This window comes from Tamandua tetradactyla, chromosome 12, assembly GCF_023851605.1.
Source record: "Tamandua tetradactyla isolate mTamTet1 chromosome 12, mTamTet1.pri, whole genome shotgun sequence".
NCBI classification, from domain to species: Eukaryota; Metazoa; Chordata; class Mammalia; order Pilosa; family Myrmecophagidae; genus Tamandua; species Tamandua tetradactyla.
The window spans coordinates 83,685,305-83,756,597 of NC_135338.1; the positions used below are offsets into that span (position 1 = coordinate 83,685,305).

At 47.7% G+C, this 71,293-nt stretch overlaps 1 protein-coding gene and 1 long non-coding RNA gene across 3 annotated transcripts; one reads left to right on the plus strand and one right to left on the minus strand.

Annotated features, from left to right (window-relative positions):
• Positions 1–574: 574 nt before the first annotated feature.
• On the minus strand, positions 575–42,761 carry ALDH1A3 (aldehyde dehydrogenase 1 family member A3). The gene is made up of 13 exons (XM_077124023.1): positions 42,597–42,761; positions 37,540–37,644; positions 35,355–35,495; positions 29,782–29,911; positions 29,406–29,467; positions 25,615–25,743; positions 23,659–23,772; positions 20,382–20,484; positions 17,687–17,871; positions 11,013–11,177; positions 9,298–9,455; positions 8,099–8,173; positions 575–2,624 (listed from the first exon to the last, which is right to left on the minus strand). The coding sequence occupies exons 1-13, from the start codon at positions 42,693–42,695 to the stop codon at positions 2,552–2,554; spliced, it is 1,539 nt and encodes a 512-aa protein (XP_076980138.1). The 5' UTR covers positions 42,696–42,761; the 3' UTR covers positions 575–2,551.
• Positions 42,762–51,132: 8,371 nt separating this feature from the next.
• On the plus strand, positions 51,133–52,892 carry LOC143651640 (uncharacterized). Of its 2 annotated transcripts, none has more exons than XR_013160085.1 (3): positions 51,133–51,220; positions 51,494–52,034; positions 52,499–52,892. It is a non-coding gene; the product is annotated as an uncharacterized LOC143651640 (long non-coding RNA). The 2 variants fall into 2 exon arrangements; XR_013160086.1 differs by having other exon boundaries at positions 51,141–51,169.
• The last annotated feature ends 18,401 nt before the right edge of the window (positions 52,893–71,293 follow it).

Sequence of the window (71,293 nt, forward strand, 5' to 3'; positions counted from 1 at the left end):
TCTCCTTTCTTTCACCCTGCTAATGCATGGTCCTCTCACATTGTGCTCAGTATTCCACCCAGCTTTTCAGCACCTCAAGTTGGAAGGCTCCCTCTCTTAAATATTTTACGAGGGATCCGATCCAAATTTTCTCTTAATGGAGCTGTGCTTCGCCAACACATGGCAAGAGTGTTTTGGATTTTTGAAATCAAATGCACAGTTTGACCTTGGTGAACCTAATGAAGTATAAGGAATGTTCTAGATCCAATCTCTGTGTCAACTCGAGACTTGGTGACTGAGGCTTCTTGTTTAGAAGTCTTAGAAATTTGAGGTAAGTTAAACCCAAATATCTAGTGCCTTGTGGAGAGAGAACCAAAAAATGGACACAGTAAAGGGAATACAATGTTTTCCCTAAATTTGCACACAACCCTTCATGCAACTATCCACACACATGGCAAACGTTATCAGCTTAGATGACCAGCTTAAGTCTAGCCATTGAAGACACAGAGCCACTAAGGCAGAGCTCCCTGCCTGGTCAACCCCAGTGTTTTTCACAGACACAGGCGAAGCATTGAGGCCTGATCAATTGAGCAAATGTAATTTTATTCTTCAGCCACTGGTACTGCTATATTACAGGTCATTTTGCATAGAAGGTCTAGGAAAGAGAAAAACTCAACCAGAGAATTAAAATGGGTTTGGTTCTCAAATGAAAAAGCATAAAGTTTCTCAAATATCCGATTTTATTTGATCATAGCTCCATTGTAACTTAATCTGCAGTTAGGATCAGAATTCCCAGGCCAATAGGGTTTTAAACTGTATCACAGGGTAAACCTTTAAAGAAGTAAAATCTAACACTATATAGATTTCCATTTCTAAATACAGTATATTACAGAAGGCATATCACCTCTGTGTACTTACAAACTATAAAAAGATACAATAACTCTACCAATTATAAATAATGTAGCATTTCATATTAAAGGCATTATTGTACAATGAAAGAATAAGAACCCTCTAATGTATTATGATCAAGGTTAGTGTAATAGTTGAGAACAAAATACTGAAAATTCAGTGTATGAAATAAAATCCTGATTTAACAAATTCTTGGTAGTGTAAGTGCTAACTGATGGAGAGGGTGTGAATTATATATTGTGGATTTCTGACAAGGATGAAAACCCTCTTTCGCACATGGCTTCCTTTGTACACAAACTGGTTTCGATGGTGAACTTAATTTTATAATTGCCTCCCCTCCCTCAACTTAATTCTCAAATGTAAGTAATAATTTTCCAATTAGGAAAGTACAAATTAGTAACATTAAAAGCATCTGAGGAACATAAAATTTGGTTTCTCTCTTTTTTTAAAGCTATATGGAAACACTTTCAGTTTTCCAAGCTGAAACAGAGGAAATTGCACATGATTTGGATACACAAACAGGAACAGCTCTACAACTTGTTAGTGAAGTGTTCAGACTTGGATCTAGTAGGAAACCCCACTCCTCCATGGAGTCCATGCCTTACTTGTTGACTAATCAGAAATTAATATCCAAAACAGGGCTTTTTAAAAACAGGGCTATATTATGACACGTTTCTTTCCAGTTGTGTGTGCTTTAATAACCTAAAATGGATAACCAAACTGGAAGAAGGAAAAAGTATATAGGCTTATCATAAACCACTAACGAATGTGGCAGCATTGCATAACCTGTAAAAGTGAATTATTGCTGTATTGTTTTATTTTTTAAATTGTGAGACAATTACTGGAGGATGTGCTATACTGTCTTAGTGCCAGAGCATTGGATTCTTAGCAGCAAAGGTGATTCTAACAATTGTTTTGCCTAAGAAAGTGCCTTGATAGTCCATGACATATGTTTAGAATAAGCTCTTTGGGCTGTTGATTCAGTTATATTGCAAAGGCGGTATTGGTTTTCAGCTGTGTTCAATGCTCAGTGCGCCTGTCTTTGAAGACCCACGTGCACCCAAAGCCTTCTGCAACCTTCCCCAAAGCTTGTATGAGCTTCCCCAAAGCTCCCCACAGTGGGTCCTCACAATCCCTTTTTTTATTAGTTTTAACTCAGCGCTAGTCCATTTCCCACTGAACAGTGCCTTTCAGTCTTATCCCAGGAGGAGGAAGTGCTTGTTCTATTTGCAGGTGAGCCGAGCACACCACAAAGGCAGGGCCAGGCGTGCAGACCCTGCCGAGAGTTTTTTCCAAATTCTTACCGTGGTCAGATTCGGCAAAGCATTTTTAAGCAACCATTGGACACTTCAAATGCCACTCCCCCTGAAAACAACGTGGTGAGCACTGTCCCTGTCCCCCGGGACCTGGTCTAAAGGGGGAAGACAGAAATGGCTGAGAGCTCTGCCCGGACAGTGCTACAATCTTGCACACAACCTACGGGCATCCCCAGCTAGATCAATAGAATAGAGTCAGAGGAAAACAAACTCGTTCAAATCCAGTCGACTGAAAGTTTCCAGGGGGAGGCATCCCGGGAAAGTCCGAAATGTAGTTGTTTTTCTTCGGCAAGTGTCGCCCGCCGCACTCAGCTGTCAAATGTTTGAGGAAGGACTCTGCCTGAACTTCAGTGGTCCTTGTCGTCGAGTTTGATGGTGACGGTTTTCACCTCTGTGTACTCACTGAGGGCATACTCGCCTCTGTGATCACAGAAAAGAGAAATATTCAGAATGGGCGCTTTCCTTACCCTTTCCATAGAAACTGTGTTCAGCTACTTTATGGACCATTCCTCTCTGTTGGGTACTTTGGAATTTACACAAAAGATCAAAATGTGATGACTTGATGGACGTATAGTCTGGACGTTAGTAAGCTTAAGTAATCGGACATGCAACTGAAGTTTTAAATGTCAGATTTTTTGAGTATAATGCTTTAAAAATATTCAGAAGGACTAAGTGATTCCCATTGAAGAATGAAGGGGATTTTTTTTTTTTAAGAGAGGCAAATTCCCTGGATGGGGGAGTGGAGGACAAGATGGGAGGGCCTGCGTGGGGGCATGAGGGGAGCTGGGGAGAAAAATCACACTAGGTGGATCATTCTGACGTGCTGATTTGGAGCCATTTGAAGAGACAGAAGAGATGGAGGCCCGTGGACAGGGGAGTGGCTGGAACACAGAGGACCCAGCCTTGGCCTCAGAACCCCCAGCTGGGGACCAGCTGTCAGAAGAGTGAGGCCAGCTCGGGACCGGGTGGGTGGGAGGGAATGTGAGCACAGACTGGACGTAAGGGAGCCCACAGCCTTTGACTTGGGGCCCTTGGTGTACTTCTGTTCTTTAAGCCGCCAAGTTCAGGTGACCCTTCCTGTGCATCATGGGCCATCTTGGGGCAGCCCCCCTCCCAGAACCGAGAGATGCCTTTGGTTAGATTTAAAAAATGCCTCTCTGGCACTTGCCCTGCTGTTGTGTGAATAAAAATGTATACTTGTTTAGGAAAAGAGGTGGAAGGAGAGGTAGCCACTAGAGGCTTTTGAGCCAGAAAGGTCTGAGATTGATCTATCTCACCCCCGGAACCAGTGGTTCTCAAATTATGGTCCTCCAACTGGCAGCCTCAGCTTCAGCTCAGAATCTGCTGGAAATGCAAATTCTTGGGCCCCACCCCAGACGTACTGTAGTAGACATAATGTCCCTGCCACCACCGCCCTCCTGATCCCGACAAAGGTATCCACATCCTGATCCCCAGAACCTGTGAATATGTTAGTTTACATGGAGAGGGGTCTTTAAGGTTGAAGATGAAATTAAGGATGTTAATCATCTAACTTTAAAAATAGAGAGATTATCCTGGATTACCTGGGTGGACCCATTCTAATCACAAGGGGATCCCTAAAAGTGGAAGAGGGAAGAAGAAGTGTCAGAAAGAGATGTGACAATGGAAGCAGGTTGTAGAGATGCATCTTTGCTGACTTTGAAGGCAGAGGAAGGGGCCTCTAGGAGCTGGAAAAGGTAAGGAAATAGAATCCCACCAAAAGCCCCCAAAAAGGAACACAGTCCTGCCAACACCTTGATTTTAGGCCAGTGAAACCCACGTCAGACATCTATCTAGAGAAATGTAAGACAAATCTGTGTTGCTCAAGTCACTAATTTTGTAGTGATTTGTTAGAGCAGCAATAGAAAACTAATACACAGACATTTTCAGTAACTCTAGGAGTGGGGCCCAGCCATCTGTTCTGACACTTCACCAATTTTGAGAAACACGAGCTTAGAACTATATAACTTAGGCAAGTTCTGAGCCTCAGTTTCATCATCTATAGAGTGGGAATACCCTGGCCTCCTTGCATTTATAATGATTAGCAACAGTTCATGTAGAACACCTATTGTGTGCTAATTAGAAATCAAATAGTAGAAAGTATTACTGTTATTTTATTATCAGCATGTCATTGGGATCTTTACAAAGTTTCAAGAATCCATGAAAATGGGTGACATATTTTGTAATCTTTTCTAAACATAACACAAAACATAATGCCATAAACAGACTGCTAAATTCAACTTCTGTACAGCCGTAAACTCCATTAAAGAAAAAACAAAAAGCTAAATTAAAAAATAAAACTAAAAAATCCAAACATTTTTCAACCCTGTATAAGAGACAGAGCACTGTTTTCCTTAATATACAAAGAATTCTTACAAAGCAGTAAGAAAAACACAATCAACACAGGATATGAAAAAGACAGAAAAAGAAATACAGATTCCAATACACGTGAAAAAGGTGCTCAGCACACTCACAGTTAAGAAAGGCAAGCCAAAAGCAGTGATGAGCCCATTTTTCAAGTGGCAGACTATCCAACTTGAGGAACTGATTCTGAAAATAATCACCCACAAGTGCATAAACATCTATGCACAAAGAAGCGCACTGCAGCATGGTTTTTAACAGCAACCCCCTTGGAAGAAACACAAAAAGTCCATTACAGGAAACCATCAATAAAAAGAATGGAAAGACGTAGGATATCCCACACCCAAACTTGGAGGCAAAAATCAAGTTGCAGAAAAGTATGAGTAGTTTGATCTCAATTCACTTGAAAACAGAAAATAGCACCCATACTTACGTGCATTCTAATAGAAAATGCACCAGACACTCTCAAAGTGACTGCTGCATTATCAAAACTCAAAGTAGTTAATTATTTATCAACTTAGCAAAGCAAGGCAAACAAGGTGGTGAAATCTTGTTGAATTAGCATATAACCAATAAATCCAGCAATAAATTATTCCTGTAGAGTGAATTACAACCATGGTTCCCTCCCTTCTCTTCCCACAGTCACTGTCTCGTCCGGGCTCCCACAGCCCTTCTTTGACCCACGGTGGCATCCTCTAACTGGTTTCTCACCCAGTCTCATCTACTTTGGTGCTCAAAGCAGGCATCCGTGGGCCCTGCCTTTCTCCAAATAAGCCAGAGTACCAGCACATTGGAAATTGAGGAACTGCTTTCTGTGCTATTCGCTGTGTGCTCAGAGCCAAGCACAGCATTTGCCACATCAAAGATGCTCGATAAATATTTGCCAAATGAATGAATGAGGAATGAACAAATGAATGACCAAACAGTGGCTTCCTCTAAATGGGGAAGGGGAAGGTGGGGATCAGGGGAAGGAAACCTGGGCTTCCCATGTGCCTCCTACTCAAGAGATGTGCTTGCTGTGGGAAATTCTCTTGAGTGGAATTTTTGTTACAGTGAGTACTGTTTTTACTATTATAAAGAAAAATAAGAGAGCTCAGGAAAAAAAGGCACTCAGGGGAAAGGGAACTCAAAGGCCTCCTCCCAAGGCCTGGGCAGTAGTGGATCCCAGAGGACCTATGGGGTGGGTGGCCCATAGCGACCCCACCCCCAGAGGCTGGAGACGGGGAAAACCATGGAATCCACCCTGCGGTGCTCCAGCCTACAAAGGGGGAACTGCATTGCAGCATGAAGACATTCAAGAGATGAGGAAAAAGGGAAATTTGTTCTAAAGTCAGTTTTGAGCCCCCTTGTGAATTATTTAAAAATGCTTTCTCAAGAACCTTGGGAAAATATTGGCCAAGGGTTACAAAAAGAGACAGTCAAAAAAGTCCCAAGGGTGGTGAACTGGAAGGATTACACATTGGGTGTGTTTAAGGAATGTCCTCCAAACCCTGCCCTGTACCCAGCAAGGGGGCATTGAGGTGTCTAAAGAGAACTGTCAGGGTGTTGGGAAGAGAGAAAAAGGTGGCTCAGGCGAGAAAACATGAAAGACATGAAGCAGTGTTAGTCAGTAAAAGCTCCCACATCTTCTGCATGCAGGGACATGGCTTTGGGGACTGAAACTCTTGCTGCTTTCTTGCCTTTGGTGTGAAAGGCCTTTGGGGCGAGGGTTGTGGGTGGTTCTAGGGGTTTGGTTCAAGGCAGCAGATTGGGGGATCAGCCCTGCAGAGGAGATGACCACATTATCCTTCTGTCTGCAATCCACGTGCCTTACTGAGGTGGGTCCAAGGACCAAGCTGCCAGAGTCCAGTCCTGACTGCCACCTACTAGCAGCATGCCCATGGGGAAGCCACGCCACAGACCCTCTGGGCCCAGGTTCCTGATATGAAAATGGGGACAGCAGTAGCACCCATTTCAGGGGCTGTTATAAAGCTGTCGGGAATTACCATGGGTGGAAAGCTTGGATGGAGCCTGACTCAGAGTCCACGGCTCAGCCAATGCTACCTGTCACCAGCGCCATTGCTGGTGGAAGGCCCTGGAGGGAATCCATGTGACCCCAGCCCTTTCCCCAGTGGCCAGGAGGTGTGAATAGGTCTTGAGGCTCATGGGAATACAAGCAGAAACTAGCCACTACAGGGAGGCTTCCGTAAAGGGCCAAGTTTCCAGAAATTCCCTGCAGGGGGAGGCTGATGGACACACCCTCCTCAGACCATCCGATGGCCACGTGGGTATCTTACTGTGAGTCAGGTATGGACAAGAAAGAAGGACCAAGGTGGGGGCAGGGACCCCACAGTTCATGGAGACTGGCCAAGCTCATTTGCTCAGGGATGGATACCAGCCCCGTTATGTTTCAACATCTCTATTAAGAATCCAAAGGGAAGCTGCCCCAGGGCTCCACTGACATCCATGCCAAGGGGGAGACTTTGCGTCTGTTCTCACTGGAAGATGTACAAACAAGCTCGAGGTAATGCTTTTGTATATAAATAATACAAACTGTTTAAATAAGAGGAAGAAGTCTGATGTCCCAGGAAGGCCCTGGGGGCGTTGTCACATATGGCTCCCTGGGAAGATTAATCCTATTTGCTGTTTGTCCATAAACACCGGGCATGGCTAAGAGGGACATGGGAAGAGAAGCCAGCATTGGCTGGAAGCCGCAGCAGGCCTGCCCTGGAATGCACACACCAGCTCTGTGTCTGTACCTTTTATCCTGAGCCAGATACAAGAAGACCTGTCAGTTAGTCTAAAACCATGGAACACACTATCTCAACAGGTAAGACAGAAAGGAAATGTGGAGGGGAACAAGCTGAGTTTGAATAAATTGATGAAGCCACATCAGTTCAGCAGGAGACATCGCAAAGATGCCCAAAAGGACACTGAGGAGGAACCAGAGTGTCCCACAGCATATCTCTGGCATCTGCTAGGCCCAGAGAGCTGAATGAGAAGGGGAGAAGAAAAGAGAGAAATGATGGTATCAGGAATCAAGAATTAGTTTTAAGATTAGGCAAACCTGACCTCGAGTTCTCCTACTTCTGGAACCTGACCTGAGAGGGAGCTTCTATTTCTCGTTGAGGGCAGGGATTTGTGGAATTACAAATTACATCAGGCAAAAAGTACAGTTTTTCAGTTCTCCCTATGTCCTCCTCTAGCGAGCATATGTCATATCTGCTGTACATCCCCAAGTGTGATGGGCGTCGAGGAGGACAGAAAAGCTGAGGCTGGAGGTGGACCCTGGGAGCCAAACTGGAGTGGGAGGACGATGAGGGTGGGGAATGCTAGAAGTGGGGGGAGAGGGGGAGGGAGGGATGCAGCCAGTCCCCAAGGATGGACACCAGCCTTCACAATGTGATCATCCGAACTGAAACGCAGGAGCGAAGGTGAAGGTGAAGGGACTGCAGCAAGCACCACCACCCTGCAAATTCCAGAGATTTGTTATTCCTTCCCCCCACTGGCAAGCTCAGAGTCAGGGCGACACTTACAGTTCTCTGCCATTTCCCGACATTTTGAAGCCACCGAATGGAGCCTGTGCGTAGATAGCATTGTAGCAGTTGATCCTAGAGAGAGGGGGCAAGATGTTCACAGTTACCTGCAGGAGACCCCACTGGGCCATAAGCATTCCATGGAAACCCGCTTTTGGGCAGTGGGTGCAGAGCTTAGCCTAACAAATGGCCTCTTGTAAACGTTTCTACAATTAGAACACGGTGTGCTTTCAACTTCTGCCTTCTCATTCTTCTGGAAACTAGAATTTGAATCTATTTGAGTACAGACCTTTTCACTAGGGCAGAAATGGAATGAGAAGTGGAGAAGAAAAGAGATACGATGGTATAGGGGAACAAGAATTAGCTTTAAGATTAGACAAACCTGACCTTGGAGTTCTCCTACTTCATGGCTATTTGATTCTGGCTCATCCTCTCTAAACTCCAACTCAGCCATCTTGAGAATGGGGATAGCAATATGTAATCTGCAGAATATTGGTGAGGCAGGGACTATTACCCATACTTTGCAAATAAGTGTGCTCTGCTTTTGTAATCAGAATAAAAAAGAAAAGCAGAGGAGGTAAGTCAGAGGGGAAATACCACATGGAAGTCAAGTTCATGGGTGCTGGCGCTGGAGGGCCCAGCCATATGCTAGCTGTGTGACCCTGGGCAAGTCACTCGACCTCTCTGTGCCTTGATGTCCTCACTTGTAAAGAGGAGATAATTAGGTGGTCATGAGGACTGTGCAAACCCTTTTACTCATAGGAGTGTTTGGCCTGTAATAGATGATTGGAAGCAGTTGGGAATTGAATCCTGACAAAAGAAATGTCCACATCTTAAACCCTATTCCTATGGATGGGAATCCATTTGTAAATAGGACCTTTTGAAGACACGGAAGGAAACCAAGGACACGGCCATGCAATGGAGGCAGAGATATAAGTCAAGGGATCCCAAGGATTGTGGAAACCAGCACCACAACACGAAAGACTGGGAAAGCATGGACTTGTCAGTTCCTTGATTTGGGACTTCCAGCCTCTAAAACTGTGAGCCAATAAGTTCCTGTTGCTGAAGCCAACCCATCATGTGGTATTTGTCATAGCAGATCTAGCGAACTACGGCAGAAGCTAGCTATCGATGGAGGTGTGATGACACTAGCAAGCAAGCAAATCAGGAGAACTGATGCACACACAGAATTAACTCACCAGACGGTACCAGATTCTAAAGCAGAAGCTAGTTTCAGTGCTTTGTCAAGATTCTTTGTGAACACGGCTGCTGTGAGTCCATATTCAGTGCTATTGGCTCTTTTGATCACTTCTTCAATATTTTTGAACTTCAGTATTGGCTGCACCGGTCCGAAAATCTATGATTAATTGCAATAATGGCAGTGAGAGGCATGTTCCAATGGAAAATGTATGCTCTGAGTAGGCATCTCCTTAATTTTACACCTTTTTTGCATATCCAGAGCAACCGGATACGTGAAAAACAATAACTGGAGAAGGAACTCCCAAAGACCTTTTTTATTAGCATGACTGTTGGAATCTGAAGGGAAAGATTAAAATGGAATGAAAACAAAAATTAACAAAAAATGTAGGTAGGGTTTAACACCTCTCATTGGCATCAGGCCTTCTGAGAATTCCATGCCTGTTCTGGTGCAAGTCTCAGGGTAATCCACACATGTTGGGGTGCACAGAAGACACAGACTTTGGAAGTTTCCACTAGAACGTTACTGTGAAGCGTATTCAGAGGCTCAACTTTGAGGCTGTGTTCTCTATCAGCCAGACACCCTAAAATGCTTCCATGATAACTACCCACAGGGAGATAAGACAATGTTGATCAATCTTTGCCATCCAGTTAAAAAAAAAAGAAAGGGTCACATCCAGGGGCTAAGTACACGGGACCTGGTTCTCATGTTAAATCAACCCCGCGCAGGAACTGGTTTCCATGTAGCTTAACGGTGGAATTGACAGACACAGTTCGTCTGCCCTCTGATGGGGAGCCCCTTGATTGCCATCTGTTCCAAGGATGCCTGCGACGGAAAACTCCAGCGAGAATTCTTCCCGGGACACATTCTTTAAATGACCATGTGTCATCTAAACTTGGTTTGAGGGGTGTTACGGCTTGAATTGTGTCCCCCACCCCCAGATGATGCGCTGATGCCCTAATTCCCAGTCCTGTAAATGCAACTTTATTTGGCACCAGTTTGTAAAATGAGGACAAATTGGATTAGGTGGACCCTGGTCCAATATGACGAGTGTCCTTGTAAGGGGGACACTTGGATGGAGACAGACACAGGGGAGAGGGTCATGTGATGACAGAGGCCCTGAGTGGAGCACTGTATCTATAGGAAATGCCAAGAACTTCCAGCAACCACTGGAAGTGAGGAAGAGGCAAGGAAGGCTTTTCCTGTACAGGCTTCAGCGGTTGCACGGCGCTGCTGACACCCTGATTTCCGACTTCTGGCCTCCAGAACTTGGGACAATCAGTTTCTGCTGTTTTAAGCCACCCAGTTGGTGGCCCCGCAGCCTGACACCGAGATGGGGGATTGAAAGCAGTTTTGAGCCCTGAATCCATGGCTCTCTTCCTGGCAAGCCCCACAGGTGCCAACAGCCCTGCACAAGGCTGCATGACTCCCTCACAGAGGGTTAAAGGACGGAAGAGGGCTGAGCAAGCAGCACGTGGAAATGAGCGCTCTGACAAGCTCTGTACTTGCTATACCATCTCCAGGTCTGCCAGGGGCGGGAGGTGGGAGGGCAAGATGGCTTCCCTAAGGACCCCAAAGGAGAGGGAAAAGGCGTAAGAGAAAGGACTTCAGAGACCCTGGACTCTTGAGAAGAACCCCTGGGTGGGAAAGCCTGACCACCAAGCTCAGGACACAGCCCTCCGTGGCTGGGAACTTCTGTCGGGGCGCCCCACCTACCTCCTCTTTGGCAATCCGCATGCCATCTGTCACTTCTGAGAAGACGGTAGGTTTGATGAAGAGCCCCCTGTCTTCCATGGCCGAACCCCCACATTCCAGCTTGGCTCCTTCTTTCTTCCCACTCTCGATCAGATCGAGGATTTTGTTGAACTGCTTCTGATCAATCTGCGAAACAAAATCAGGACGTCGAGCCAGGCTCCCTCCTGGACAGCGGCTGCCCTTTTCTATTTTCAGAGGCCTTCAAAATGGTCAAACATCTTTGCCAAGTCCCAATTCGGGTAACGAATGTTCGCTGGCTGCACAGATTCCCCCAGAGCACAGGGCTAGGCTCTTTGGCACAGGGGAGGGATGGAGGATAGGATACCCTTATCCGCTCTAGGTCTGCGGTTTACTCATACCTCTGACCCCCCACCATGGGGAGTCAGTCTAGGGGTGAAATGACATCTGAATCGCTCACATCCTTTGCGTCCCCGACTCATGCATCCTGCTGGGGTTGCCAGATTTATCAAATAAAAATGCAGGACGCCCGTTAGATCTGAATTTCAGGTAAACAACAAATGAGATTTTAAGATAATCATACCCTACATATCCATGTAACATTCGGGATATAAGGATGCTAAAAACTTATTCATTGATTGTCTGAAATTCATCTTTTCCGGTATTTCACCCTGCTCTCCCGGCACCAAGGATTAGGGTAACCCACGACTAGACATCTCTGTTCATGGTGCAGAGGAAAAGTGAGAAGGAAAGCTGAGCACGTTACTCAGGACCCCCGGGAAAGAGAGTGGAGTGAGCTTCAAGGAAGGGGGCAGGCTGATGGGTGGGAAACCAGCTCATCAGAAAGACTCCACCTTTGCCACCTTGACTAAGGGTCTCCCTGGCTGGAGTTCACCCAGCACCCCCAGCCTAACCCTTGCTTATTGACAGGGGAGCTAACCAGGTGTCAAAAGGGTGCCCATTTGGGAGATGGAGCTCAAGGGGGAAGGTGCTCTTTCTGCCCCCCATCCCTCTGGCCCTCCTTCCTGAAATCTATGGAAGCCCCATACTTTTTCATGACAGCTGCCCTCTCCCCTATGGCTGGGAGACACAGAATTCTGTTAAGTGTATTATAAATGAGGCTCGAGATAGACAAACTAGTTTTCATCAAAATAATGGTAAAGGGGAAAACAAACAAACAAATAAACAAAAACAAGGAAAACCCAACAGTACAGATGACAAGTTCTGGAAGTCATCAACATAGCAACATCAGACATCCCCTGAAAAAAAGCCTCCCCAGAGATTCAGCGAATAAAAGGACTTGCTTAGGACGCTGGAGGACAGTAGAGACTGGAGAAGGACTCCACAAACGCTGACTCAAGGAAAAAGAAAAATATCAGATAGGAAACTTCTGTCTCAGACTTGCTGATCTTCTTCCTGCCCCCTCACTACAGCTCGCACAGCTCAGAAGCTGCTCAGGGGCAGCAGCCCAGATCCCTCCCACCTCCCACCAGGGACACAAACTATAAAGCCACACACAACAGTGAGTGAGAACCCCACGCATATCCAGCACAGGGACCCAAGTCTACAGAGACCCAGGGCAGGACGCAAGCCCCTGAAGAGTGCGGCAAACAAAAGAGCCCCTGGGGAAGGGGCGGGGATGGGGGTGGAATTGCAGCTGGCAAGAGGAGCACTCACGCAATCCAGTAACAGAGGGCTGGACCACCTAAATGAAAATGGGCTTTTCTGGAGTGACCATCTTTCTGGATAGACCCCATCTGGCTCCCTTGGGTGGGATACCCTAATGGGGAAGAAACCACTGAAAAGCCTCACAGACGGGAACAAAATGGTATGGGGGTTAAAGTGGACTGCTGTAAGACAGAAGGGTCCCAGGACTGAAAAGTGTAAGGAAAACAGGGCACTGAATGAGGGAGAGAATTTAAACAGATCATAGGAATTGGGAAGAAAATTCTGCACAAAACCAAACACAACAGATCGAGATTCCCGGAGAAGGAAAAGAAGAAAGGGAGCTTTCTCCTGAAAGAGAAATAATTACCTAGAAAGTGCAATTTTAAAAAGTGTCCCACATATCCAGGGCAAGAATCAGATGTAGAAGAGCTGAGAAAATCTGTTCAGTTAAACTCGGGCTAGTCTAAATGTGTAGCACAAATTGGACCAAGTGTCAAAGAAGAGCCTTACTACAAAGCCAATCAACAATAAAACCCTAGACAAAAGGGAGAAACTGACCTTCAGATTTAACTTGTCAAGATAATAAGATGCCTAGATATCAGCAAGCCATATTAAAGAACAGGAAGATATGGCCCAGTCAAGGGAACAAATGAAAACTTCAGAGGAGACACAGGACTTGGAACTAATAAAAAATGTTCAAAAACATCTCCTAAATAAATTCAAGGAGATGAGGAAAATATGCATAAAGAGATAAAGGATATTAAGAAGAAAATGTATGAGTATAAAGAAGAATTTGAAAGTATTAAGAGGAACATATCAGGAATTATGGGGACGAAAGACACAATAGTAGAGATTAAGAATACACTGGGGGGCGGGCCGCGGTGGCTCAGCGGGCAAAGTGCTTGCCTGCTATGCCGGAGGACCTCGGTTCGATTCCCGGCCCCAGCCCATGTGAAAAACAAACGAACAAACAAAATATAATAAAACAAGAAAATGTTTAAAGATGTTTCCCTTTCTTCCTCCCTTCCTTCCTTCCATCCTTCTTTAAAAAAAAAAAAAAAAAAAAAAAAAAAAAAAGAATACACTGGGGCATGCAACAGCAGATTTGTGTAGGTGAAAGAATCAGTGAGCTAGAAGACAGGACAACTGAAGCCACACAGCCAGAAGAAAAAATAGAGAAAAGAAGAGAAAAACTGAACAGTGTCTCAGGGATTTGAGTGACAGCAAAAAGCAAGCAAACATAGGTGTCATGGGTGTCCCCAGAGGATACAATGAGGGAAAACTTCCTGACCCTTACAAAAGACATAAACATCCAAATGAAACAAGTCCAATGAATCCCAAATATAATAAATTCAAATAGGCTCCAAAAGGCATATAATCACCCGAATGTCAAGTCATGAAGAGAAGCAAAAACAAAACAAAACAACCCAGCAATGCATGTGGATGGCTGTCCTCAAGGAGCAGGCTGGCTTCTGAGGAAGGGGAGGGCACAAACCCATGCATGGCCCATTCCCAGGCATCTCAGGAAATATGGATCCAGTTAAAAATGTAGCTTTGGGTCAATACCTCACACCTTATACCTGGGTAAATTCCAAGTGGATCAAAGCTCTAACTGTGAAGCATGGAACGAGGAAAGTTTCAGGTTTCCTCATGTTAGAAAATTCCTATGCAAACTTGGGATGGCTGCTGGCCTTTTTTAGGACTCAAAAATCCAGAAGCCAAAGACAAAAAAAGAAAATATTGATTAATATTTTATTATGCAAAAAAAAATAAGCAAAGTCAAAGGGCAAAACAGCAAACTGGGAAAAATTACTGACAAGTCTTATCATAGAAATGAAGTTAAAATCTCCAGTATGTGAAGAGTTTCTAGAGTTGACAAGAATTTTCCTTGTAAAAAGGAAAATATGCAAAGGAAACGCACAGGTTGAAAGAAAAGAAAATATAAATGGCTTTGACCAGATGATAAGATGTTCCACCTTACTCAATACATGCATATTAAAACTTAACAAGATACTATTTGTAACAATAAGATGGGCAAACCTCCAAGAGTTTGACAACATATTCTATTGGTAAGACCGGAGAAACAGATAACCCTAGACACTGCGGGTTGGACCGGACATTGGTTCATGCTATGAGGAAGAAAATTTGGCAAGGCTTACAGAAATTCTGAACGTGTCCCCACTTGGCAATCCCACTCTGGGAAGTCTGTCCTATTCGTTTCCTCTCATGTGCATGAGATGACATATTCACTGTGGCACTGTGTAACACAGAACACAGCCACATGCTCATCGGATGATTGTGTAAGTCAATTATGGTGGATGCATACAGTGGATTTCTTGGCACATGTGAAAAAGCATGAAGATGGCTCCTAGGGACTGCATGGAAAGTTCTTCAAGTTTCTCGTTAAGGGGCAAAAGCAAGGTGCAATATGGTCTAGTAACAATGGTACCTTCTGCATAAAAATAATAGGGGGAATAAGAATGCATATTCATATTTGCTTGGACATGTATATATATGCATGAAGAAACCTCAGAGAGACACAGAGAAACTAACAATATCGGCTACCTATGGAGTTAGAATAAAAATTGGCAATATGAGCAGAGGGGGTGGAGGATGGGAGAGAGTCTTTTCACTTCTTTTACACGTTATGTGTTTTGAGCCACCTGTAAGTACTTCCGCTCAAAAAAGTAATTAAAACAATTATAACAGATTCAATAATATCTCAAAACTCTCTTAACTTTTCTCTGGGTGAACCAAGTTATGGATTAAAAGTTCCAGGTGTTGTTGAGCCTCTCTTCTCCTCTTAGGAGGAGGCCAGAGCTCAAGGGGCATCACCAAACTACAGGGTACATGCCCTGAGAGGTTGCCAGCCACATTCCCCCTGTAAGTCCAAGCTGCACCGTCCATCCTTCCTTCAGGCTGCTGGGTCCCAGGTGAAAAACCTGCACATCCAAAAGTAACTCTCCCTAGTGAGTCCGTATGAGCATGTTGTTTAAATTTAATAATTTCCCCGTTATATTTCAGGGGGTGCCTTATGGTGCAGGAAGGAGAACCTGCCAGGAAGTGAGATGATGGGGCAGGGCATGGCACCAGCAACAGAGATATACGGCCTCCTAAGGACTGGGCCTGAAGGCTGGACTTAGCTCTGACAGCGAGGGCGCCAGATCCTGCAGCAGCCGGCCAGGTGGCTTGCAGAATGTTTATGCTCCTTGTTGCTGAGTTGCCAAATAAACCTGAACAATTTTGGAGAGCTCGAGCGCGGCTTGTCTCCAGTGGACACCAATCTAGGTCAGTTAGCTGTTTTACAGGCATGAGGCAGACGGGACTATTTAGACAGCTGTGAGTCCTCCCAGAGTAAAATCTTATTACCGTAGATGAAAAAGCACTTGGAGGAGGGGAAAACATCCGACAGTGTCCTAAAATAATATTCTGAGGTTAGATGGCTTAAGTGAGCTTTCAAATGGACTTTCAGCAGTGGCATCAAAAGCACTGATGAAATCAACACCCATTCCGTTTGGATCTGCTCGTCTGGAAGGGATGTGGATCTCTGGCTTCAAAATTCGAGACCGGATCCTTGGAAACAGACTTACAAATAATGAGGGTGCAAAAGGGTTTCCTTAACACAGGGGCAGCTCGCATATTTCCCACTGACGCTGGACTGGCCTTAAATCACAGTGGCTATGATAATGACTTGTGGTCGTGTTTGCATTCCGATCTGAAATTCAACCATGGCTATTAGCTTGACAACCTTCGAGCCAGCGGGTGCTGGGTTTGCAGCCGAGCCAGAGAGGCAGCAACTGGGAATGAGGGAATGGTGATGCTTGTGCACCAGTCACGTGGCAGCAGAGCTGCAGAGCATGTGGGCCAGTCCTAAGTTGTTCCCACGTGGTCCTCTACCATCCCCAGCCAGACCATACCCACAGGATAGCTAAGCCAGACCTGACAGATGTGGACTCAAGTCATGCACATTCATTCACTGCTACCTAGATCAGGAAGCCCCTGCCATTGACATGTTCCCACCCCTTCAAAGAATGAAAACTACGAAACTGAGTCTTAAGAAGATCATGTGACTTGTGCAAAGTCACGGGAACCAAGTGGCAGAACTTGGATTTGAACTTAGATCTGTAGCTTCTCACGTAAATATGCAGGAGAGCTGCGGCGGGTTAAGTGGCAAGCTCCGTACAAGGACTCTCAGACATGGGACCTGTCACTTCACTGCTGGGGCAGAACTTGGGCTAAAAAAGCAAAGTGGGCTGCTGCCGAGCTCCTTTTCAATAATGTATGTGTTGGTGAGGCTGCCCTCTTTTAAATATTTATCCATCCGCTGCACTTCATAATTAGTAAGAAAGCGATACAGCATGTGCCTTTTTAAAGAGGCTATTAAACCTCATGGTTATGACCATTTTCATCCTGTCTTGGGCTTCTCAAACCAGGCCTCCAGGGACACGTGCCTACTGCCTGGAGATTACCCCCACCCCCACCCCCACCCCCGAACCCTCTGCACCAGGCTTCTCTAGTTTTGGAGAGCTGCCTTGCCCACGTGGGTTTGAAGAGACACCCCCCTGCCCCCCAGGCACAGGCCATACCTGCTCTCTGCTGCCCCTCAGCTGTGCAGAGGGCAGCTCACGGGGACCACGGCTTTTTCAGGGAGACGGTCCAGGTGAGATGGCCTTTACCTGAGACCCTCGCTTGGGGCTGGGGGTGGGTAAGACTCACGGAAGGCACTGGGAGAGGGCAGGAGGCTGCTGGTAGACAGCATTCTGGGCCGGACACGGTGCCCTCCTCCCAAGACCCCCACCATGCCCATCAGTTGCAGAGAGCTGAGCACCTCTGTGTGTCCAGCCCCATCTCCTTGACTCCACAGGGGCCCGACGGGGCTGCCCTCTCGAGCCGCAACTCAGCAAAAGCCTCGCGTGTAGGGCTCGAGCGCAGCACCATTCGTCTCGGAGAGGGCATCAGAGCAGGCTCGGCTCAGATGAGCCAGCACCGGGGGTCCAGACATGGGTTACCTGGGGCCCCTGCTCTGTTCTGACGTCGAAGGGGTCCCCGACCGGCCGTCTCTCGGCGCATGCCACGCTCCTGCGGACGAACTCGGAGTAGACCTGCTCCTCCACGAACACCCTGGAGGCTGCCGTGCAGCACTGGCCCTGGTTGAAGAACACTCCCTGATGGGCACACTCCACTGCCAAGTCCACTGTGGGGGGGGAGGGGGCGGAGAGAGGAAACCATTAAGTTGTTGAGGCAGGCCTGGCCTGGCCGCAGCTGCAGCTCTAATTGCCCACACAGGAAAATTGGCCCTCAAGTGGCTGCATTTCGGAAATTAAGTTTTGCTCTCAGCATCTTCCAAACAGAGAGGAAGAGAGAAAGGATTTTTCGGGTCTACGGAATTTCGGGTCTGATCGTCCTGACTGCAGAACTTCTCAGGGTCTTCAATAGGCTAATAAGCACTGATGGTCTTAGCAGTCCCCATTTTCCTGGCCTGTGGGGACCCCAGGCCAGGAAAGGTTCAATAGAACCTTTCCTAAGGTTCTATTGAATGAATTTTTGAAAGTATTGATGTAGGCCATTTGGACAGAACTTTTCAAAGAAACCCCAGTTTTCCACCTTGAGTGAAAGAAAGGGCTTATTAAGTAACATAACACTGTGTATGACTTACAAGGTTTTAAAGAAAAAAAAAAGGGCACCGATTTTGCCAGAGGACAGCTGAATCTGAATTATAGACATTTAATTAAAACAAGCTTCATCGCTTTTAGAAATATACAGTTCCTAACGACTGAGATAGAAGGGTGCTTATTAAGTAAGATCTCTGGAGATAAGCTTAACGGATAAGAAGTGTAACTGGAAGGGCATTAGCATTTGTAGGGGGGCTTCTAGAGCTCAACCACCAAACTGGTTTTCTCAGCACTCCCCCCTCCCACAGAGACAACCTCTGCTTGCTTAAGAAATGCATAAACCAAAGGCAAGGTCCTCAGGGCAGGGGCCTGGCTCTAGGTGCTGAGAAGTGACCCAGCTGGCACTCTGCAGCGATCTTGGGACAACTCAGAGGGATTCTTCTGCTTTTGGATTTGGGAAGGAGGTCGTTAGTGTTGTGCAGGGTTGTTTGTGTAAGTCGATGCGGCGGCAGGACTGCGTCATAAGGTTCTTGCCCCCTCTCTGCACACCCACCCTCCCTGCAGCCAGATGCCAACTTGAAATGGCCCCTCTTCCAATATAGCTAATTCATTTCCTGCATCGCAACCAGGAGCCGGGGGTGAGGGTGGGGGGACAGCTGCGGTGGTGGAGGAATAGCGGCTTGTTACAGTTGCTATCATGCCTGGGATGCTAGTTATGTCAGGGTTTAATTTTGTGGACTGGCACTGCCCAGATGAGGAGGAGAAGACGGCTGCAGAGTGTGTTTATGATCCTTGTAAAACTACCCCCAAAAGGAACGGGTCCTGTGTTTAGCAGCAGTTTCTTCTCATGGCAGGAAAAGAGGATGAATTGGGGACAGTTGTGGCACCCAGATGTGGTGGCACAAGAATGCAAAGCAGTAGTCCTGGCACTTTGGGATTGGTGTTTTGGGGTCCAAATGTGGATTATGGCGAGGAAACACCCAGAATTGCTCCATGTGGTTCCAGAAAACCATTAGCAACACTAAAGAAGTTTCTCCAAGGGCACATTAACCCAGGAAGAAATGAGCAGTCTATCTTCACGCCCTGCTTCCCTTTCCTGTGTCCTATCTGGCTTGTTTCCTTACCCAGTCCACTCTCCCACTAAAACCTAGCTTCAAGGAAAGGAACTGTATCAGTAATTTACACTTTAGTGAGAAATTGTGTCTGGCTCATTTTTTTAAGGATGTTTGCAATTCCAACTTTATTTGAATGTGGAGTAGAAGGCTTTGTTCTCCATGGAAGGAATTTCTGGTACCACTGAGCAGGTGGGAGAGGTTATTCTTTAAGGCAAAGGACTCTGGAAGTCACACTTTTTGATGGCTAACCCTGTCAACAAGTGAATGAATGGCTGGCATGGCTCTTTCTTCCCAATTTTGGACATGGGAGTCAAGAATAACAAGGATTTTAATATTATACTATGTGGTTCTAGCTAAGACCCAAGCTGCCAACAAGCTGCTGGACAGGGTTTTTGTGCCAGGAAACTGGTGATGGTGGGAGAGACCATCCTCCAGGCCCAGAAGTGTTTCTGAAGGGCCAGCTGTAGCTGTCCACCTTTGATTCAGCAGGCCCAAGTCAAAGAAAGAACATCTCAACAATTTGGGGAGTCTGAAAACACTAAAGAAAAATACTGCCACGGGGATGGGAGAAAAATGAATCCTGTGAGCAGGAGCCCCTGTGCTTCTCTTCTTTTTCCAGTCCCACTGTCCACCCACCTCACCCTCACAGGGGACTCTGGAGAGGAAATCAGACCTGCATCTCATGGCCACAGCTCTGCAGGGGCAGAGAAGGTAAACTTATCTTGAGGGGCAGAGACAGGCAGCTCCTCTGGCTGCCAGCTCAGCTGTGCCTATCCTCAATATAACATTTTACTAGCAAGGAAGTTGCATTTTGGGCTCCATTTTCCTATGTAGATGGTTGGCTGAAAGTAGGAAGACACTAAAAAAATCCCTATTATGTGTGTGTCTCTTTAAATTGGCTCTGAATTGGGGTAAGGAAAGGAAGGGGGATTTATGGGTCCCCCAAAGCCCCAGCAAAGCCCAGAACTGGAACTCACGGTCAGCGTCAGCACACACAATACACGGGTTTTTCCCTCCAAGTTCCAGCGTTACTCGCTTCAGATTGCTCCGGGAAGCAGCCTCTTTTACAAGTTTTCCAACCTTCAGGATATAAAAACAGGGAAGGTTAAACCTCGGCTGGGCCAGCGAATGCTTTCCACAAGCCTGAAGGTGGTACCACATGGTGTCAGGTGCCTGGGGTCACCCCTGCCTCTGCCCAGCCCCCTGTGACCTGATGCTTCAGCTTCCCTCCCCAGGGCCTCCCCCAGTCTCTCCACGTAGATCAGACCTCAGCTCTGGAATCCTTGGTTTGGCCAGCACGGAATGGAAGCTTCCAGAAGGCCAAGGGATTTGCCCAAGACCACCCATCCGGCTGATGGCAGAGCGGCTGCAAATCTCTCCTGAATCCAAAGCTCCCCTATCCGGGCTGCTGGCCCCTCTCAGCCCACCAGGCTGGCCCAGCAAGTCTCATAAAGGGGTCTGGGGTATGCAGGAACCCTGCCACCTCCTCTGCCCCTCACTGGTAAATCTGAAATTCCAATGGCCCAGCAGGGGGAGGTGGTACTGTGTGGTTCTTTGGTGTGATCTGAGAATTAGGGAGATAGTGAGGGAAGTGGACCTTAAGGAAAAGGAGAAGCCAGTTCTTTGGAAACACACTCTAAGACAGCAAGCAGCTTCCAGAGGGCGGCAGGAGGGGTGAGAATTTTTGCAATTCTCAATCTGAATTAAGAGAAGGACGATGCTATGGAGACAGAGGCAGAGACTAAGTTATGGATTGCTGGCAACCACCACCAGGACACTACAAACTTTGGAGAAAGTATAGCCTTGTTGACAGCTTGGTTTGTATTTTTAGCCTCCAGAACAGTAAGAGAATAAATTTCTGAGGTATTTGTTATAGCAGCTCTGATACACTGAGACTGCCAGCTCACCAAACGGTAATGCTCGCCCTTCCCTCATGAAGCTGAAGGAGTCTCCCTATTCATCTCATGTACCACTAGGAGGGAGGGTTGGCCCAGCCAGGAGAGGTTTGTCAAGGCCAGTATCCCTGTCCAACAGCTGTGGACACTGAGGCCCAGAGCCAAACAGAGAGTCTCAGGCAGCGCTGGGCCATTGCAGGTGTGATACAATTTCCACATAAGAAGGGGCATTTTAAAGTCACCAGTCTCGTGGGCAAGGGCCTGAACAAGGTCTGGAATACATCAATGGTGATACTGTCTGTTCCCAAGGAGGACAACAAAAGCCAAGCAAGGCTGCCATAGGCTCAAGATTTATGGGCGGTATGTTTTACAGCCAAACACATCAGGGTGACCCTGGGTGGGAAAACATCCCCGCTGTGGGTGCTGGCTAGGGCTGAACAGGCCCTGGTGCCAAAAAAGCTACTTTCTTCTCCGTGACGTTGCCACTGAGAGATAGCACCACCTGGCTGGCCCCAGCTGGGCACCCGGAGAGGGTTCTGGAAGTAAACTCTGCAGGGAAGCCTGGCAAGAGGAGGCAAGGAGAGGGAAGGGGATGATGTTGCTGCCTATGAGAAGACAAGGATAGATGCAGGAGCAGCTGCATGCAGGAGCCTGCCCTGCTCCTCTCTGCCTCCATTTCTCAGCCAAGCCCAGAACCAGGCGTGGAGCTGCTGCCTGGCATGTCTGCTGGTGCCCCTGGCTGTTCTGATGCCAGCCACACGGTGGTGGAGACCCAGTTCTGACTGTGGTCATTAAAGGCACCCACCCCACCTGGCTTGACCCCAGGGCTGCAGCAGCTCTATTCTTGCAGGGCTGTGGGAACGGTGCAGCTTCCTGGCTGGACTAAACTGGGAGAGGCATGGGGATGTCTTAGGACTCATTCTGTTCTAAGTACAGAAAAAAAACAAAACAAAACCATTCTCCTTAAAAATAATTCCTCAAATGAAGTTCTGAGACATGCTATAGACAGAACCCAAAAACATTATGCTGAGGGAAATAAGCCAGACACTAAAGCATAAATTCTGTATGACTCCACTTACATGAAATACCTAGAATAAGCAAATTCATTCAGACATAGATGAGTTTACCAGGGTCCGGGGGTGGACGGGGAACACGGAGTTACTGCCCAATGGGCAGAGCTCCTGTTTGGGGCGAGGGAAAACTATTCATGGATGGTGGTGATGGTAGCGCAACACTGTGACTGTAATTAATGGCACAGAATTGCATTCTTCAAAATGGTTAAAGTGGCAAATTTCAGGTTATATATATGTTACCCGAATAAAATAAAAAATACATAATTCCACATGCAGATGCATGTAAATTAAAGAGTGAAAATCTTTATCTTCCCTCACTCCAACCCCAGGACTGAATCCAGGGTGGCTGAAGTGATAATTTCTTGGGACTTTCCAGATAAGTTTTACTTATACACACACACACACACACACACACACACACACACGCACGTTACCCACAGGATTACATCTTACATACACTCTCCTACAGCGTGCTCTTTTCACGCCTCAATGCAATACAACATAAAGTTTTCCCTGTCAGGATTACACACCTCCTTATGATAATGGCTGCAAAATAGTTCATGGAGCAACTAGAAGACACCGGGAAATATGTCATTGACTGTGCGTGAGAGTATTTCTGTAAGTAACCTTTCAAGTCTTCAAAATGGAATGCATGAATCTTTTAATTCTAATTCTTTACAATTTTTTGATCAATACTAACAAATTGCCCTTTGCGCTGGGAATAGTGTAGTGAAGATGAGTGCCTGTCATATTTTCTCTAACACAGAATTTTACTAATCTGACACACAAAAGAAGAAGAATTGGTTTTCACGTGACTTTGCATTTCCCTGATTCCCCAGGGAACGAGATGAAGTTCAGTGGGTATTCAGTGTTGCTCTGCTTTGAATCGCCCATTTTCCCACCATTTGGCTTATCTTTGTTTTCACTGATTTGCAGAAGCTCTTCACATATTAAGGACTGTACCCTTGGAGAGCTGTGTATTTACAGCTGTTTTTCTCCTGGTGGGTTATCATTTAACTTTACTTATGAAGTTCTCTGCCATACAGATGCCTTATATTTTTATTTTATTTTATCTTACCTATCAACCTTTTCTTCTAAGGCTTCTGAGTTCCATTAGATTTCTGTTTAGTTTGGTAACTGGACTGGTGACTGTTTCTTGGTTGTTGTCTACTAACAGTGACCAGATTTAGAAGAAAAAAATATTTGGGCCTCTCTAAGGACAAGTTCAGGGGTCTGAAGTAACACAGCAACTGTCATTTCTTCCAATGACCCCTGAGAAGAGTTACCTCTGTGGACCCAGTGAAGGCGATTTTGTCAATCTGAGGGTGAGAAGAAATTGCTGCCCCCACCGTGGGCCCAAATCCAGTCACGATGTTCACCACACCTGGAGGGAACCCGACCTGGGAAGAAACAGAGAGGGTGTTCTGAGGACAGGGATGGACGAGCACCAGCCATACCCCTGAGTGGGGGACCAAGAGAGCCCTGAGCACCTCATGCCACTGAGAAGCCTGGGCCAGGCCAGTGCTCCCAGTCAAGGCCAGTGCTCCCAGTCACAGGGCTCCAGGGAGGTTTGCCCCCAGAGGGATTAGTGGTACCTGCCTTATACCCTTTCCCAGCACCCGTCTTTATTTTCTAACTTGCCCCATCTATTTCCCAAACAATGGCAAGATATCATTCCCTCACACTTCTTCCATTTGCTCATAATATGGGATTCCCAGAGCTGCTACCTCCTGCAGGCAGGCCCCGCTGCCCCCGCTGGTTTTGAATTGCCAGTTCTGTGCTGGATATGTACGAGGTTTCATTATTAACATGCATGCATAAAACAAATGCAGTGGGGCTGCTGCTCTCCCCATTCCCAGTGACTCCCTTAAAACAGACTCCCACCCCACCACCGCCCAGTTTTTTCAGAAACTCAAGATTTTAGGACACAGTGCTTGAGTCTAGTTTTTCTAGCCACTGTTTGTGTGTCTATCTACTCATACTGATCTTTAATGAGATTTTACATATTTCATTTTTGAAACTATCTTTTCATAGAGACATGTCCTGCCAAAGACTGATAGTGATCCCGAGCAGATGATTTTAATTGAGCATACTCGTCACTTGGAAGGCATTTACACAACTCTGTGAGCTGCCATTCACCATGTCATTCATTACACAGCAGATTAATCACTTCCAGTTGCAGGTTAGGGGAAAGCTCCTCAATTGCACAGTTAAGTGGATTTCAAATCTGGAAATTCCCTTTGTACTTCCTTTGAGGGCTGAACAGCACTATTGGAAACTGGAAAACATATCTGCTGCAAATCTGTGTGGGAATGCAAGTCTTGCTGCTTGTTTTAACTTTCAATGGGAAGTATGTAAAGCAGCATGCCATCGCTTATGATTCAAACAAGGTTAGTTGTCCTCGGAGACTCTGTTTTTAAGCAGTGGTGATTTTAGAAGATGGGAGTCAAATTAATGTGAATTAACATATCCTAAAAAACATGGATATGAGGAAAGCAAGGAAACAGTCAATTATTGGCTGTTTGAACCTTGGATCTAAGCGTAAAGGAAGTGCACCTAAGTGGTGCTGAGAAGAGAAAAGAATGCATCTTTTCTCCATCCCCCTTTGCTTTCTATCTCTTTAAATCTTTGCTGCATGCAATATTGAAACAGAATGAGTAAATTGTTGCCTGTTGAGTCTGGAAGGGAGTTGCCCTTTTGACTGTTTGCTTCCCCAGAGAGGTGGCTGCCTGGGGAGGGCCCGCTAAGGGTGAGGTGGGGAAGACAATCTCCTGCAAGCAGAGAGTTCTGTCTAGGGGGCTTCTGGGTGACCCCTGCCCAGAGCTGGCACGATTACCCCTCTAAGAGAAAAATGGGCCATTTATGCACCATGAATGCAAACACAAAAAACCTCCCAAATACGTGTTTCCTCCTCAGGGGACCCTCTTACAAATTCTCTAGACAAAACATTTGCTCCTAAACCATAAGTTTGAAGCCATATGACAGGTAAGAATTCTCATTAGCACCACTGGGAAGAGCAGAGTTCCTTCTAGATCAGCACCCACGTGCAGGAGGGGAAAGGCACAGCTTTCAACAGAGACACAGGGAGCTGTTCCCTTCCCACCCAGCTGGTCCCAGGCTGGCACTGCCATACCCGGCACACCTCCACAGGGTAGCGTATATCACTGCAGGGCACTGCCTGGTTCCCAGGAGTGGGGCTGTGGTGAACCACATGTGACATTTTCCTTTTGGAAATGTCTTACCTCTTTGATCAGAGAGCCGAGATACAGGGCAGTGAGGGGCGTCTGCTCCGCTGGCTTCACGACCACAGTGTTCCCACAGCAGAGGGCGGGCGCCAGCTTCCACACGAGCATCAGCAGAGGGAAGTTCCACTGCGGCAGAGCACAGGAGGTCTTGGGGCACGGGAGCTGTGTCCGCTCCCCACTCCCCACCCCTCGGCCCAGGCACCCCACAGAACCTCCGTGGAGGGGGCGTGCTTTTCATAGTCTCGGTTTGGGGTATGTTGTGGGTTGAGTTATGTCCTCCCTTAAGAAGATAAGTTGAAGTCCTAACCCCTGGTACCTGTGAATGTAGCCTTATTTGGAAATACGGGCTTTGAAGGTTAAGGTTAAGATGAAGTCGTACTGGATTGGGGGCCCTAAATCCAATAACCGGTGTCCTTATAAGAAGGGGAGATTTGGAGACATACAGAAGAGACACATGCAAAGGGAAAATGGCCACGTGAAGCTGGAAGTGGAGACACAAGTGGTGCAGCCAAAAACCAAAAGATTGCCTGCACACAGCAGAAGCCAGGAAGGGGCAAGGAAGGACTCTGCCTCTAGAACATTCAGTAGAAGTGTGGCCCTGCTAGACACCTTGATTTCAGACTGCTAGCCTCCAGAACAGTGAGACAATAGATTTCTGTTGTTTTAAGCCACCCAGTTTGTGGTACTTTGTTAGCAACTTGCAGCCCTAGGATGCAAAGATGGGGTGCAGGGGGTCACCTGAGACTGTATGAAGATTGGAATTGTATTCCTACCTGGTGCTTCCCAGATGGCATTCTGAGAGACATTAACAGGAATCCTTTGCAAAGAGGATAGGAAGTCTTTGGAAAAGGGATTCCTTCCCCTTTCGGATTTTTATAATACCATCAGGAATTTACAGAGACTTGTAAATTAAAGGCTCTGACAAGTCCTGCAGGAAGGAGCCCTGCCTCTCCCAAGCTCTGATGCCACCATACCTTCTTCTTTCCTTACAGAATACATACTAACTGCCCCCCTCACCCACTGTACTATATTTGGTGAAATATACTTTGGGAAATGCTTTTTTTTAATTCTTCAACTGCAGAAATAAGAACACTGAGATCACTGTGACAGTAAGAATAAGGAGAGCGACCCCTCACTGAGTGAGGCTCAATATGTATCAGCCACTGATCTAAGCACTTAAAAATTTAACTCATTGTATCCCTGCAAGCCTTTACAAGCGAATAATTCCCAATTTACAGTTGGGGGAACTGAGGCACATAAGGGTGAGGTCGCTTGCCAGCACCAGAAGCTGGCAGCAGAATGAAACCAGGGTTCAAGTCCACACTTGTGTCCTCCAGGCTACAATGCTGCCCAGAATGGTGTCTCTGATGAAACAAGATGAAAAAAAGGCATTTCCAGGAGAAGCCATCAGCTTGATTCTGGCTGCCCCTCAGTACCCCAAAAGGATTCAATTGGCTCCTTATGCTCTAAGAGGCCAAACAGAAGAGCTGATCTGTAAACCCAGCTCTACACGGCTGGCATCAGGCAGCCACCTCAGGGTGCAGTTGGAGACTCCCTCACTTGCATTTCTGGCCTCCGACTCCTCCTACCTCTGCCTGGGATTCCTACCAGTAGACAACACACACAGAGTCCTGTTCACAGAGAACGCAATAATTATTTCAGGATTTCCTTACTAGTGTTTGGAAGCCTTTCTTTCTCCTCCAACTCCAGCACTTAAATACCATTATCTCTACTACCCTACAAACACGCAGGCTTCCCTTGGCCTACATCTCTTCTAGCAGCTCCCTTCTTTCTTTATTGCAGCTTCTTGGAAGAGCAGTACTGGCCAGCCAGCCCAGCCCCCTTCCTGTTTGTCCTGGCAATTTGGCTTCAGCGGCACCTGGAACTGTTCTAGGTGAGAAAATCCAACAGATGCCTTTGAGCTCCTATTTTATTTCATTTCTACGTAGGGTCTGACCCCAGTGCCCTGTAGTCTCCTTCTGGAAAGGTGTCCCACCCCCTGGATGCCAGCCATCCAGGTGACCCCAGTGGGGCTCGTGGGGGTGCTACGGCGTTTGGCCCAGGCTTCCTTCTCTTCTCACTCAAGAGTCCACACTTCTACTTGGTGCCCCCCTGCAAATGCCTCACTTGGCTGGAAGGGAACCGCTGGGCTGACCGCTGTCAGTGACGACTGCAGCCCTGTCCTCTTTATTGAGCCCCAGATCCAAATATATAAACAACCGATGGGACCTATGCTTGGCAGTCCCCTGACCCCTCAGCTTCACGTACCCAGAATTTCTGTCATCTTCTCCCCGATCTTCCCCACACCACCAAAGAGCAATACCAGCCCTCCAATTCCAGCCAGGACTCTGCTCAGCACCAGATGAGCCACTAACCTCTATCAACTCAATCACCTGAAAGGTTTCAATTCCGCTCACTCTTCAGTTGGGCCCTTCACTTCCATTGTCCTCAGTACCTAGCACCCGAGCGTCCTGTCTGGCGTGTAGCAGGAGCTCACAAAATGCTTGCTGGAGGGACAGCACTTCTCTAAGCAAACTCCAGTCCACCCTGCAAGCTGCCTTCCCCCCAGCTTCCCCCCAGCCATCGCAGGGGCCTGTGGCAGCATCAGCACATCCACCAGGCTTGGGCCAGGCTCCTCACACCACTCCCGGGGCGCTGGCCCCACGCCTGACACCTGAGCTCACTCTTTTTCTCACTTTCCCCCTGCCTAAGCTCTGGGCCCCTCAGATCATCGGCTCGTCTCTTCCACGTAACCTAGGCTTTTTCTCTCTGTTTGGAAAACCCTTTTGCCTACTGAATGAGTCTTTTTATCCTTGAAGGCACAGTTAAGAGACCAACTCCCTAGGGCCACTGGCCTTTTCTGACCCTTCCAGGTGGAATCCCGGGCTCCTCTGAGCAGGCTTAGATGAGGTCTCTGTCATCTTCATACCCCTCCAGCACCAAGCTCCTCGCCACCGAGGACATAATCAATGCTGGTGCCACTGAATCCCAGCACACTAGAAACTGGTTCCAAAGGCCACAGGGATGGTGGGATGGGGTGGAGCTATTTAGAAGCCATTTTGAATCTATCATGTACCCCAGAAAAGCCATGTTTTAATTCTGATCCAATCTTGTGGGGGCAGCCGTTTCTTTCAATCCTGATTCAATATTGTAGGCAAAAATTTGACTAGATTATCTTCAAGAAGATGTGGCACACCCAACTGTGGGTGGGATCTACGATTAGATGAAGATGTGACTCCACATATTCCAGGTGAGTCTTGATTAGTTTACTGGAATCCTTTAAAACAGGAAACATTTTGGAGCCAGTGAGAAATGACAGAGCCAACAGAAACTTCATAGCAAAGCTGACACAGATGCTGACACTTGGAGAACAGAAACACAGGTATCTGGAGATGCTTGGAGCCCAGGAGACATTGCCATGAGATGTTAAGCAAGCCAGAACCTGGAGACACCCAAATGAAGCCAAGAGATGAAAGCCAGACCTGGAGAAGCAAAGTGAGGAACCCCCACAGGAACAGGAGCTGAAAGCAATGGAGCCCAGAAGCAAGGGACCAGCAGATGCCAGCCATGTGGCTTCCCAGCTGACAGAGGTGTTCCTGACCTATTGACTTTTCTTGAATTAAGGTATCTTTCCCTGGATGCCTCAGTTTGGACATTTTTATAGGCTTAGAACTGTAAACTTGTAACTTATTGAATTCCCTTTTTAAAAGCTGTTCCATTTCTGGTATATCAGATTCTGGCAGCGTGTAAACTGACACTGAATCTATTTACAAAAGCTGCATACTCACAGGGGTGATGGCCCCACACACGCCTATGGGTTCATGCCTGGTGAAGCAAACAACATTGTCATCTGCAAGACAGAACAGGGGTGGGGGGTGGGGCAGACACACTTGCATTAACCCAGGTTACAAGAAGAGAGAAACCAAGAAGTCCACAACTGGGTCAGCTCAGTTCTCGTCCACCATACAAAGAAGTGGTTCTAACTCAAATTTGGAAAGCAAATTCCTTAGAAAGCAATGGAATGGACACAGCAACATTTTGGGGGACTGGGAAGGGTGCCTAGGGGGAAAAGTCCCAGAGGGCTCTGAAGTGACCATCTGCACAAAGGAGAAGACAGAATCCCAGAGAGACCCCACCTGAGGGCAGCGGTCTGCCGTGGCTTACCTGTGGGGATGGTCCTGCCCTGTATTTTGTCAGCCCACCCTGCAAAGTATCTGAGGGTTTTAATGCAGCCCTCCAGGTCAATGAAGAAGGCATGAAGGAAAGGCTTCCCGGTATCCATCGTCTCCAGGGTCTGCAATATCAAGATGACAACCATTTCAGACACCACTGGCTCTTTTTCTTAAATTTTCATTTTGAAATAATTTCAAGCTACAGGAGAGTTGCAAAAATAATACAAAACTCTGATAGAGAACTTCAACATATACCATCCGCATCCTCACACAGATACCTAGATCCACCAATTTTAACATTTTGCCATGCATACTGGCTGTATTTCTTTCTCTCTCCCTTTCTTTCCCTCCTCTCTCTCTCTCTCTCCCCCCCTCCCCCTTCCCTTCCTCTATCTATCTATCACATTCTAGACATCTGTCTCTTTCTTTTCCTTTTAACTATCGCTTTGCTCAAGACAGGGATGGGCAGAGAACATACTCCTAGGATAAGATAGCTCTGTGGACTTTAGGATTATAGTAAAACGCTGCATTTTAAATTAAGATCTGTCCCGGTGGGCAAAAACCACTTGTATTCAAAACGTCCAGGGAGGTGGTTAGAGCCGGGAACGGTGGCTCCACCAGGAACCTCCTGGACCGAGAAAGGGCTGACGGGGAGGGAACGCACTTTAACATCTGATACTTCAGCCCTACAAGCCGGCCGCGTGGGTCCCAAAGCCCTGGGAAGGTTAGGCGGCCGGGGGACGGCTGGGCGGCGGGATAGCTGGACCGAGGGCCGGCCGCTCGGAACCATCTCCCCCTCCCACGACGGAGAAAACGCGGACCCGGGCTCGTCCTTCTCGGCCCGGCGGGCCGGCGCCGGCTGCGGAAAGAGGGACCCAAGCCAGCTGGGGCACGCCGTCAGCGAAAAGTCGCAGCACGCCCCCGCCCGGGTCAGCCGGATGCTGGCTGGGAACCGAGCGCGGCTCGGTCCGCGGCGGGGGCGGTGATTACGCAGGGCGTGCGCCCCCCGCTCAATGGCGGGGATTCTTTTCTATTTCCAGCCTGGGGGGTGGGGGGGAAGAACCCCATTGTCCCTCAGACAAGCGGTCCCAGTTGCGCCCGGCCCTGACCCCGCCAGCCATCCGTCTCTGCAGGAAGCGGGGGCCCTCACACGCAGCCCCGGGCTGGACGCTGGCGGGAGTCGCTGGAAGAAGCCGGCGTCGGGGGATTCGCCACGCACCCGCCCACGCGCCCACGGCTCCTCTCGCGCTCGCCCGGGCGCTGCACTTGACCTCGCCCTTCCCACTCTAAGGAGCAGAAACCCGGGCGAGCAGAGGCCCCGTGCCTCGTCGTCACAAGTCCCTGCCTCGGTTTCCTCCTCTGTTAAGATGAGAGTAATAGTGGAACCTATGCCTTCTAGAGCCGCTGTGAGAGTGAAATGAGTTAATAAATTTAAAGCATTAACAAGAGTGCCGGCCCGCAGAGCTGCGCATGTGTTAGAAAATGTGATGGTTCTAACAGCCAGGATGCTGTCCACCACCTTCCCTCCAGGCCCCAGGCAGGTGCTTGGCAACCCTCATCTGGGAACACAGGGGAAGACGATGCCGAGGGCCAGAGTAGACCCAGCAGATGGCGCCCAGGGCCCAAGGCGGAACCACGTGACATCATATATGCTGGAGTTTTGGCTCCTACTGATTTGCATTCCAAATTGGTCCTTTTTTTTTTTTTCCAAATCGGTAGTTTTATTTTCCGGGGGTGGGGGGAACAAACTATTGTAAATAAACGAAGAAGATGTCCAGGACTGGGCTACCCCAGAAATATTTGCGTATCTGAGTTTGTTCTTGGTCCTTTTCTGGAATGGGATAAGGGAACTATGGGCAGAGGACTGCTGGTGAGTGCAGGCAGGAGCCGACAGCCTGCCCCCCATCCTGGCTCACCTGCTCTTACTGGGCAACCTTGGTTAAGTTACCTGGGCCTCAGTTTCCTTGTCTCTGAAATGGGGTAATAGATACTGCAGGTCAAGTGCCTGGAATAGGCCTGGGACACGGTGAACATTCAAGGAGCCTTGGCTGTGTTTTATTGTTGATAAGGGCAAGTTTGCTTACTGGATTGACAGGGAATTTGTCAGGGTTTGTTTTAGGGAATCTGTCCCAGCAAAACCCAGGAGATGATAGGCAGGACATTTTTTTAACAAAAAAAAATTAAGATGTGCAGGTGAGGACACAGGATTGAACCTGAGAATCTGAGTATTAGTTATTGTTTTGAACAGTCAAATTCTTTAAAAAAGAGATTGTGAAAATAAAAAAGATAAAAGAAAAAAAGAAGTAAATTAAAAAAAAGGTATTGTGAATAAGCAGACACAAAAGGCCCACTTATATGAAATATCTAGAATAAGCAAAGTCATACAGACAGAAAGTAGATTAGAGGTTACCAGGGGCTGGGGTGGGGGTGGGTGGGAGAGGAAATGGGGCGTTACTGCCTAATGGGTATAACGTTTCAGTTTGGGGTGATGAAAAAGTTTTCTTAATGGATGATGGTGACGGCTGCTTCACACTGATAATACAATTAATGCCACTGAATTGTACATTTAAAAATGGTTAAAATGGGAAATTTTGTGTTATATCTGTTACCACATTAAAAAAAAAAACTATTGTAGCTCAACCACAAATAAACCACAGCCACTCCTATGTTTACTTCCTGTAGAATTTTAAGAACAAAAATGTATCTTCTGAAAAATTAATAACATTGGAACCCTCCCATCCTAAAGAATGAAGGAAAAAGGGCTGGGGGAACTCTGTCATGTCACTCTCAGCAGATCAAGGCTTAAAATGAAGGGGGGCCAGAAACGGGGATCAGGTTGAAACGAAGAACCCAAAGAGCTGGAGCCTGGAACCAGGATGCCTCAGCAGTACAGAGAAAGCCGGGGCTGCCGCATCCCCCACATCTGTTTCCAAGCACCGTACACAGAAATAAATACCCAGGTCTGTCCAAACCACTGACCCAGCAGAACATGGCCAGAAGAAGCACTTTCCTGTGTGAAAATGCACGAACACCATCTCAAGGTGGAGAGTGAGGGGCAGCTTCCTATGATGTGGTCACGGGTTTTGGAAAACCACCATTTGCCCATAACTCTCTTGTCCCTTTCATGTTGTGGCAAAGCCCTGGATCTTATTTCTGTGGGTAGCGAGGCCCCAATGGTAAGGCGATTTGCTAGGCTGAGCCCTGCTCCCTACAACAGTCCTGCTGTCAGAGCACAGGGTGCCTGCGCAATGCAACTGGCTGAAAAAGGTGGCTGTCCAGCCACTGTTTCCTAAGATGATACTGGCACTCGATGACAGAGTGGGGAGGGGTGCCCAGGGCACATCCTCTCCAGCGTGCTATTAGTCCACACGGACATTGCAGACTGATGAGCTCACGCTGGGTGAAAACAGAAATGTGTTTGAAAAAGCCAGTTTGGCAGCTTGAGAGCTGAGGTTGGCTTTCCTTGCAGGAAGAAACCAATGGCTGGTGGAGAAGAGTCCTAAGTTTAGAAGGATGCTCCCCTCGCTGTGATTTCTAGGCGAACTCAAAGGAAAGAGAGCTCGGGTTTCTGTGCCAACTCAACCTCAGGGAAATGCACTGGAGAGTTCTGGAGAGTTCCAGAAAGTTCCACCACCTTCCACAAACACCCTCCTCTTAAGAAATACATTCAGGGACAAAAGTGATTTCACTGTCCTGGCTAACACTGTCCTTTGAACAGGTGGTCACTCCATTGTGCGTTCCTAATGTCAGTTCAAGAAAAGAAAAAACCATTTTTCCAGATCAGAGGCCAAAATAGAGATTCCCATTCCATGACGGCTGGTTAAGCAGATCGCAAAGGCCCTGAGGTCTCCTCTGGTCATTCACTTCTAGAGCAAAGAAAGGTCCGAGGACCCCATCATGCACTTACAACTTAGATATGCCTTCACAGCTTCTCATGGAAGCAACCCAGCCTCTCGGCAAGGCTAATTTAATATCTCCAGTTTTTTACAGCTGAGGAACCACAGTGCCTAGAAACAACTGACCAGGAGGGTAGGTAGCTGGAGATAGCATTACTATAATTACTATAAGTAACTGTTGCCATCAACATGCAAGGGATTCTGCTAAGGACTCTAAGTGTATCTTTCTCACAACCATTTTTTTTTTTTGCATGGGCAGACACCGGAAATCGAACCCGGGTCTCCGGCATGGCAGGCATGAACTCTGCCACTGAGTCACCATGTCCCGCCCTCCCACAACCATTTTTAGACACTGGTTAAAAGCAACATTTTACATAAGGAAATACACGGTCAGAGAGGTTAAACAACTTGTCCAGAGTCACACAGTTACTTGGGGGCAGAGGGGGATTTGAACCCAGGTCTTTCACAGTCGGAGGTTCCCAATAACCAGATTTTCCTGCTCTTACCACCACGCCACACACAGCCACCACTTCTCAGTTCAGGGGTGAGTCAGGGGGTGATTTTAGGTCATAGGAGAATTTTTTGCCTAGGTTAAGTGGTCGCATTTATTTTAATACATACTGAAAAAAATTATAAGTAGCACTGTGGTTTCATGAATATCCTTGCCTAGAATGAGGTTAAATGTACATTTAAAAGGGAATTAACCTTGGTGGGTAAACTCATTGCCCTACACCAGGGGTGTAAATCTCTCTGGCAACGTGGGACATAACTCCTGGGGTTGAGCCTGGACCCGGCACTGTGGGACTGAGAAAGCCTTCTTGACCAAAAAGGGAGAAGAGAATTGAAAAAAAAAAATTAAAGTTTCAGTGGCTGAGAGATTTCAAATAGAACTGAGAGTTCTTTTTGGAGGTTGCTCTTGCATATTATATAGATATCCTTTTTAGTTTTTAGGGTATTAGATGAGCTAGAAGGAAATAGGTGAAACCGTATTTCAGTAGCTTTGATTCTTGAAGACGATTATATAACGATTGTGTAACATATAGATTTTACAGTGCGACCGTGTGATTACAAAAACCTGTGGATGACACTCCCTTTATCCAGTGTATGGACAGATGAATAAGAAAATAAGTATGAAAAATAAATAAATAATGGGGGTGGGATAAGGGGGTATGGAATGTTTTGTCTATTCTTTCTCATTTTTATTTTTATTCTTATATGTCTTTTTTATATGCCTTATCTGTCATTTTTTATGTGTCTTACATATTTTCATATAGATGAAAATGTTCAAAAATTGAATGTGGCGATCACTGTGAACCACTGATTGTATACTCCAGATGATTATAGGGTATGCAAATATATCTTGATAAAATTGATTTTTTTTTTTAAAGAAACGGAGTTAATGTAAAGAGAAAGGTCGAGCACGTAAATGTACGGGGAGGTTACGAGTCTAGGGCCCAGCCGATGGTGGCCTCCTGAGAACCTCCTACAGGCCAGAGCTGGACTGCAGGGGACAGGAGTCTGATTCAAAGATGAAAGAAAGATAAAGCTCAGGGGTGAGGACGCCTGCGAAGCACCAGGGAGCTAGCACCTCGGAAGCCCCGAGAGACCCCCCCGCTGCCCTGCAGCCATTGCCCGTGCTCTCCCCCACGCCCGGGTGGGGCACACTTACGGCCAGGATGACGCGGTCCCTCTCCACCAGGTCGGCCAGCTGGTGCAGCAGCCGGCCACGGCTCAGGGCGTCCAGCCGGCGCCAGGGCGAGCCCCTCTGGAAGGCGGCCTGCGCGGCCTCCACCGCCTTGTCCACATCGGCCTGCGGGACCCAACGACAGAGAGGGCCCGTCAGCCTTCGAGGGTCCCGCGCGGCCGCCCACCACGGAGGACGGCGGAGTCCTCGTTCCCGTCCGAGCCCCGGGGCCGAGGGGGGGCGGGGTAGGGAGGCAGGGAGGGCTGGCAGGCCGGAGGAGCGGCCGATTTCAAAATCACTCGGGAGTGGGGGGATTTCAAGGGATTTTATTTTTTCCCCCTTTCTTTACATCTGAAGTTGTTTTTTTTTTTTTCCCCAAGAAGCACAGACGTTTGTTCTGATTCCCAAAACTGTTTGAAACATTATAAAATCACATACTGTGGGTATTTTTTCTGGGTGACCCAAGTATGGAAAGATTTTTCCATTTGTCAGCTCAGCTTGAACACCCGAAATCCCACAGTTCACCCATTAGGTTGGAAATGGTTGTCTTTATGTTTTGTTCTAGCTGAGAACAGCCTCCCACCAGTGAGAATGGGGACTGAGAGTCCTGCATCTCAGAACTGACTGGAAGGGAAAAGTCTGCGGCTGGCAGCTGGAAGGACGGTCTCCACAGACTTTTGTTTTTGGCATGGGCAGGTTCTGGGAATCAAACTCCATAAACTTTTCTCTCCCTTCAGCTTCACTCCATCCTAAATGGTAGAGAGTTTTTGCACCATTTTATAGACAAGGAACTGGATCTTTTTCGTACTGATAGTGTAATTACAATAGAACCTTCTTTTTAAAAGGAAAAAATGACAGCTATTTGAAGTCACATTACAATTCTGATTTCCAGAAAAATGGGCTTAGGGGCTCTGGCCGCTGGTGGGCAATGAACGGGCTAATTTCCCAGCCCCTCGGAGCCCCTCTCCCTGAGAGGTGCAGGGCATGCATGCTGGGCCCAGCCTGAGCCGGATCCCCCATCCCAAACTATGCCAATCTTTTATTCTTTTTTCTTTAAAGACACACTATCAGGGACCTGCCTGGATTTGGTCATTTAAAAAATAATAATTAGTTATTTTTTAACTAAAAATAATTTAAACTATTTTATTTAAAACTATTTTAGTGGAAACTAAAACATTTCTACTCCAGAGCTCTTCCAAAGCTTGCCTGGGGAGGGGGGGCTTGGGAGCAGAAGCTTTTGTAGGTCCACGGGAAGCCCCCTCCTGACCTCTGGGCAGCACACTCAGGAATCTCCAATTGAGAGTCCCACTCGGCCTCGTGCCCCCGCCCCCGCCCTCCACCCTCACAACTTCATCCCAGCCCCTCCACGCTGTCTCCTGGGTGCTGTCCATGGGAGGCTCTGCACCCGGGGAACCGCTGCCTACTGCACACCTGTAAAACTACCGCTGGGGGGACAGCATTAAAGCCTGTCTTGCATACTCGTCCTTCACCCTGTCCCTGTTCAATGTTCAAGATGCACTTACTGAGAAAATCCCCCCCACGCTCTAGTGGTCCAGGTGAGATTTGCCTTTGCCCTCCATCCTTCAAAGAGCTTATACCCAAATCATACTTCATGGCCTTGAAATGTACAAAGTGCCCTCCTAGAAGCCCCTTAGCTTCTAGATGATAATAGACACCAGGCACTTTCAGATGGGATTATAATGACGAGAGCTTTAGATGGTCATAAGTTGCCAGCCAGAAAGAAATCTGGTGACTACCTGAAGATATTACCCCTGCGTCACCTGGTGCCCTGGTCTTTTTTTTTTTTTTCCTTCATGCATACCTACATTTTTAAGCATCTCCTGCTGGAATGATGCATTTTGTGAAAAATACGAGTGGAAATTTTTCTGGAAAGATTCTTTAATGCCTCTGGGTTCAGAAAATTGACGAAAATCTTTCTGTCGTCATGTGACGAGAAGAGCTGGGGTCATTGTCATGGTTGAAGACACATTAAAGGGTAGTGACTCTGGAGTTCGCAGCGGAGCCACGTAACGGCTGCCATTCCCGGCCATGCGGCTGCAGAACTAGCCCGAGCGTGGGCCGGCCTGGCTTGTAGCTAAACCAAACCACCCCTTATCCTTTAGTTCTCCCTAACTGAATTACTTCGGTGGGGTGGGGGAGGGGGACCCACCTTATCTCCTTCTTCCACTTCACAGATTTTCTCTAATGTCGAAGGGTTGTAGGTGGCAAACTTTTTTCCACTCTTGGATTCGTGCCATTCATTGTTGATAAATATCTAACCAAGAAAGACAGAGGTAACGCATTAGGTTTAAATCAAAATCATATCATTTTAACATGTTCAGGACCTTGGGTAAGAACATCTTGCTTGTCTTCTTGCCCACTTCCTCCCCAGCCCCAGGTCTACAGAGGAGACTAAACCCGGAGAAGGCTGGGAATGAGAATCCAAGGCTCCTGACATCAAAAACATTTTCGGAGAATTAGTTATTGTCATTTAGAATTTTTGCTAGAATGTTCCTTTTTTTAAGCAACAATACAGATTCACAGTTTAATAAAGTTGAGTTTAAGAAAGGGTCTAAATCACACCCTCATAGAGTCTGGAGGAAGATTAGATATGCTTAGTGCCAAGTAATCTATCTGCCTGCCCCCGAAGGGTCTGTAAGCAGCTTTAGATGAGGCTCTGACTCGAACGCTTTAGTTCTCATTAATGCATGCCAGCACCCCTTCCCCCACCATTCACTTTAAATTGTCTATTTTCACATCGGGCTGGATTAAGCAGGGCAGACTTCAAAAAGCCAATGCTGGCGGACAAAGATAATTATCTAGATTTGAAAGTTTTCAAGTTATATTAAGAACTACAGCAAATAACCTCTCCTAGCCAGAATCCAAGAAGCAACCCTCAAAAAGCACTTAGTTGGGACGTTCAGTTGTCCAGAACATGGCCTAGGAGTCCGAAAGAGCAAACTAAAAGGAACTTCACGTCCACTCTCTAAAAGGTATGTACTATTTACTCTTGGTTTACACTTAAATCCTAACGGCCTTGAAAGAATCACATTCAAAAAAGAGCAGGGCTTCTGGAAAAGAACTGGGCCAGGGGTCCGGGCCGCCTGGAGAGAGGCCAGACTGTCCTCCTGCTGGGAGCCTGGGAGAACCTCCTCATCCCAGCGCGAGCATTACAGGAGCAGACAGACACGAGCCGCAGGAAGGGACCACACAGGTTAGAGGCATTCCTAGCCCATAAAAAGCGGTCAGTCATTTCAAGGTACAGAACCAGCTCATCAGATTGCATGCCGGTAGCCACTGGCTTTATTTTGCCTCTCTCCAAATCGTCGGAATATGGAATCGTGTCGCTACGAGGGCTAGTTCCAATTACCGTGATCCTGACTCATTTGGAGTACTTGGACTCCCAATGACAACAGACGGGAGAGGAGAGCCATTTCATCGAGTGGGTGGTCCGGCTGTGTTCTCTGGGCTGTGCTTCGCTGCACGGACTCCGCAGCCCCTCAGGAAGGAAGCCATCTGGGAGCGGACCCATTCCGCTAACTCCCCGTGGGAAGCGGGGACGCCTGCACCCGGCCGAGACTGACTCACAAGGCAGGCTCTGGGTGGGCGGGTGGCCAGAGCCCACCCTCCCCAGTTTGGAATCCAAAGCTGAGGGTGACCCTCCCTGACTTCTGGAAGCTCAGCGCCTTCACCGTGAGGCCAGGGCCCCCAGGGAAGAGCATGAGGACAAGGCCAGGCTACAATTACAGGTTTATTCTTCCAGCTGAAACCAAATCCAAGCGTTCACTTTTGCCATCCAGCAAGTAATCACTCGGTAACAGCGAGAAATTAATAAGTGGAGAAGAGGAGAGAAGTTAGCGCGGGGAGGAAAGGGCAGCCAAGGAAGAAAGGCCCATTTGGAGGAAGATGAAATTTCGTGGGTTAGATAATAGAGACTATCCGTGAAAATCGCTGATTCTAGGTCCTTCCTGATATCCATTCCAAACACGAGGGAAAATGAGAAGGTAGCAGCAGAGAATATAAATAAGGGGGATGGAAACAGATTACAATGATCAGATGTCTGTTATTCTGTCACACTTCATCTCCAAGCATGCTCCTCCAAAAAAAAGAAGAAGTATTTGGTTGTTTGTGACTTGATTTGTGGTCCTTTCTAACCAGCAACATTAAAAAAAAAAAAATTTCAGGCTGCTTGACTCTTAAACCATATTTTCCCATCACAATGTTTCTAATTTAGCAAACTTTTTTTCCTTCGTACTATACTAGTAAGTAATCTTGTAAGTGGCTTCTACTGTTGATTTTCTTTCCACTGAAACCAAACCAAAATGTAAATAAGGAACGGGTCAGCAAGGGCAGCCTGCCAAATACTGGCTGTATTTTTTGGACCCCGAATCAAGATAAAGGGTCTGTAAAAGGATTGTCTCCCTTGACTTGTGAATTTCCTACAACACAAACCTGACACCTTATAGAGGTGTAAATCAGAAGCTATATTGAGCGGAGGGAATTCACATTTTACCAAAGGAACCGGGTAACATGGCGTCAGGACTGAGCTAGAAAACTGCAGCTGAGGGCATGCCTACTGCCGGAGTGGAGGTGAAAATGGAGCTCACACAAATGAATTCTGCCGACACCACCTCCAATAATTTCCACTGGATGCTCAGTCTGCTCAGCTAAGGCTATTCTTAAAGGAGCTTTCAAAACAAGATGATCTGGGGGATTTCATTTTTCATAAAAGAGATTAAAAAAACACAGGTGTTTCAATAAACAGAAAACCTAAAACAGAATCTTGGCTACTAGAAGAAATTTTGTAAGGAAAGGAAAGGGACCCCTGAAACGAAAGAGGATGTGATCTCAGAAATCTGTGGAGGGACCCTCTACTTCCCCAGAATCACACAGCTTAACCCTAGACCCCAGTGTTAAACCAGAAGACCAGATAAAGCGGGTTGGACAAAGCCTTCCTTCTGGAAGGCAGAGGCTGCTCAGACTCACTATTCCTGGTATGTCCGCCATTAGCAAGAAGCACCGTGTGTCCGTTTTGAAAAATAACAGGCCATGATGGGCTCACACATGCCACCCCTCCGGACTGCCTGCCCTAGGCCTAGATTCGGTAATTCTATTTCTCTGGTTTCTTCTTTCCTCGGCCTCCTTTCCCTTACCTCTTCAACCAGAGACTTCCGAAACATTGTAAGCCGGGGAAATGGCTGTCCACCCTCAGCCACATGGGCTGCCCCCGTCCCACATCTGCTATGTGTGTGAGTGTTGGTGGGGGTGAAGGGGTGAGGGGTGGGGAGGAGTTGTAGAGGGGGGTTCAACAGTAAGGACGTGGGTGAGGCGATTATGGCTTGGTGAGGTCATTGTCTGGGGGTCCCCTAAGAACCCAGGCTCACCAGCCCATGCATCACACCACCTTGCCTCAGCCTTAATCACACACCCAATTCTGTTCAACGGGCAAAGAGGGGGACCCTCCGGGACAACCGACACTCACTGCTCTGGGAATCATCTAAAATTCTCCTCCCTAAGGCTGCAGTTAGACTTTTAAAGGGCCATAAGGAATCAGAGAAAAAGCGGAAAATGTTCCCTATATAGCTGGATTGTTCTAATAGAACTCAAGAAGGTAAAAAGTTAAAGGACAATAATATAGTTCTCTTCTGGTTTCTATGTAGTTAAAACAAAAATAAAAACAACCTAAAAGATGAAATAAAACAAAAAACTCTGAACAATTCCACCACCACCACCAGCGCTGGCTTCACAGTGTTGGACATAAAACAATAAAGGTAATACCCTCACAGTATACTGAATTTGTGTTGAAATTTTTTCTCAGAAGCTGATACTAAGGAAACGACATTAAAAATAATCTCCAACCTCTACAGTTCTCTGAAAACAGTTCATTTAAATGTCTTGTGATGAGAGGAGCTGCCGACATTGGGAATTAAGTGCCAAGAGACCAAAATCTAAAGGCCACACGTAGCGGCCTGCCACTTTCTCTGCTTGATTAAAACTATTTGAGAGACATAATTGCTACTTTTGAAGGTAAAATTGATGGCGGAATTTTCTAAGCGCTGGGTCAGCTGGCGTTGATGGGGGAGGGGTATGGATAGGACGTAAAACCAAGAGGAGCCAAGGCTGGGACAGTGACTCCAACGTGGCTCTCAGCCTCTGCCCCCCGAAGTGTCCCCATCCTGGCCAGGGGGCGTAGCACATCTCTAATTCTAAACAGTGTCGCACGACTCCTAACCCTCTTCGCCCACCACCCAGAGCTTCACCCTCTTCCTTTCTGTCCCAGGAAGGTGATTTTTTTTCCCCCCCGCAGCTATGCGGACACTCCCACTTCCCCGGCCAGCAGCGCTAGAAAACTCAGAACCCTGCTTTTCCGCGACAGGAGGGGACCCGGGTGCGTCAGCCTTACTGGAGCCTCTAAAAGCTTCCAAAAGCCCAGATCTGAGGCCTTCAGGAAAGGGCTCCTTGTCCGTAAACTCCCAGGACCTCTCTAGGCTCCAGGACGGTTACATCAAGTAAACATTTTCTCACTTTCCCTGGTCAACTGCTAACCTGGGAACAAGCTAAACACAGGAAGATTTTCCCTTGGCTTCCGACGACATGTTCCCGAGTCTCCCAACTGCAACTCCCTGATGCGGCCCGTCTTCTACGAGTGTCTCTTGGCATTCCCGCGCACCCTGTGAACCTCCCCAAGCCCTATGGATTCCGTCGCCGACACCCTCCCGGGGAGTCTGCGGGGAGACCTTCGCTCCGGCCGCCACCGCCGTTCGCGCGCCTCTGCTGGTGCTCAAAGCGGGTCCTGCAGGGCACGTCGGGGCCGCGCCGGGCTGCAGCCTGTCCCCGCGGGGCGCTGTGCCGCCTCCCTCGCCCGGCTGCGAGTCTCCGAACGCCGCGCTGCGCCGCCGGAGCCCACTGGAGCCCACCCGGGGTGCGGAGCGCTGGGCCCCTCCAGTCCGCGCGGTGGGCGAGCCGGGCGCGGGTTCACCACCCCCACCTACGGGACGCCCCGTGAGGGGCGCGGCTTTGGAAGAGCGGCGGGGACTGAGAGGTTCGCTGTCCCGAGCGCTCCGCGGGGCCCGCGGAGAGCGCGCGGCCGGCGGCGCAAAGCACCCCTCGCGGCCGGGCGGCCCTTTGTCCAGAACTGTCGGAAGCGAGCACGGCCCCGCCGCCGGGGTTTTTAGGCTGCCAGTGCGGAGCCGGGAGGCCGTCGGGTGGGAGGGGCGCCCACCTCACCTTGGTGAACTTGACCTCCAGGTTGCGGATGGGGCGCGGCAGGACAGGCGGCTTCCTGTCGGGCTGCCCATTCTCCAGCGCCCCGTTGGTGGTAGCCATGGCTCCTCCGCGCTCCCAGCCGTGGCGCCCGAGTGTGCGGCGCGCCGGCTCGGGCCTGGGCGGTGCGCAGCCTGCTCGCGGGGTGACAGCTCCGCGCCGCCTTATGAAGCGCCCCACGCCTCCCGCCGGAGGGGGCCGTCTAATTGGCTGCAGGACGGGGAGGAAGGGAGGGAGGGAGGAGGGAGGAGGGGAGGGGGCGGCCCGTCCTCCCCCACCCCGCCCGCCGCCCCGGCCTGGGTGCCGGTTGCCAGCGCCCGCGCGGTGCCGTCCGCTCCCCAGCCCGGAGGCTGCCCTGGGACGAACTCCCCGCAGCGCCGCCCGGGCTCCGGAAGTCCCAGGGCTCGGCCAGCGGGCCGGGGCAGGGAGATGAGGCGCGGGGGCCGCAGAAGCCGGCTCCCTCCTCGGGGTCGCACGGGCCAAACCCGCGCGGCACCTGCTGCCCCCTCCCCGCTGTCGCTTTCCACGGTTGCCCGGCTTGGGCTGGCGCTCTGCGCTCGGGGTCTGCGCGCCCCGCGGGGGTCTGCGCGCGGAGCCGGGGATCAGGATCCCCGTGGGATGGCCCCGCATCGCTGCCGCGCGCGCCTCGGCTGCCGTCGGGTCTCCGGGTGCCCCTCGCTGGACAGACCCCAGCGCGCCACACTCGGAGTTTCCCCGCGACCCAGGGGCTTAATACACCGAGTAGCAAGAGACGAAAGAAACGCTTCAGGTCTTTCCTGCATTCCGCTGTTGGGCCTCTGGCCTTCACAGGCGCACACAGCCTTCCAGCCCCGGCCCCTGGAATGCAATTATTTTGATTTGAGAAATGCGTAAATCATACGTCGATTAAAAATGCAACACAACAACAAAAAGTGAATGAGCTCTTTGCAGCTAATTGATTTTTAGAATTGAGGTTCTTGGTGCATTGGTTGCTCATAACTTCCCAGAGGCCCGACCTGCCCCACCTGAGGCTCCACCAACCCCAGGAACTTGCCCCAGGTCCCGGGCCGGCTCCTCATGCATGTCATTCCTTAGGTCTCAGGAACAATGACATGGCGCCTCAACTCCCCCGACAAAGGCAGTGGTCTAATCCCTAGCTAGGAGCAGCCTCTTCAGCCCCCTTAATGGAAGATATTTCTTTTTGTGAGTAGTTCCAAGTGATGGACAACTAGTGGGAGGGAGCCACTTCTTATTCTCCCGAGGCTCCTTTTGTCTGTTTGGGGGGCCTCAGTGTCCATCCCCAATGCCTCCACTGCTCCTGCCAGCACCCGGACTCTCTACCCTGCCCACCTGTCCCCATGATCTCCACTGGGCAGATGTCTCATGCCAGGACTTCTGGCCAACTACAGAACTCCAGCATCCTGGTGCCTGGGACTGAGTGGACCAGCAGGGCCTGGCAGCAGATTCTCCCTGCACAGGAAGAAACCAGGTACCAAAGCCTATCAAGCATCAAAAGCCTACAGCTAGAAAAGCTTTTCAAACTGAGCTTCCATCTCAAGAATTTATCTGGGATCCTGGGCCTGAATGAATGTTAGGGATTTAAAATAAAATAAAAAAAAATGTAGATGGAACAGTGTTGTTTAATTAAATAATCAACAGATTGATGATGGGGTAAAGGGGTGGGGTTAGAATTCTGCTCTTAGAGGGTAAGGGTGCAAAGGCCCCTTGTCCAAAGGTGGGCAGCCTCCGCCGTCTGACTGGCTATGAAGTGTGGATGGAGGCTACCTCCTGTCACCCCGCAGGCACCCTCACGACCCTTGAGATATGGCTTTGGGGGCTGTTGCGAGGACACCATCCTGCTCTGCAGCTCCTCCAGGTGGCACCCACGTGATACCACGTACTTGAGATCCGAGCAAGACACCCAGTCATAGACATTTTCAGGGGAAGAAGCCCCCAGAAAGAGGGGCAGGAGGCGGCGCCTTGCTCGGGGCTTGTCTAGACCCATCAACTGCCTCGGTTACATGCCCCTGCCCCACCCCCACCCTGTCTGGCTGCTCAGCAGGCCATCCTGTTCACAAGGAGAGACGAAAGCAAGATGCCCTTCTCCCCATTTCACAGGTGAGTAAACAGAGGCATGTGGATACTTGCTCCCAACATTGAGTAAGCAAGACCAGAGATGGTGCAGAAGGCTTGAAAGGTACAAGAGGGTGGTAGCATCCCACAGGAGCTGGGGAAGGCAGAAGGACTCGTTCTTGCTCACAGTGGGTCCCTGGGTGTCTGGATGGCCCATAGGCTGCTTGAGCACCTAAGGCGTGGGGGGGCCCAGCCCCCTTCTCCCTCGACCTTGCCTTCCGTTCTAGCTCCACGCCCTTGGATGTTCACCTGATCTCTTTGAGCTTCGATTTCCTTTTCAGTAAGATCATCTTAGTTCCCACTTTACAGTTTTGGGGGAGGCACAAGCAAGAAAATGGTGTGAGGGCATGCTTTCTAGACTGTAAAGTGCTGTACCTATTAGCCCTGAGGCTTTTCTTAGGGGGCATTCCTTCTTGGAAGCCAGCAGGTCTCCCTGGCGTCTCTCCTGCTCCTGGGACCCACACTTGGTCGACAATTACTTTGCTAATCTCATTGTGAAAAAAATAGCTTGATCTTGTATGGTGCTTTTTGGCATGCTAAATTATCTGGGTACAAAATACCTCGTGTTGAAGGCTTATTTGTTTTAGTAAATAACAATAAGCATGAGTAAAAGACAAAGATAGGATAGAAGGCAGATATCAACTGTCCCACTCCCCAAAGCTATTTTTAAATCCACAAACAAATGTGGGAGATGCTGAGGCCTGTAGCAAATGCAGTTAATGCTGCTGAAGATAATGGAGCCCCACTTTGCTTTCCTTTATTTCAAGACTGATGCCTAATCCCAGCTGGGGGAGCTCAGGCCTGGCATGGACCCGTGGTCTGCTAGTCTCCCGGGCCACCCTGCTTGGTTGGCAGATCTTTCCCACTCCTCTCTCTGCCCAGGCAGGACCAGCTCGAGGCTCGGCAGGAACTGCCTCTCTCCAGCAGCCAGGAGTTTGGGCCTGAGTGTGCAGAACCCGTCCATGGAGAGCTCGCCAGTGAGGGAGGTTCTCTGAGGTAAGGGAGGCCCGTGGAGCTTGCCAAATCCCCACATGGGCCCTTCAGTGACTCCGGGCAGGCAGCCTCACCTCAGTTTCCTCAACTATAAAATGGGGATGACGGGGACCCCTGGGACAAGGGAAGTCTGCCTTTACTATAACTACCTACCCATCAGGATCAACGAATTTGTGTTTCGTGTGGTGTCCGGTGTTTCCCAGACTTGACTCGAGAAGGGGCTAGCTACCTTTCCCACTCACTCCAGGAGGAGAGTGAGGATGTGTCAGCCCCGTCTGTCCCCTGCACCGCTGTGACCTCAGGCAGCATGCGGGTGAATCTGCTTTTCTGCAGGGACACCCCAGGCCTGAGGGAGATGAGCCCAGGGACACCCAACAAAGGCAGAGAGAATGTGGCTGCCTCATTGCTTCTGTCAGCCGCTTTCTCTTCAGGCCTGCTGGTTCTTTGTGGCGCTGAGGGGAGATCTTCCACAGGCAATTTTGGTCTGAAATAAATCAGATTCAGACCCGGCAGAAGCATGCAGAGAACTGAGTTTATCAAAGTGGTAGACATCCAATTATTAGTGTGTCGGGCCTTGACGAGGCCTCAGCCACCCGCGGTCAGATGGTTCATGGCTGCCCAACTCTTCCTGTGGGCTCTGCCTTCCACCAGTAATCGCTCGGGGAGGAGAGTTGTGGCAAGGCCAGGAGAAAGCACTGTGGGGGAGGTGGAGACGGCTGGTTGACCACCCAATTCTCCACTTATTTCTTGCCAGGGGAACCCCATGTTATTGGGAAGAGCAATGTGTCTCGATAAGACATAATTCCCAGCTTCTTTTTCAGACAAAGGTGGCTATTAAGATAGAAGCAGAAGTCTTCCAAAGAAGCTCTTTAAAGGAGGCTGAGTCAGCTGAGAGGTAAACACACTGCTATCCTTCCCTTCTTCCTTCCTGCTGCCTGGAACGTGGCCATGTGGACTGGGGCTCCAGCAGCCACCTTGTGACCAAGAAATAATTCTGAAAGTAAAAGTTCCATGGTAAGCAAGTTGGAACAGAGGCATAGAAAGAGGGTCCCTGATGATTCTGGAACCATGCTTTCAGCCCTGAATTTCCTTTCTCGACTTTCTTTCATGTAAGCAGAAGGTAAATCCCTACCTTCTTTAAGCCTGCTATTTGGAATTTTCTGTTATATGCAGCTGAACTTAATCTTAAAGATACAGCTGCTTGTTTAAATCCTGCCCCATCACCATGACTAGGAAAACAAACTTCTTAATTCAAGAGGGATAATTATGTCATCTTTGTACAAAAAGTGCAGGACATAAAAAAACAACAACAACAACACTTCTTATCACCATGTCTTATTATTTTGGCCTTAATAAACTGCTCTGAACATGTTGTGCTCAGTTTTCTAGTGAATAAAATATCAAGGGAAAAAGTACCCTGGGATGGGATGCATGATGTGGCTCATTGATTAATCCACAGCTTCCATTTCCTGTGTTAGATGGTGAGGCCAACCCAAGGAAGAGAGTCCCTTTAGTGCAAAGGCCCTCATGAGGCTGCACCACGTGGTCTGCCATTCTGAGCTGCTCGTGAGTATAAACTGTCAGCGCTGTACCTGTGAGTCCACGGAGGAAAGTGCCAACACTCAGAGAGCTGATGTGGCTGTACAGTTCCCTGGGCCACCCAGACCTGAAGATTCATGGCCAGGCCAGCCCCCAATCCAGGCAGCAAGAAGTCAGACTTTCTGTTTCACATCTGCCAAATGTCATGCCATATAATCATTGCATCTTGCTGGTAACATGCTACCCTTCTCAATACCGCCGCAAGACATTCGCAGTGACATGAGAAGTTGCTTGCAAGCTTTCCAACCCTCTTCAAAATTCAGGGATTCAGAGTTCCGAATCAAACTTGAATCATTTTGGGGTTTGAGTTCAATTTACTCTGGGCAAACACAGACTTCCGGGTTAGAAAGAAAGTCATTTGAAGGGGCTGGTAAAAGAAAGGGTTCCAGAAGATTCTTGGATGCAAAGTGGCTCTCAATAAACAATTGTGTTGAGTTAAGCCTAAGTGAATCTGAAACACGCATATTAAATTTCCCTTGAAATTCACATAGGAATAAAAATGTTGGGAAAGGGGGCTTAGCAAGATGCATTCTGCCAAACCCAAAATGTTTGAAAAATAATTTGAGTGTGTTAAAGTCTGCTGAGCCGCTGCTGGATTCTGCGATTCAAGCCCCACAGTGACAAAGCTTTCCCCTGCCCTTCAGCTGGATTCCCTGTAAAGGAACATTAGTAACTGAAGAATCTCCCCTTGGATTTTTGCCGATAATTGAACCCTGGGGTGGAGACAGGGGAAGGGAGGGGAAGGGTGGGGAAGTGGTTAAAATACATGTTCTCATAATATTGTCTGGGGTTCCTTTAGTAGTTGTGCTTTTGTGGTGTGAAAGTTACTCAGGAAGCACTCTTAAGTTTTCCTTGTAATCATAAAGTCTCTAAAAACCACTCCTTGTTTTATCAAAAGTTTAGACATAACAGATGGGAACCCTATTTATGGATATTTTCATCCATCCGATAATCCTAAAGCATTCACGCCATCCTCAGGAGAATGGATTCTTTCATGACCTGTAGCATTTTCAAATTTATAATGCTTTTTTGTTATTGAGCATGTCTGCAAGCATTGGGTTTATATTATATTGTATTATACTGCATTATATTATATATTATATTATCAAATGTAGTTTATATCAATTAAGGGACAGTGGATCGGATATAGTGTATTTCCCACCAGTGATTGTAAATAAGCATGGATATAAGCAATAAAACATAGAATTATAGAAGTTTATGACTTAAATGCGCATCTTCTAAATTCCATGGATTCTTCAGCTACCATTAATTTTGGCCCATCTTTTATCCTACAAAGTGGTAGCATTTGCACCTGTGTGCAGTTGTCCCGCGAGTACCTTGCACTTCTACAGAGAACCACTAGGTGTCAGGGGACAAAGTTGAGTAGGAAGTTGCCATGGAACTGGGTACTGCGAGAAAAAGGCATTCCCCAACTTACAAATAAATGGCCTTGCGAAAGTTTATTGATGATGGATTGCCCCATATTTCAATCAAGCCATACATAAATGCAATGCTAGAATGGGTGGCATGTGCCCAGGCAACCCCATAAATGCCCTCTTTTCTTCTTAATGAGCCCAAAAGGGTGCTTCTCGTTTTGATCTGGGTGTGAATTTCAGCCCAGGGACAGCTTGGGCCTGACCTTTGCAACCTCCACTTCTGAAAAAGGGGCGTCGAGGATGCACGAGCTAGCAAGTGAGATGCACCAAGCACATATGCAATAAAACAGAGAAGATACAGCTGCCCGACTTGCACTTCAGCTGACAAAAGCACCTCCCTGGAACCTGTCCTGCCTTCCTTGGGGGTCTGGTCAGATACCTACTGGGGCGTTACCTCCACCTGGCTGCACTGTTGGGCTCTGGATACCCTCACTGATTCTCACCCCTTTCTGCCCCCTTACCCAAGCAAGCCCACCAAGGACCCTCTAGTGGACATTTGTCAGGAGACTGCAAGACATGGATTTTATTTATGCCAAAGTATGAATAAGTATGAGTCAAGGAAGCTGGCCTTTGCAGGCAGGTTGGGTGGGGCTTCAGCCCCCAAATCTAAACTCTCTTGGCCTCAGTTTCCCCATCTGTACCTCCCCACGGATTGAGAAACCTGGATGAGATCACTGATGTGACAGAGCCAGTCCCTACCTGGTTGACAGTGGGTGCACTTTTTTGTTGCCTCCTGCCAAGGGCACAGGTTCCTTGCCTTTCCTTCAACCCTAGCCAAAGTGGACAGGTTCTCTGCCCTTCCGAGGCCTTCTTCCTGATCTATGCCAAAATGGACATTCAGCTGCTCCAGACCCTTCTCTCACTGCCTCCAGAACACCCCACCCCACCTCACACACACACACACACACACACACACACACACAGACACACCATGTCCCTCACCTATATTTATGCTTCATCCCAACATTACATGCATTTCCTTGGCTCCTTCTAGAAATCTTTCTGGCTTGGGGATTCTGAAAGCTGGGCTTTGCCCTGACTTGTTTCCCTCTCCTGTTTCATTAGTCTTATGTTAGAGCTGGTTCTTCCTATCTTTATCTTTTTTGGTACAGATGCTGCTGTAAGGTTTCTTTGCCAGGGGGATTCTCACAAATGTGGTTGGGACATTCGCAGCCCAGAACCTTGAGGCTCCCAGACATGTCACGGACTGCTGTGATTGATTAGCTATGTCTGCCATGGGCACAGGTGGTGGGAAACCCTAGAGACCGGAGTTTCTCACATTGTAAAATACACAGAACCCACCTGGGATCTTGTTAATATGTAGATTCAATTCCTAGGTCTGAGGTGGGGCCCAGGATTCTGCACTTCTAAGAAGCTAATCAAAGTGGGGCCCTAGCTTGGCAGGGTCAGCATCTCCCGGGCACTTGTTAGAAAGAAGACTCAGTGGCCCTGCCCTAGACCCCTGGGGACAGAATCTGCATGTTAATAAGATCCCCAGGAGATTTGTGTGATTCCACAGGATGCCATGAGAAGGGCTGGTAGGCTTTAATCTGGCTGATTACTGGCCTCTTATATAAAGCACCAGAGCCCACCTTTTCAGGATGGCTACAGTGTGTCCAGTTTCACTGTGAGCCCAAGGAAAGTTGGCCAACCAAGATCCCGGCTTTCCCCCAAAGGAATGGTTTTGCAGAATTTTAGTAGATACAGTTTGAAAAGGTCAAGGTCCAGAAATGGACAATACTGTTAAGAAGAGATTATATTTCATTACATTGGATAAAAATTGTTCTTTATCTTGAGCTTATTTTTTAGGGTTTAAGGAAGGCTGACTTAAGGAGATGAGATTAAGACTCCAGGGAAGCTTAGAGGGGTCTTTAGGGCACTTTGGGGATTAGGCCCTTTGCCCATCAGTGAGGTCGGGTTGGATCTTACCAGGCCAGCTGTCATACAATGGGACATGAGTCTCTGGGGTGGAGGTCTTCATGGAAATGACAGGTGTTTCCCCAGGGTCGTTGAAGTGGTGACATTGCAGGGGCATGGGTGGACAGTGGGTGGTCAGAGCTGGCAGGTGGAGGACACAGCAGGGAGGTGGCACCCAGCCGCAGGCCCCAGGGGAGAGGCAAGGTCAGGGTAGGGGGGCTGGGGCACGCACACCGACTCACGCCATATTGTTTGAGATGAAGCTGTGGGCGGGCCGGGGCTGGTGGACCAGCTTCACGCTGCCCAGATTTCTTTGTAAGAGCCCTGACTCAGGCACCTCACTGCAACCCATGGGGGTAGCCACCATTATGATTTACACATGACTGTGTATATATGACATCGTAATTAGGTATTTATTTGTGGAGTCGTTCATTTGACTCTCTCTTCTCTGCCAGACTAAGCTCCATGAGGGCCCAACCTGTCTGGTTTGTTCACCTCTGTTTTCTCATTGCCTAGCAAGTGATTGAAATGGTGGGATATGCTATAAAAAAAAAAAAAAAAAAAAAGAAAAGGTCACCCATTCCATTCCAGGCATCCTGACTCTAGCACTTGCTAGCTGTGCGACCTGGGGCAGATTGCTAACCCTGGGACCCCTGGTCTGTAAGGGGGGGCTGGCTCAGCAGCACAGTGTGTAGATGCTTGGTGCCCGGCTTTTTGTGGAAATGAGCATCTCCAGGTTAGGGTGCCAGGTCACTCTTCTCCAGGTGAGGTGGGATGGGTCTCTAACGCTACTTTCTGGCCAAGGCCAGGGTACTTTTGCTTTCAGTGGAATGGAATTGAAACGAAGAGAACTTTTTCTGAGACAACGGCACAAGGGTATGAATAGAAAGCACTAATGGCTACAGTGGAACCAACCTGAAGTACGAGGAATGAACAAGAAAATTAAGGAACCCAGCCTAGCGCCATGTCACTCTGCCACCGCACACCTTCTTCTGGCCTCCCCTCCCATTTTGAATCAACTCCATGTGCCCTGCCTGGCCTTCGTGATGTGTCCTCCACCTCTGCACTGTGTCCAGGGCCACCCTGCATGCTCACTGGGACACACAATAATCTTGTTTCCACTTAAGGACCATAGCAATTGCAGCTGCCACTGCCTGGAATGTTTTCCTCTCCAGAGATCTCTGCACAAAGAAGCTCTTCTCCTCCTGAGTCTCCTTAGAGAAGCCTCCCCTGACCAGCCCGTCGAAAGCAGCATCATTCCATCAAAACCTGCTGTTCTATTGTCTTTACGGCACTTATCATATCTTCTGTCCTTATTTGTTGCCTGGATTGCTGCCTTTAGGATGTAAGTGCCACCTTTTCTTGTTCTCTGCTGACTTCTAGTAGGCACTCAGTAAATGTTTGCTGAGTGAATGAATGAATCTTACTGAAGGGAAGATGTTGCAAAAGATAGTTCCGTGCACCAGCCCTTAAGTGTCATCACTGACCCAAGGCAGCTTGGTTCCAGATACCCCGAGATACCCCCAAATTATTCAAAATGCAAATGGCCATTATTATACTTGGCATGTTTGCTCACCGTGAGTTGGATAGTTTATTAGGAGGTCTGCAGTGAATGCATCAGGACTGATACACTTTTTAAAACAAATTCAAATGAGGCCTTGGATTGATGCTATGAGAATGAGTTCTGTTTGCTTTCCCATTCATGCCTAGGACAGTTATAGATCAAATAACATTTTCAGCACTTAGCCTCGTGTTTTAGAACTTGGAAGAAACCTTATAGAACATTGAAACCTTTTTTTTATGTTCCAGATAAGTCAATTCTGAAATAGGAAAGCAAGAGCCACAGGAGCTTGTTCCAGAACTATCGAGTTATGTGTAGCTGAGCCAGGAGCAGAGGCTCCCAGGCCACTGGCTCTCATCCTGGGATGCTTTCTTCTATGGGTGAAAACGCATAATCCCTTGGCATATGCCACAGCACCCACTTGGTTTGTCTCTTGCAAGAAGAAGTAAAGGTCATTCCTGAACTAACTGTCCAACTCTGTTAAAAAGTATTTTATGAGCCAGGTACTATGACTACGGAAACATAGGACATGGTTTGTACTCACAAGGAGTTTGTGATTTATTTGGTAAAATATTTATGTCCATGTAGAATAATTGACCATCTATTCACAATATTATACCAACCTGGAGAGAAAGGAACAGAGGTGAGGGGTAATATTCCTGGGTAGGGGAAAGATTTCTTTTAAAAGGGAAAAAAATTCAAGGACGAATGCTTGGGCTTCTGTGTTGTCACTCCACTTTGGCAAAGTAAAAGTGCACGGAAGGTACCGGAATGTCCTGCCTTCCCCTCTGTGCAAAGCCTTTGAAGGCTGCGCTGAGGCCAAAGGACTGGTGAGCTTTGTCCCTGAACATGTCACAAAGGCACGTTGTCTTCCTTTGGACCTGCCCTTTCTCCCAGGCCCCCAGCAGCTCCCAGGTAAGGCATTTTTAACATGTGCTTTAAAGAGGAACGACTCCTTGCAAGGAGACCAAATGGCTTCAGACTCCATAGCCGCTGGAAATAGGCATGACTTCAGCTACTCTTAGATAGAGTCTTGATTATGAGTTTGGACCCAAAATAACAGCCACCAATGAATAGCAAAGCTCCCTTTCCAAGGTGCTTTAGAGAGTTGCCCCACATCCCAACCTGCCTCCCTCCATCCTCCCTCTTAGGAAGCCACATGGCTCACCCGTGGAGGACATGACGCATTTGTAATATTGATTCTCAAGAAGGAAAATATTTTTTTTAACTATTGCATTCCTTCAGTATGAACTATTATATACTGTTATTTCTGTTCAGACCCTGTACAGAGGGACCAACACAAAAACTGACTCCTTCTCCTCAAGTTTGCTGGAATTTTTTTCTCCTTTATGCATTAAATGCAAAGAAAAACTTGAGTGTAGCTGGTCTGGTGTTCCATTATCTGTAACAGCTATTGCACGGTTGCAGTCCTTTCTCATCCTTAAAATGACCTAAAGATTTCCTTTCTGTTAACATTTGTGATTGAAGGAGCTTATTTTTGGTAACTTTCCCAATCAACAAAAACAATTCCATTTTTTTAGGGGGAAAAGTACAGCAAAAACAATAGCATTACTGTGTTTTCTTTGGTAATATGAAAAAGTTGAAGCTCAACCTGAACAGCAGTTGCTGTTGAAAGGTATTGGCTTGTACAAGAAAACAAACCAAATCCCAAGTGGTGTGTTAATGGTTATCACGACTCACTTCCTTAAGCCATCACTCTGAATGCATTCTCTTTCCTGCCCTACCCTGAGGGCCAAGCTGTTCAACCCATTTCCTGAGAACTGTGCATCTAAAATAATATTTGGGCAAAAGACACCCAAAGACAGCGAAAACAGGGTCCCGCACAGATACTTGTACACCTGTGTTTACGGCAGCATTTTTCACAACAGCCCAAAGGTGGAAGCAGCCCAAGTGTCCAGGCAGAATGTGCTCCGTACACACCATGGAATATCATTTGGCCAGAAGAAAGAATGCAATTCAGAGGCAGGTGGCAACATGGAAGAATCTTGGCTCAGTGAAATAAGACACCTAAGGACAAATATTGTATGACATCGCGAATAAGAGATGTCTAGAAATAGCACATTTGCAGAGATAGAAAGCAGATTAGAGGGGGAGGGGAGAAGGTAAAGGGAGTATTTGTAAAAATGAAAAGAAATACGTAACTATTTAAAAATCGGCACATTGTTTCCAAGAAAAGAGATGTGGCGTGGACAAAGGCTCGGGCATCATGGGGTCCTATTCGAGGGGCTCCTTCCTCACGACCCTCCCCGCCAAGTTTCATCACCTCCTTGGGACCCCTGGTTCCGGATGTACCTGCAGAGACTCAAGACTCAATTGGGAAATTCCTGGTTGAGGAAGGAGAGGGTGAGGCAGGTAAGGAGTGGGTGGAATATGTCGTGAGCTGTGACAATGACACAGAGCAGAGGCCTTGATAGAATGTGAGGGAATGGACGGATGGGGCCCGTGGCTGTGGGTGGACGGAGCCTAGCTGGACTTGCCCCTTGTGCGTTGTCTACCTTGTCAGGTCATGTGGCGCCGTGGCGATACTTCCCCCAGGGCCTCCTCACTGCTGTCACGGGCAGATACAAAACCCGGGGTGAGAGAACCATGTCCAACCCCAGCTTGTGCAACCCCGAACAACAGGCGTTTTGGGACCGAATTCTGTCCTCCAGCACCTTTGTCTGAGGCCGTGCTGACAAAGACACGAGAGCAAGGTAGGAGCCTACCTTGCTCTCGGCGGCATAGGCGACCTTCACATTTTGCAAGCCTCCTTCCCTCTCTCAGCCTCAGCCTCTGCTGGGGGTTGAATTACGTCCCCCACCAGAAAATCACATTCAAGTCCTGATCTGCAGACTTATGGTTTGACCTCCTTTAAAAATAGGGTCTTTGAAGATGTGAATAGTTAAAATGAGGCCAAACTGGATTAGGGTGGGCCCTGATCCAATATGACTGGTGTCCTTAAAAAAAAGGACATTTGACAGAGGCAGAGAGACAGAGGGGACAAGGCCATGCGGCTTTGGAGGTGCAGATTGGAGTGCTGCAGCAAAGCACCAGCAGCTGATTCGTCCCCACAGGTTTTAGAGGGAACGTGCCCCTGATGACGTGATGATGCCTTGATTTCAGACACCCAGTCTGCAGAACTGTGAAAGAATGCATTGCTATTGTTTTAAGCCATGCCAGTTTGTGGTCTTTGTTACAGCAGCCCTAGGGAATTATTATCACCTCCTCAGTTGTAAAATACAGATAATCGTACCTGCTCATGGGTTGTGGCAGCCAGATCCTAAGAGAGCACCTGTAACCATGCCTCCTGGTGCTCGTGCCTTCATATGATCCCCTGTCCACACTGGCTTCAGGCTGGCCCAGCTACTGCTGTAACTACAGGGCATGGCAGAAGTGACTGGACCAGTTCTGGGCCTGACCCCTGAGAAGATCAGACAACTTCTGCTTTTGCGCTTTGCGGGCCCCAAGCAGCCATGTAAGAGAGGGCGAGACCCATGTGGAGAGGCCTTCCCTGGAGAGGAAGTGGCCCTGGGACCCCCGGGAGAGAGATGCCCAGCCATCCCAATGTCTCAACCAAGCCCGACCTCCCAGCCAGGGCACCAGGCAGAAGTGGAGCCATCTTGGATGTTCCAGCCCCAGCCTCCAACTTACTGTAGCTGCATGAAGAGCTCCAAGCCAGACCAGTTGAAGATGTCCCTCTAGCTGAGCCCCTAGTAACCTTAGAATTGTGAGAAATAATAAAATGCCTGGTATTTTAAGCCATTGAGTTTAGGGGGAATTTGTTGTGTAGCAATAAATCGCAGGGCTGTGGGCATAGTCAGGGCAACTGGAGCTACCTACACAGCATTTGCTGGGAGGACTGGAAAACTCTTCTGTTGAGTGCATAGCAGTTGCTCAAAAATAGCTGTTATTGTTGTAAATAAATATAAATAGGTCGTTTGCCCTTCATGAGCCCTAATCAGTACAAATGCTGTAGAGGTCTCTCGTTTAACACCACCTACAGGGCTGCTACTGTGTACCAGGCTCCAAGCCAGGATTTGGGACTCCAGTGGTGAACACAGCAGGCACACTGCTGGCTTCATGATTCTTACAGAACCGGGGAAAATACAGTCAAAGAATGAGCAATTCCAAGTGTGACTAGCGGTAAGGAAAAATCCAGAAAAGAGAGGAGTCAGTTAGTTTATAATAAAGATTGGAAACTATAGTCACTAAAAGAAGAGGGATGTTCATTTTATTTTCATCTAAAGAAGTATGGATTTGAAGCCCAGGAATGGCATGGCTACTACACAGTCATTCATCAGAGGCATCATCTTTCTTTCTTTCTGTGCAGGATATAACTTCCCATCCTCATGTTGGACCCAAGATGGTGGCTGGAGCTCCGGCCATCATGGCTGCATTCCAAGAGCAAAGGCAGAAAAGCCTGTTTCCTGGCTTAATTATCCCTTTTTTGAAGAACTTTCTCTGAAGTGCCCCACAATGTCTCCTACTTATATCTCCTTTGCCACAGATGTTTGCAAACCTGGGAAATGTAATTTTGTGGCTGGATTTATTACTGTCCCCAACAATATAGGGTCCTGTTAGTAAAGAAGGAGGAGGGAATAAACAACGGTAGGCAACTAGCAATGTCTGTCACAGGGACCACTCCTAATCACAGAAGGAAAGTGACATATTTAAGCAGCATGAAAGGAGAAGTCAATTAAGCAGTGAACATGCAGATGGAGAGAACCAACCTCTACATAAAGCCCAGAGGTAAGAAACCTCATGAAGCCTTCAAGAAACTGACAGGAGTCCAGTTTGAGTGTCTTGCCCTAAATATAATTCCTTCATCTGCTTAGCAGGAGCTTTATTTAGCTTAAGACTTGTTAAAACATGAGCCTCCCCATCCACCCTGCAAAAAAGCTGGTGCCCTGTTCACATTTGGGTATGAGTGAGTTTTTGCTTTTTGCTCAAGCAGACTTGGATGATGAGGGAAGCTGGGAGCTGAATCTCCGGAATATTCACGGGAAAGGAAGTACTTTGAAAGCGAGGGAAGTGGCCCTCCCCCTTTCTTTCTCTTCCTCTACTGGGGGTGAGGGGTATAATGACCCCTACCCCCTCCCCCCCTAAAGCAGCAGACCTAGAGGCTACTGCCTTGAGATTTCTGGTGGCTTCGCAGAGGACCCAGTGCACTGCCACCTATTGGCTGATTTAACACTATAAATGCGTGAAACAAAATAAAATGAGGACTTCTTTCTCTCTGGGCCCTAACTCTAAAATTCCTTTTGTTCTTCCCACACACCAATTCAGCCTGTGAGGGTGTCTGTAGGGAACTCAGCTAGAAATACAGGCCAGACAAATGTAAAACACGCTGGTTTTGTTGTTTTTTTTTGCTTTTTGCTTTTTGCCTTTCAACAAGTGGGTCTGCCAAGCCCACTTTAAGGAACGGAGCTGCACTTTAAGCGAGCTCGGTTTTCTGGAACTGGGGGGAAGGTCTTTATTTTTCAGGTTTCTGCCTGTGGTTACCTTGCGAGGTTTCTTAGCCCCTGCGTGTCCCTCACCCCCTCCTCTCCGTCCTGGCTCGGTTCCCCCGCCCATCTGCCCTGGGCCGAGTGCCCGATCGGTTTCCATTGATGCCTGGGTCCAGAGAGGCCTGTGCACAGCTCGGGATGCGACGTACCCAGGGCACAGTCATTTCCAAATCCTCCCCCCCAGCCCCGACAGGACGCATCGGAAACTCGGGTTTACGGGGAAGCAGCTTGACTCCGTGGGGCCGTTACCACGCAGCTCCGCTCCCAGCACCTTCCGGAATCCTCCCTTCTCCCACGAGCCCCCATTCCTCCGGCAGCGGCTGTAAGCAACGTGTGGCTCAGGAAGGGAAGCAGAGGGTAGGAGAATCGCAAACAGGAAAGGAAGGGTTATTTATGCGCTTTCATTAAAGGTGCAGGAGGCTCCGCAGATGGAGCGAAATGTTTCTTGTTGCTCCCCTGGAAAGTGAGTGGTGACTCTTTCCATTTTCCGAGCGGTTACTATGAGGACTGATTCTCATCTCCTCCAAGGCATTATGTTGCTTTAATAGGCAACAGTCGGACATGACATTAAATCATTTTTCTTTTTTTTCAAGTTTCAGCTGGTTGAGCCTGAGCCAAGGTATTTCTTGGATGGGCTTAGTGTATCCACCCTCCAGTCCCCCTCCCCCACTTAAAGAAGGAAAAAAAAATACAGTTAAAAAGAAACACACGACAAAATACCTATCTGGTGATTTCACTCTTGCCAGCAAGAGTTCAAGAGTCATCTGGGGAAGTGGGAATCTCGTGATCTCCACTGCAGGACAGCTTCATTTTCAGGATCGGCACGTATTCATCGACTGTCCACCTCGTACCCAGAAAGCAAAATGGGAGTGGGGTGATGGTGGTGGCTGCTCTGCTCAGACATGGGGGAAATCCTGGTCTTCCAGAGATGCCAAAGCTTGGAGAGCGGGCAAATGGGCTAACTCACTGCTTAGGAGAGGGCAAGTCCGTTTGCCCACTTTATAAGCAAAGTTTTAGCAAAGCCTTGGCCTCAAATATTCTCCACCCCCTCTCTGCAAAATCCTGCTCACCTTGGAGGCCAGAGGGAGAGCACCCCCCTTTCTGGAAGGTCCCCCTTCCTCCTGCTACAAGCCCTCCCCCTTGGCCTCTCCCTCAGGCCATCTTTTGGACTTCTGAGAGAGCCCTCAGACAGCTCCACTTGGGGTGATGGTTGGGTGCTCCGTGTTGGTGCCTCGCTGGTAGTGGGACCATGTCTCGCTCATTTAGGAATTCTGGGACCTTCACCGTCTTTTGGTGACCCAGGGAATGGAGCAGGAGCCCTCAAACCTACAGCCTGGGAAGATGGAGAGGATGCAGCTTCCGTCGAGATGTCCCACCACCCCACCCCAGCATGGACCGCACCACCCACAGACCAGCACAGAACCTTCTAGGCTCCTTCTGTCTCTTGCCACATGCTCAACTCCACTCTCCTTCCAGGGCTTCCTCCTGCCTGTGGCTGGGCTCCCAGGGCCCACCTTCTCAGTGTCAGTTCTTCAGAACACAGAGTAGGTTGGTAGAGACAAACGTGGGGAAATGAGGTGGGTGGGAAGAGTTTTTTTCCAGCCTCAGCCCTCTCTGGGGAAATCCCACCCTCCCACCCCCTATTTGGGACAGTACCGCAATTAGGAAGAAGTCAGTATCAGAGAAAGAGAGAGAGAGGTCGCTGCCTAGCACCCGGGGCGGACAGGCAAGCTTGTTTTCAGAGGTACTGAGTTAGAGTTTCCCAGGAATGTTGAGTTGATTTCCTCTTTGTCCTTATCTGAGGAAGCTGCCCCCTGGGGAGCTGCTCCATGGGTCCCCTCCCTGCAACGGGCCTGAGCCTGCCCAGATGCGGGGGTGCGTCCAGCAGGATCTGTGACTGCCATCTCCCAGCTAACGAGGGACCCCAGGAGCTGCAGGCATCCTGTGCTGCAAGCCTGGTGGCTTGGGATGGGACAATCTCACAGAGTCCTCGTTCTCCTCCCCAGCTGTCTGGAACCAGTGACTGCGGAGAGAAAATGCTTCTCCTGGGGCTTGTGGAAACCGCTGCTGGCCATCAGCAAACAGCTTTTGCACAGGACTATGGCTCCTGGGAGTGGATGCTTTAGCTCTGGGACAGTGAAGGGGAAGGGCCAGAGACACAGGGCACCCGTCTGTCTTTTCCCGGGAAGCTCCGCTTTGGGTTGTTTCCGGGGAAATGGATTCTGGGGCTACTTGGTCTGTTCCAGAGCTGTCCCCGCTTCCTACCTCATTAACGACAGAGGCCCGACACGCCGTGCCATCAGGAGACTCTATGTCCTAGTTGATCAGGCCAGGGCCAAGCCTTAGGAAGTTGGGACAACAATGCATTTTAGAGCCGAATGGGGTGGGGGCAGAGGTGCGGCTTTGATGTGCGACGGCCGGGGGGGCAGGGGGGCTGTCAGTGTGCGGGCAGGTGGCACCAGCCTGATGGCATCTGGGAGGTGGGCTTTTGCACCTGGGTCTGATGAGGTTTGATGGGTTTAACACAGCAGACGGTGGCTTTTGTTCTGCAGGACAAAGGCCTCTCCACCGGCCTGGGCAGAGGCTGGGACCTCAGTGGCACCGCGTTTCCTCCCCGTCGCCTCTTGTCACTCTCCTTGTTGCAGTTTAATTAGGACAAGGGCCTTTCACAGGCTCATTTCTCACTCCAGCGGCTTTCTAACACTTCCTAACGAGGCTGGAGCCTGGAGACTGGGGGAAGGAGAGAAGGACCGTTGAGGGGGCCAAGAGGGGCTGGGGGAGGGGGCAGTGTGTGTGTGGAAGCCCAGAGCAGGCGTGGAGGAAGCACAAAACCGCACTGATCCTTGGGGAGCTGTGGATGGATCTGGGAAGAAAATAAAATAAAACAAATCCTAGCTGGCTTTTGTTTTCTGGGTGGCCAGACAGTAATTTTCCCAAATTCTCTACGGTTCCAGAAAAGAAAGCAGAGGATCAATCAGTGTTTACTTTGAGATTTTCCGAACAGGGTCGTGTGTGCTGTTAACACCTTAAACTCCTCTAGCTCACATGCAAGCTTTTCTCATCCACTGGATTTTAAATGACAGGAGCCCTGGTGACAAGGCCTGGACCTTGCCCAGTCCTGCCACCAGTTTCGAGACTTTTCCCCTGGGCTTGGATGTGCGGGAGTGTGTGCCATTCCCTAAGTATCCCTAATATGAAGAGGATCTCATATTAAGGTCGCCGTCCTGCTGGGTTTGGTGGAAATGCTGGCTTTCTTGGGTTCACAGAGTGAGAAGAAATGGGGGTGGAGGGTGGGAGAACCTGTGACTATTTGCCTGTATCAGTCAGTAGAGTTTAGGTTTTGCTGCAGTAACAAACACCCACCATACACGTGCTTCAAACAGCAAAGGTTTTCTGCTACGTGTCCATGGTGGGTCAGCTAGGAGCTCTGCTCCATGTCATGCTCACTCTGGAACCCAAGTTGAAGGAGCATTGCTCTATTAATGGTGACACCTTCTGTTAGTTTGCTAGAGTGAGAAGGAGAGATGGGAAACTGTGTACTAGTTCCTGAAGCCCCCTCAGAAAGGTGATGGGCATCAGTTTTGTTCACATTTTATTAGCCAAAGCAACTTATGTATATATTTATATACCTACCTCCCAAGGAGAAAAGAGATGCCATCCAACCATGCTTCCAGATGGTAGAACCGGAAATGTTTGGTCAATAGCACTAATAACCTCCTGTCTTGATTATCTAATGCCTTGTGACAGATTACCCCAAAACTTGGTGGCTTAGGGCAGCACGTGATTCATTTTCTTACTCAGGTTCTGAGGGTTATCCATTTGAAAGCGGCTTCCTTTCACAGTTCTGGATCAGGGTCTCCTGGGAAGTTGCAGTTAAGAGATTGGCCAGGGCTCAGCTGAAGGCTTGACTGGAGCTAGGGGAGCTGAGATGGCTCCCTCACGACCGGGGACTGGACTTCAGCATGTGGACTTCTCTGAGTGTCTTCAGGACGGGACAGCTGGCTTTCTCAAAGTGAGTGATCCCAGAGAGGGAGAGAGGGAACGGGCCGTGCCTCAGATGACCTAGCCTTTAAAGTCACACACCGCTTTATTGGCATCGCTCTGCTCACTGCAGCAGAGGGGAATTGGGCTCCACCTCTCGCAGGGAGAAGTGTTAAAGAATCTGGGGTCATTCCCTAAAACCACCAAGCAGGCGCCCCAGCTAACAGTCACGATATCGGGAATGATTTGTAGGCTTGCGAGCCCCTTTGGCTTAGGTTAGCCCAGCCCTCTAGCTGTAGCCAGGGCCTGCTTGTAAGTCCCTGTCCCTCTTCAACTGGTAGGAGGGTGAAAGGACAAAGAGGGACAAAGAGAGAAAGAGGGAAGCATGTATACCTTGAAGTCGAACCTCTTCTCTGGCTTAACCCAGTCTGGTCTGGCAGACGTTGGAGAGGGAGAAGCAGAGGCTCTGAGGAAAACCAAACAGGAAGTTAACAAAGGGCGTGATGAGACTGGGCGTGAGATGGACAAGGGCTGCCAGCCCCCATGGGTGGGAGGGAATCCATACTCACCCTTCGCCATGGCACCTGTCAGCGGTGGACTCTCAATTTGGAGAGGCAGCAGCAAGAATATTAAATTTTAAAAATGATGTTGCAGTGGCTGTTTAGGAAAGTTGTTCATTAGGACAATGGTCTCAGATCAACCTCCATTTCCTTATTTCTAGGATTTCTCAGGGTTGGGATGGCATTTGGTTTCCACATCCTTCTGGGTCCCCTGGATGGGCAGATGGGATGCACAGAGGGCAGCAAACCACTGCTGGTTGGGGAGGCAGCAGATTTCCTTAGAGCTGGGGCTAATATTTACTTTTTACTCAATAATTAGAAAAAGTAATGGAAAAGGAGAGCATGTGGAATTTGGCCCAAACCAGAAGGACTCAGGGTGACTTGCTGGATCAAGAAGGCAAGTCCTTCAAGTAACACTCTATGGGGCTGAGAACTGGACTGGAGGATACTGGAGATAGCCCAACCCCATGAAGGCCTTGCTTTGTCCAGAGACACCCTGTACTGGGCGACATGGCCCAGTCTCCTGATGGCATGAGCTTGGGTCAAAACCCTTCACCCAGAGAGGCTCCAGGACCCTGGCCAGAGCCCTTCGGCCTGGACCTGTTCTTTTCCTGGGAGGGAGTTTCCTTTTCTTTCTTGTTTCAAATTATTTTTTCCAACTTTTTTTACTGTTTAGTCTTACAGTACTGTCTTTTGGAAACAGCTAAAAATTTGCTTTCCATGATGAGACCAAGCCCTTGTTGGCATTCGAAAAGAGGTGAGTGGACTTCTGCTGAGGGTGATGGTTGGTACAACCATGTTGGAAAATGGTTCTGCAGGATCCACCAAAGCTAAACCCACACTTGTGCTGTGTCCCAGGAACTGCACTTTCTAGGTGTACACCCAAGCAAAGACATGCGATGCCTGCCCCAAGCCACGGGCAGCACTGTCCATCGCAGCTTCATTCCCAATGGCCCCAAACTGGAAAGACCTAGGTGTCTGTGATAGGTAGAATGAGTAAATAAATTGGGATCTGTCCAGACAAAGAAAAACTGTGCTGCAATGAAAATGCAAGAGCACACTTACACAGAGCAACAAGGATGGATGTGCAAAAGACAGGTAACTTCAAGAGAAAGAAGCCAGACAGGAAAGACTATATCATTCAAGAAATGCGAAAAGCGAAGAACAGGCAAAACTAGTACGTGGGGATAGAAGTCAGGAGATGTCGAGAGGAAAGGGCTGGAAATATTCTATTTCTTGAATTGAGTGGCAGTTACACAGGTGTATGTACCTAAGTGAACAATTTATCAAGACACACATTTAACATGTCTGCACCTGACTGCAGGCATTATGTCTCTAAAAAACTAAAATAAGTGGTAACTAGGTTTCCTGAATCTTCTGGCTCTTTCTGAAGAATTGATCATTAATAGTGAAGAATTGACCATTCTTTAAAAAAACCAGTAGAGACTGTCATTTCACCTCCTGGGCTTTATAGCCTTCCCAGGAAGAAATAATTTTAGGGGGAAATGACATTTCCGTTGTAGAAACATCCCCCCTTGCCAAGAAGGCGATCCCTGCCCTCTCCCATCTCTGTTGAGGTTTTGTGCAGCATTCAAATAGTTTCAACTTTCAAATGTCATTTTCCAAGCAAAGAGATCTCATTATGGTCTAATTACCTTAGCTATTGGAAACAGGAAGCAAATAGCTAAGCTATTGAACTTGGGGAAAAACAGAAAAGAAGAGAACAGCTTTCTAGCGATATTTTTAAAGTTTCAAAAAGATAGCTTCTCAGGAGTATAACGTATGTTAACTTTGTGCCTAATTATACACTTTAACGAGAAACTGAAGAAAGGATAAATTCAAGGAAATGTAGTTTCAATCTTCTGGATAAATAGAACTAAATTTGTCGGCTGTCAGCTATAAATACATTTCATACTTTAAAAATATCTAATTACACACTTGCTTCAGGAACTTTTGCACTTCATAGTAAAAAATAATATGCAGAGTATATTTTCCTCGGGAAGGTATAAATATGAAATAAACATGAAATACTTAATTCTTTTCTTGTGTAATGAGCATGGGCAATTGGATTCATTTTTCTTCCCTAACTTTAACGGTTTGTGTGAAGAGTCTGGGCAAAGGACTTTGTGAAAGAGATCTTAGTGACAGAAAATCCCAAGAAATGCGAGTTGCTTTTCTTTCTTTTGCACATTTTATGTACTAGTCGTCTCCCCTGCCACTTCCACTATCCCAGAGAGCATTTCTCCGAGAGGACCGCAAACAGTGGGTCCCTAATTGATTTCTCATTGTTCTTGTAAAATGTATGTTACGCCTCCAACCCCAGAGAATGGGCCCCCATCAGAGGCATTTCCATGTAGCTCTGCTGCCAGCTTCTATGATATCGGATACTACATGAAAACTAAGAAAGCAAGGAAGATAGACATGGAAACACTGGGAAACAAAATCTGTATATTTTATTTCAAAGGGAAACTCTTCATTAATGTTTCTCCCTGGCTCTTGGGAGACACACTGAACAACTAATCAAAGTAAATTAAACTTGTCTGAAAGCCAGAGAAAGTCGTTGAATTGCATATTGCTAGAGAGATCAGCTTAGATGGGTCAAAATATACTAGGTTCCCTGAAATAGAGCACTGGACAGGAGATAATTAATGCTATCCCTACGATTTTAAGAAAACATTCTGCAAACAGATAGATCCCTTTATTGATGTATGAAAAGCAAATGAATGCATTTCCAATGGGTTAACCAGGCGTGGACTCCTAACTGCATTGGTACAGATGGTACAACCTTGAGAGTGGCTTTAGCAGATTTTCTGTCCCTCTTGAAGCACATTTGGTGTTTAGCAAAACGTAATGGCCATTATTAAAATTTATTTAAAATTATTAGAGCTATCCACAGGTCATTGGTAATGCAGTTCTCACCTTTCTGTAAAGTAGTATGTATTTCTCAGCTTTGTTTTTTGTGTCACCATCTAGGATGCTTCGAGAGCTGGATTGCTGATTAGTCACCTAGGTTTACTCTAAAATATTCACATGTAACTGACCCAGTGGATGAAGCAAGAATTAGGGCATGGATGGACACAATTACACTTTTTTTTTCTCAGTTGTGATTTAGTGGAAATAAAAAAGCTATGTTCATACGATTGTCTTAGATACTCAAGAGTCAAAAATGGGAATTTTAGTGGATGTATGAAATCACCTGTTCTGCAAATAACTATTATCATGACTTCGCTTTGTGTCTAGGAGGGTGGTCTCAACCAGCAGCCAGCCTCCCCTGGGACCTTGCTAGAAAAGTGGTACCTCAGATCTTATTCAGTTATGAATGACAATCTGCATCCACCAAGACCCCAAGGGACTCAATGAAGGCAAATAGCCATGTGAGAAGTGCATGGATTGAATACCACCTACTTGCCCTGTTCAGGCTCCTGTTGGAGGGGCCCAAAGATGCTTAAGGGCTGGTCCCTTGCACCAAGGGATGAGAATAAAAATGATGAACAAAGATGGGATATTACCTTTGGAAAGCTATATTGACATTTGGATCTTACAAACGTAGATCCTGGAAACCAAAGTCCATGGCCTTAAAGATCTCCCCTGGTTCTCTACAACAAGGAGTTGTCCCGTTCAGCTTTCTCCAGCGAGAACATGGGCCCTGGACCCACATCCCTGACCTAAAGGAAAGACAAGTTCTGGGCTTCCTTCAAAACAGCCTTGACTTGTTTCTGAAATGCCCCGCCTTGCATTCTTGGGGACTTCCCTTTCTGGGATTGCCTGGATTAGCCATGGTGTAAAGATAAAAGAAATAATGCAAGCTGTCCTTCTGGAAAGTAGATGTTTTGTAGCAGACTTGGAAATGTGGAGTTTCACTGGCTTCCTGGGGAAGTCATCCACAGACACATATACCGATTGAGCCCATGCCAAATGTCCGCTATTCCCACGGCCACATGGCCACATTCTTATCTAATAATCGCTCCAGGAGAGCCAGCAAGGGCAAGAGGGTAGATTTCAGGGCTCCTTTCTTCCCTGATCCCTTTCTCTTTTGGTCTCCTTAAGGGAGGGGAGGAATCTTCTGTGGTCCTTGCAAATGTTGTCCATCCATGCTGGCTAAGGGCACCCTCTGCCATTTGTATCCAGGACCTGAAAGGTCAGTGGTCTGAAGGTTTCGGGAGCCAGCAGGCAGCGTTTTGGGCGGGGTGGCCTTCCGCAGGCAGGGGTGTGACTGGGTCCCCCGGAGCTCTGCTCCACTGTGGACAGGCCTCCCGGGATAACGTGTTCCAGGTGTTCAGCTTCAAAACAAAGAGGCTTTTCTCTGTTGCCTGAGAATGAAGAGTCCTCACTGGTTGCATAAGGCTTTTCCGAGATGGTAATATTTGGTTACAGTAAGATCTGTTATTTCACAGGAAACCCATCAGAGGTGACCGTAATTTGATTCATATAGTAACTGGGAAAACTCAGAGCAGGGGGTGGGGACAGGGTTTGGGGATGGAGACCCCAGTTGGTTATTGCAGCAGCATGAGCTGGTTTCCCGGGGGTCAGTGTTGAAGGAGAGGCTGCTCGGCCCCTGACACCTCCCAGGGTCAGGTTCAGTCCTGGAAGTTTTACTGGCATTACTAAGTATACGGGGAGCCCAAGCATAAAATGCCTTCCTTATTCTACCTGATTTTGTCTTTCCAGAGACTGTTCATGTAAAGCCTGAACCAAAGGCATAGAGTAACAGAACTGGATTCAATATTTAAGTGTCCAAAGTCAATTGCTATAAGTTGGCTGGGGGTGGGCTATGCAGTAGTATTTGGTACTAGAAGAGAGTAATTTTATAAAGTATCCATGGTAACTGAAAGAGCACCTATAGGTCTTCTTAAACATCTCATATCAACTCACATAGTTCTAGGAATTTTTATTTCTATCACTACTGTAGCAATTAAATAAATTTATATTTATTAATTTATATTAAAATGTAAGCTTATTTTAATATAATTGTTTACATTTTGATATAAATTAATAAAGGGATAGCAATGAATATGAATGCATAGTAATATAATTGAATAACTTATGATGTGTGTGAGTGGCTTAAAATCTAATATATCAGCATAGATTTTTATCTAGGATAAAGAGCATTAAGAAACACATAAATACACTGTGAGAGTGATTGGATGAAGTTTTTATTAACTCCCAGATCTGATGAAGTATTCCTGCAAGCAGTTCTGAAGAGCTAGTCTTGAAGAGCTGGTCCTTGCTGTCCAAGAAATATGGAACATATTTCCATAGAAACATGGAAAAAGCAAGAAACTTCTGGGAGCAGACTCTAGAAGCTGTCAACTCTGTTCTTGTCCCCAGTTCCAGGAGATATCCCTGGGTAAATTCTCAGAGGCACACTGGGGAGCCTTAAAATAGCTGGGTGATGAATATTGGGATGAACTAACAGTTTTAGCCATTATGTCTGTGTTCCCCATTCCTTGGAGTCCGTCTATTATGGAATTAGGGCTGCTGAGCAGTGCATTTTCTGTTGATTGGCAGTCATTGGAGGTGGGGGGGGACAAGGGGTGGGCTTGGGGAGGTGGCAGAGGGCGCACTCTTGAGCATGATGGAAAGCATAAACAGGGGCACTTGGCATCATTGATGATGTTTACATCCATGCCACTTATTCCTTTCTCTACCCCGGTCCTCAAAGCAGGCACACATCTCACTGGATGGCCCATGGGTGCTGCACAGATCATCAGACTTAAGAAAACTAACAATGTTGTATATTCATCAAACCATAATATCATCAAAGGAGATATGTAACATCTCCTCAGTCTCTTTTAATCTAAAGCAGCCACTCTGCTCCATGCCCCCAACCCATCCACTTTTTCCCATAGCTTTGGCTTTTTTCTTTTTCTTTTTTTTTAACAGATGTGGCTAGCTACCTTGTAGAATGTCTGCTGTTTCCTCATCGCATCCTTAATTAGATTCAAGTTAAATGCCAATGGCTGGGGCCCTCGGAGGGACCTGAGAGGCTGAGGTGGAATGCCATCCCCAAAGAAGCAGTATATACAAACCTCAGCTCCCCCACTGACTTTGGGTGGGCTACGTACTGCTCTGGGCCTCAGTTTCCTTATCTGGGGAGAATAGCAGAGGATTTGACACACTAAGACCTGTAAAAACCCAGATGTATACTCAGTAAGTTTTGTCGAACCTGGTGTCAAATGGATATGGCATACTGGTTTGGTATATTCAGCAAGGAGGCAGCTGTGAGCAACCCTGGGGACACTGAGGCCATTTGTGAGACACACCTCTCTCTCTCTCCATCATATACAGACTGTAAACCCGTGTGCATATTGCATGGTCAAAGCAGCTGTGAATTGCAGATGCTCATTATCACTCAGTGCCATAACCTAGAATCATGCGGGTAAATATGATATGGAGAGTCTGTTGAATACTATTAATTATGTTTCATTACCTTTATCCACCTGCTGCAGTGCTTGCTGTACATTTTCTTGAATGGTGAATAAGAACGCTTTTTATTTTGAAATGACAGCCAGGGAAAGAATTAGATTGCTAATTTCCCTGAGATGAACGTAGATCTAATGACAGTTTAAGGCTGGAAACCAAGAGTCATTTTTCTTACGAGATTCAACTTGAAAGTCATTCTTTAAACGACTTGTCTCTGTACTAGGGAGTTTCAAGGTCCTAATTAAAAGCAGAAGGCAGGGCTGGAGGAGGACGGAGAAAAGGCTCCAAGTGGAATACAGTTCAGGATACGTTTCTGGTTGGAGCTCCAGCTGTCTGCAGCTCCTTTTGAAAAGCTTTTTAACACTCTGATTCTGGGGGCCAGAAATCACGGTGTGGATTTCCCTTTCCGAAGTGGTGGGAAGCAGTGGTCCACTCCCTCGGGGGGCTTTTGCCTGAGAAGGAAAAAGGGCTTGAGCCTCCTGTGTGCCCTGGGCTTCCCGTCAAGGAGGCAGCTTCAGCAGGTCTCGGTTGTTTGTCCATCCTGTTTTGTTACTAATTGATTTGTGACTCTGGGCTATTGAGTCTCAGAGTTTTCTGTTGCTAGATAAAGGATGAGTGTGTGTGAAGTGTCCCCTCCTTTCCTTCCTCCCCTCATTCTTTCTGAGTTTGAACATGCTATAACTGAAATCATATCCAAATTCAGTGGTTTTTTTTTTATGTTTTATTGTTTTCAACTTTAATCATTTTTAGAAAATATATAACATGTTGATTAGTGAATGATCAGGCAAATCAGATAAAATTATTTGGGAGCTTGGGCCCATTTGGGATGGCAGGTTACGATAGGAAAAGGGTATTCCTGGTGGTGGCACTGTAGTGCACCCTTAACTTTAAAAAGTAATTTGGAGGTATGTATCAGCAACCAGAAAATGTTCCATACTGTCTGATTAATATTCACCTTGGGAATTTATCCCAGGATAACCTAAGAAAGATACAGTATATGTAAAGGTGTTAATTAGAGTATATCATATAATAGTGGCAATGCAGAAAATAAGCCAAATGCCAGTAGATCACATTGATAAAATGGTATCCAGCAAGGAAACCAAGTAAATTCTAGAAATGGGGAGTATATTCATGACATATCATTTTATGAAAGAAAGACAGCCAAATTATGTATACATTGTCATTAAAGCTGTATAGACACATGTAAAAGAGCTTGCAAAAGTGGAAAATAGTCAAGGTATAATACTGAAGTTGTGGGTGCAGCCCCCCACCCCCATATCCATTACCCATTTTGCTTTAAATAATTTTTTATTATGAAGCTTTGTCCCAGATTAAGTTCACAATCTTGTTCGGTTTAACAGGCCACTTACCTTTTCTAAACCCCTTACAACAAGAGCACAAAAACAAAAACAGAGAGTCAGGACTGGCCACCCACTGGAAAGAAGTGGGTCTCCTTTTCCAGTCTGGTTCCCTCGCAGTGTGGATAGCTACACGGCAAGCGTGTCAGCTTTGGCTCAGCGGGCGCCGCGTCCCACGCTCCCGCAGACGGCTCTCGGCTGGGTGCGCCCTGCTTGCCTTCGTGCTCTGAGTCCCTCGTCTGCGCAGTGGGTGCCAGCAGTGGTCACAGGCTGGAGAGCGGCAGACCCTTAACACAGAGCAACTTTTATTTTAGATGGATCAAAGACGTTTCTTTTCTTCTCCTTTATTCCCTCTCTTTTTTGTGTGTGCTGTATGGTGGGGTCACATTTCATTCTTTTTCCATTTGAGTAGCCTGTTATTGCAGCACCATTTGTTGAGTTTTGTTTGGTTAGTTTTGTTGGTTTCTTTGTTTTCATTTGTTTGGGAAGGGCATGGGCTGGGAATCGAACCCGGGTGTCCCACATGGTGGGAGAGAATTCTACCACCGAATTACCCTTGCACTGCTCCCTCTCCTTTATTCTCCTTTAAAAAATATATTTCATATGTCAAGAAAATTCTATGAAGCATCGGTTCCTTGTAAAGCATAATAATGACCACTCAATGGTGTGGCCAAATTTCACTCCACCCCATCCCTGGGTCATCATTTTCTTCTCATTTTAAAAGTAAATTAAAAATCACAGGTATACATATGCCTTGGTTATATGGGAAGACACTGCTAAGCATTCTGAAACGTCAATTCCTGAAACTGAGAGATCGGGAAGTGATGAAAAGAGAGAAGCATAAAAATGAAGTCAATGGCTTCCAAATTGGAAAAGACAGCAATTTGCTGCTGATGCTTTGGGTTCAGAATTACCTCTGGTAAATAAATCGTTATTCCATTTGGGGTCTTAGCTCTGAACTTGACCATGAACTAAAAACCAGAGCATCGTATAACCCCAAGGCCCCGCTGTCCTTCTGGAGTTATGCCATTGTGGGGGCCGGTTCTGGCTTGCCCGGCGTTTGCTCCTTTAGAGGTCGGGAGGTGGAAGGCCATGCTGGGCTTTTTTCTGAGCCCCTCCTCCACCCCTGCGCACCCCTCCCTCCTGTGTCCCCTGGCCATGACGAAGGGCCTCCCTGGGCTACCATTCTCAGGCAGCCTGGGCCTTTTTTTGTC

Coding starts and splice junctions, on each gene's coding strand:
- ALDH1A3 (XM_077124023.1), bottom strand. CDS start 42,695: ATGGCTACCACCAACGGGGCGCTGGAGAATGGGCAGCCCGACAGGAAG. Junction 29,912..35,354: donor GGGACCGCGTCATCCTGGCC/GTAAGTGTGCCC, acceptor TTGATATTGCAG/ACCCTGGAGACGATGGATAC. Junction 20,485..23,658: donor CCTTCACTGGGTCCACAGAG/GTAACTCTTCTC, acceptor TATATCCTGAAG/GTTGGAAAACTTGTAAAAGA.